This window comes from Oxyura jamaicensis, chromosome 23, assembly GCF_011077185.1.
Source record: "Oxyura jamaicensis isolate SHBP4307 breed ruddy duck chromosome 23, BPBGC_Ojam_1.0, whole genome shotgun sequence".
NCBI classification, from domain to species: domain Eukaryota; kingdom Metazoa; phylum Chordata; class Aves; order Anseriformes; family Anatidae; genus Oxyura; species Oxyura jamaicensis.
The window spans coordinates 317385-380909 of NC_048915.1; the positions used below are offsets into that span (position 1 = coordinate 317385).

The following is a 63525-nucleotide window of genomic DNA, read 5'->3' on the forward strand; positions in this document are numbered from 1 at the left end:
GACACCCACCTGCGTGATCTCCACGTCCCGGATCCTGAAGGTCTCGTGGGCCCGGCGGGCGGGGGCCGCCGGTGGCGGGGGGGCGCGCCCAGGGCCGCCGAGGCCACGGCGGCCACGGCGGCCACGGCCCCTCGCGGCACTAGCGGCGGGCGCGTCGCCGCCTGACGGGCTCTCCCCTTCCCTCCTCAGGTAACTTCGACGGTGGCTACGGAACCGCGGGCAGCTCGGGGCCCGCGGGCGGCTACGCGCAGTCCCCGGGAGGCTTCAGCTCGCCCACCGGCACCCAGGCGGAGAAGAAGCAGGTAGGCCGGCGGCGGGGCCTCGCCCGGCGCCCGGAGCGCTGGGCCGCGGCGGGCGACCGGTGCCCGGAGGCGCTGACGGCGCCGCCCTCTCCTTGCAGCGAGCCCGCTCCCAGAACATCGTGCCCTGCACCGTGTCGCAGCTGCTGGCGGCCGAGCAGGTCGACGAGACCTTCAGGATCCGGGACGTGGAGATCACGCAGGTGGGTGTCGCGGGTGGCCCTCGAGGAGGCTGGGACCGGCGGGAAGGCTGTGAGTAGGAACGCGCTTGCCTTCGGCTCTGCCCCGGCTAACTGGGTCGTCTTCAACCGCAGGTTACCATTATAGGGATAATTCGGCACGCTGAGAAAGCACCAACGAACATTCTCTACAAAGTGGATGACATGACGGCAGCGCCGATGGATGTCAGGCAGTGGGTTGATACTGATGTAAGCACCAGATTAGTTACTGAGGCTGCTATGTGGATGGCACTTAAGACCTATGGAGAGAGTAGTTTTCAAAACAAAAAGAAGTATCTGTTTAGAAAAGTATTTTGGGAATAACACGCCTCTGAATGCCAAGGAAGATGTTGCTGTAACAAAGATCGCTGGTGTTGTGCATGATTATTCTCCAGTTTTGTAATTCATACGTGGTTCTACAATGAATCACTTCAGATAACTTTTTTAGAGTATCGCTGCTGAAGTTCAGCCATAGCTGTACCGAGAGATGCATGCTCAATACTTCTGCATAAGAAATACAAAACCAGAGAGTGAAAGAGGTTTTGTATGTGTCTCTGTGACTAAGACATGTACCAGTGCACATTGTCTCATCTTCCTATGTGTGATTCCTGAAATGCTGCTAGTTTTCACTGGACTCTCATGCAGATATAGTAAGCCTTTAAATCTAAATGCATTTGCAAATGAACAGCAGAGTTCCGTTCAACAGCTCTGGGAGAGTAATTAAGCAGACATTCTGTTGGCTGACTGCATGTTTATCTTAAGTTCAATTTATGTTTATCAATAAATTCTATTTTTCATTTACAGTTATGTTTACCTAACTGTTCTAAATGGTCATGGGAATGGATACAATTTGTGTTTGCTTGAGACTTTACATAGAATCATAGAATCATAGAATATCCTGAGTTGGAAGGGACCCTTAAGGATCATCAAGTCCAACTCTTTTCTAAAAAAGGGACCCTTAAGGATCATCAAGTCCAACTCTTGACACCGCACAGGTCTACCCAAAAGTTCAGACCATGTGACTAAGTGCACAGTCCAATTCTTCTTAAATACATCTCCTTTCTGAAGTCATTGATTGTGATAATTGAGAAATGGGAATGTGAATAGCAAAACCTTGCTTTCTCCTTTTCTTCTCTGTAAGGAGGCAGGTGGCGAGAATATCGTGGTACCTCCAGGAACTTATGTAAAAGTAGCTGGTCATCTTCGGTCCTTCCAGGTGAGGTCATACATGAGTCCTCAACTAACGAGGCAGGAGCAGTGGCTTGAAGGATTGGTGGATCTGGCAAAGCGTTAGTAGGCTCCCTTTAGAATATTCAGTTATTTGTGATCTTTGATTATCCTTTTCTGTGGACAAATCCTTGAATGTTTTTGCCTGTGCTGTATGAATCACTCATATTGTTACTAAACTGAAAGGATGGAAGATGCATTTAAAATGCCACTATTTATCAGTTAATTATTTTCAGCGGAAAAGAGTACTGGCCACCAGGTCATTGGATGCTTGTCCTGTAGAGCTTAGACCATGATCTGGATAATGGGGATGCTTCCTGCAGCATATTAGGTAGTAGAGTTGCCTCGTAACAGTCACCCTTTAAATAATGCTGCATGTGTTAAAGCAAAGTGCAGTTAGTTACTAGCCCTTTAAAAGAGAAGTGTCCTGTCCTGCGCTGCTTTGCATGATCACATATGAAAACTGAAGTCCAAAAACTTTGATGCTTGTTACATGCAGAAAAACTCCCTACCCACCAATGTCCCTGTTCCTATCTAGAATGATTAAGCACATTCTGTTGCTAACATGTTAATTGTATTATTGTACTTGATTTTTCTTTTTCTATTTTTTTTAAATCTCTGAAAGAATAAGAAAAGCTTGGTGGCATTTAAGATCATGCCTCTGGAAAACATGAATGAGTTCACCACGCACATACTAGAGATTGTTAATGCGCATATGATCCTCAGAAAAAATCTTATGGTATGTACTTCAAGATCATGACTCCATGCTAGCCGTTACTGGATTATTGTTTATCTGCCAAAGAGAGTGGACTCTTGGTTCACTGGGGAAATTGTATACAAGTTGTGGGGATGTAAATTCTGAAACTTGAAGTGCTACAGTGAGGGTGTAACAGGAGTCCTGGCTTCCCTGGAGAGACATTGTGTTGCAGTCAATTCCCATTGGTTTCTTTTGGAAATCTATTTTTAATTACCGTCTCTCTGATGTGTAACATCGAGTCTTTCATGCTCTGGGTTTACAGCAGCCTGTGTAACCACAATTCTTCTACTCTTGTAATTACAGGCAGCATCAAGAGCGCCTCAGTCATTTACCTCTGCTGGGATAGGTGACATGGGGGGCTATGGTGGAGGTGGCAGTCTGCCAGTGAATGGACTCACAGCACATCAGAGTCAGGTGCGTGCAAGCAGCTTCTCCAGAGGCAGCTGTTGCAGTGGATGCTGCTGCAGAGTGATGTAGGATAAAACAGTGAATATTCTTTGAAGAATGGTAATTCTTCCTTGACCTTGCTGTCTGATGTAGATAGAGAAGCTTAGCTGTGTGCTAATGGTGTGCTTCATGTTCTTCCAGGTGCTGAACCTGATTAAAAACTGCCCTGTCCCAGAAGGTATGAGTCTTCAAGAGCTGAAACTTCAGCTCCACAATGTCAGCATGTCAACAATCAAGTAAGTGTGTAGAAACAAAGCATGTGCTTGAAATATGGGTAGTCCTTCATGGAGACTGATAAAAGGAGGCAAAGAAGAAAATAGTGGGCAAGCCTAGATCCCTACTTTTTAAACAGGGCTGGTAATTTCATGTAGTAGTGAGCCTGAGCTTTTGAATTCTTCTGTGAAATGGTTTAGAACGAGACGTTGTTGAAGTGATGATAAAGTGCAATACTCTCTGTTTTCAAAACAAGCTGTTCAGTAGCTCAGTAGCAAAGCAATTGGTACCTGGGAGTGCTTCGGCAGTATCTTTTCCTGTTCAAGGACTATTTTTCTCTATATATATACCAAACAAAATTTTGGAATACAGTGGGGGATGGTGGTGTATGGTTTTGTTTTTCTTCTTGCTGTTTCTTGTAACTTCTCCCTGACACTGAGAAGAACAGTGAAATTTAAAGACAGTATTAATGTCTGTTATATTCCTGTGTTTTGTCCTCTTTGAATCATAGGTTCTGCTTTTATCTGGAAAAAAAAATGCTGAGAGTGGTGGCCTTCTCTGTTCTCAGAGACTGAGAATTGCTTGGGGGGTCATACTGACATGGCTTTCAAAATCTTTCTGTACCTACTAATTGGTGGAGCAGCTCTTTAATTGCTAACAACATAAAGTTACTGGGAGCATCCCTTGGAAGATGCTGGAAAGGAACGGGGGAAAGGGGTGCTGTAGATGGGAAGTAACCTGAGAGAAAAGTGTTGATGTGGACTACTTAGCATTTGACTTTTTTTCTTCAAAGGCAAGCAGTTGAATTCCTTAGCAGCGAGGGACACATCTACTCCACTGTGGATGATGATCACTATAAGTCTACGGATGCTGAGTGAAGTTCTTTCCAGCTGGATTTGTTTTTAAGCAAATGCTTGTCTGTGTTTCAAGTTAACCTGCCGAGCTTTGTGATGTAGAAGGTGATCTTTGCTCTTTCTAGCCTGTAAGAGTCAGTTATTCTGTGAGTGCCTACATGTTGGTACTCAAGGACAAGCAGAAGGATTCTGTTGACTGAACTTGATTACTGTGCCATGATGGAAGCATAAGCGAATATGGGAAAACTGAACTCAAAGCTTCAGAGCCTTCAGTTTGTTTTTGTCTCTTAGTAGAATGACTGTTAGAAAGAAAAAAAAAAAAAAACTTTCTAATCTTGTCGTGGGCAGATAGACTTTTGTTTCTAGAGCTGTTACTACTACCACGCCTTTCATTCCATTTAATTCACAAAGTGGGTAGCCAAGCGTACTATTCCACTAATGTATAGTAATCATGACTAGTTTTGTAATTAGTTTAGTCTGTGCATTTAAATCTATATTTGTACTATAAGGTAATCTTATTACTGGAGCTTTTGAATCTTATATCCAATAAAATTTTAACTTGGCTAGTCTTGCATGCTCGTGTAGCTCTAGAGGCTTTTGCTCTTCCCTAAAGAAAGAAAGCATGCTGATAAAACTTAGATGTGTGGGTAAAAACATAGCCCATGCTTTCCAAGGATTTAGTTAACAATACTTATTTTTTCTTAAACTCATTTAAATTTTCTTAACTTGGTAAATTGGTTTAAAAGGTCCAACTGATACGAACATCTGGACATGAAAACATTAAATAACTCTAATACTGAAAGAAACTACAAGTTGTATCAATGTTTTAAATGGAGCCAGGATCATTTCTGCCACCAAAAGCACTTTAGCTGAAGCTGAAATGAATTACATCATGTAACAAGTTGCGGTGGGATTTGTTTAAGACATCACAGAAGTAAACACTGAGTTAGGAAGCAGCAATGTAGATAGTGGTGATGCATCAGTGTGGAGCTAACAAATTTGCATCTCTTTTCTCTGCACAATCCTATTTTGCTCAGAGAGGCAGCATGCTGTTGACAGCTGCTTCAGAATATCTGTTCTCATTCATTACATGCTTCCTGTTATAAAATGCAAAGCTGAAAACTACCTCCTGGGAATTGTTTTGCAGTTGTCAGTGGGAACATTTGAGTAGTTAATAAATATTCAGAAGCATTGTTCACAATGAACCCGTAAAGAACATAGCTGGTCTCAAAGAGGATGCATGGTTTCTGTGGCAAATGTTTTTAGCATTGCTGAAACGCAGGACCCGGGATCTTACAAGCTGAATGCTAATAAAACCAAAATATACTTGCTGTCCACCAGATGGGAGCCTGGTCTGCTGCACTGTGTTGACCTGTTCTTTGAGAGCTGCTTGCTGCTTTCACCATGCTATGGGACCTGCTGGAGAAAGCACATGCAGTCAAGGGCTCGTGCTCCCTGCTTGTCACTGGCTTCCACGGGAGTTGCAAACTATGGGTCTCAGTTCAGTTTTTTATATCTGAGAGGGGTGAGGTAACCTGGCTTTGGAAAAGCAGTTCTTCCCTGTCTGCCCATTTGTGACACTGGCATCTGCTTACGTTGTTAATGCTGTAGCAAAATCAATGTATCCTGTGCAGGTTCAGATGGTGGCACAGCTGGAGCCCATGGTGTACTTTTGGGGCTAAATCATACTATAGATGTGTAACAAGTGAGACTGCTACGCAGACTAGCAGACCTAGAAGCCAGAAGTACTATAATTCCAATTTTGCAGGTGGTGTGCATATTAGGAAGAAAATGATGATTTTTGGAAGTGAAGATGAGTGGAATTGCCTGCAGTAAAGAGAGTAATTGTAGAACTATATGAAATGCTTGTGAGTGGAGTGTTAAAAATGTCTTCAGCTCTAGAGGGAGTTGGCTTTTTCTTCAAAGCATCAAAGGGCATCTGCTTTTGACTGGCTATCAGGACAATTTAGTGTGGGGTTTGGATCTCTTGGGGACAGAAGTGTTTGTTGCTTTGAAAAAATGCCTATGTTTAAAGCTATGAGTAAGCTAAGGGTGAAATCCAAGCTCCTGCTCCTCTCCTCATCCTCTTCAGCCTTAGTTCAACAATTACTTTTTTCCTCCAGGGCAAGCAAAAATTGTATTCTGGGGTGACTGCAGTGGGTTGCTTGCTTGAAGCTTTGTACATAAGGTGCTGTAAATGGTGATAGTACTTGTTTGCAGGAGAGATGAGCTCTTGCTTTGGTGAGTATTCAGTAAAATGATCTCAACAGCAAGAGTCACTGTCTTAGTCACAATGCTGTGATTTGAGGAGAGAACCCTGATACTGTTAATCACAGGGTGAAAACAGAGAAGGAAACCAGCCCAAATCCCATGTAGGGCTTTAGCCAGGTTGGAAGGGAGGAGATGCTCTCTGCAACTTTGTAAATTTGCTCTAGACTCTAGGTGAGGAATTACATGAACTGAAAAACAACCCAAAATGACACTTCAGTGAGAGATGTTAAAAACAAATAAACAACAACAAAAAACACAGTTTACTAGTAAAGAAATTTAAAAGTTTATTTTCCAGCTCTGATTTGTACCTGCTTCTAATCTGAAGTAGCTAGGTCTGGAAAGTGCCCTGTGTTGGTGCTGCTTGGCGCTGCAGCAGTCAGGCAGGATGGCAATGCTTCATCCAGTAGTAGGATGTATAGAAAGCTGCTGATGTTGGTTCATGAGCCTTTGGTAGATTCCAGCAAAGCAACTGCAACAGAAGAATTACTTCTAGAACTTTTCAGTTTGAAATGGCTATGAGCACGGCACATCCTTAGGATCCAGCCAAGCTATTATGCAGAAAGTGTGTGGATGATGATAATGCATAGGAACAGAGTGAGATACATGTTCTAGGGCCTTGGTCAGCACCTCAAAGACATCTTGGTGACTGCTCAGTTTCCAGGATGTTTGCCCAACTGTTTGCTGCTCCAGTGCAGTTGGAGAGTCCCAGGAGTGACAGCAGAGGATGCAATCCATAGCACAACAGCCAGCTACAGCAGAGCAGGGAGGATTTAGTCTGCATATGTGGCTGTTTCTCAGGCATATGGGCTGCTTGCATTCATAGAATCATATGGGGCTGAGGTTAGAAGGGATATTAAAGATCATCTAGTTCTAATCCCCCTGCCATCAGCAGAGATGCTACCCACTAGATCAGGTTGCTCAGGGTCTCATCCAACCTGGCCTTGAACACCTCTAGGGATGGGGCATCCACAACTTTTCTGGCCAACCCCTTCCAGTACCTTACTACCCTTACAGTGAAGAATTTCCTACTAACCTCTGATCTAAATCTCCCCGCTTTTAGTTTAAAACCATTCCCCCTTGTCCTGACATTGCCCAAGCAAAAAGTTGTTTCCTTTCTATAAGCCCCCTTTAAGTACTGAAAAGCCACAACGAGGTCACCCCGGAGCCTTCTCTTCTGAAAGCTGAACAGCCCCAGCTCTCTTAGCCTTTCTTCATAGGAGAGGTGCTCCAACTCCTTGGTCATCTTCATGGTCCTCTGGACCCACTCTAACAGCCCCACATTATTCTTGTGCTGGGGACCCCAGACCTGGACACAGGACTGGAGTCTTCATTAGTAGGGCCTCACAGGGGCAGAGCAGAGAGGGACAATCCCCTCCCTTGACCTGCTGGCCACTCCTCTGCTTATGCAGACCAGGATGCATTTAAGGTAAGGGGGACACATTATTTGCATCATTGATGCAGTTGGAAGTTGTGCTGTGGACCCCTAAGGTTGTATTTAGCCTTTCTTTAATAGACTATTTAGTAGCCTTAATTTAATACAAGATCTAAGAATATTCAGAGGCTGGACAGATGATTAGAAAGGAAAAACAGTCTGCATTTTGTGAATTGTCTTTTGAATGTCTTCTTCAATGACTTCGTAGTCATGTTCATCGCTGCTTCTCTCCATGTCTGCAAGAGAGAAGCACAAACTATGTACATAAATGGAGCTGGAGCATGGCAGAAACACTACAGGTCCCAGCCTGCCCTCCCCTCCCTTCCTGCCTTGTGTACTGGTGCAGGAGTACCTGCACCAGGACTCAGCAGTAGCCCCAGCAAGTCTGGGACCAAGCACCTGAAAGGAAAAGGGCTTCTCACCACTATAAACACTGGCTTCCCGTGCCATGGGTCCATTGCAGTTTGTGGGGCAGGAACATTCTGCATTTGATAGCAGGTCAAGGCTAAGTGCTCGCGTACAGTGTTCATTTCTCAATAGCCCTTGAGGCCAGACCTTGCTTTCCCTCATGCCACGGTCCATGTGTGGGACAAGGGACGGGGCAGCCACCCACGGAAAGCCAGTTGGTCTGGGGCTAACATATGGCTGGGTGCAGATCTCCCCAGCAGAAAATCCCTGCCTCACGCCCCCATGGGGACAGCCCCAGGTACCTCATAGCCAGCAGTGCCCCATGACAATACAAATAATACATACGTACAACCTGCTATTGCTACTGGGGGCCCCGTCCCCTCACCTGTGTCCTTGGGAGCCTTGCGGGACAGGGGAGCTGCCGGCAGACGGGGACGTGGGCTGTACTCATTGGGGGTGCTCCGATGGGTAGTGAGGCTCTTCACCTTCTGGGGAAGGACGAATGGCGGCGGCAGTGGAGGAGCCAGGCGTGTCTGGGAGCTGGTGGTGGGGCTGGGGTCCAGAGAGCGCTTTCCCCTGGAACGTGCCCTGTCCTTCTGCTCTGGGGCAGGGCATGGCTGCACCTGAACATCTCTACTGGCTGCTTTTGGCTTGGGGGGCCGTGGGGGTGGCGGGGCTGAGCCACCTGGCAGCTGTGCCAGCAGCTTGTAGTAGAAGGCCTCGGTCAGCTCCTCCACGTGGGAGCAGTGAGTGGAGGGGGCCTGGGAGTGGACAGGCTCCTCAGTGAGGACAAGGGAGAGGTCCAGCCACTGGGGCGGGATCTCAAAGCCCTTATCTGGCTCCTCACAGAAGCTGCTGACCAGGAAGGGCTGGGTGATGCGGGCCTCCAGCCGCAGTGCAGGGAAGGAACCCAGCACATCCCTCTCCAGCGCTGGGTCCGTGGTCACCACCCGGACGTCGCATGGCAGAGGCAGCAGCTCCACCAACTCCGTCAGCCTGTACTTCTTGCTGTCACATGCCTCTTCCACAAAGCTGCCCCCCAGATCCAGTGGCAGCAGCAGCTTCTCGCCCTCCTCTTCCTCACCCTCCTCACTATGGCGGAGGCACAGGAGCCGAGTGCTGGCACCAGCCAGTAGCAGCTGCCGGGCCTCCAGCCGGTCACCCACACTGAGCGGGGGCACGTCGTCCTCGCAGCCCTCACAGTCCTGTGTTACCACCACGTGCAGCTGCTGGCCAGGCTGCAGGCTGGCTGCCAGCTCCTGCACCCCTGCAAACTGCCGGGGCCGCCGGCGGAAACGGCCCTGGTAGGCACTGGAGAGAAGGAAACGGCGAGTGCCGCTGCGGGCAGAGGCCAGGACCCTCCAGGTGTGGGAGCAGCTGTGGATCTGCAGCCTCTGTCCCTTCCGCAGGCGGGGGACCCAGGCACTCTCAAAGATGGTGGCACTGTGGGGCCCCTCCAGGATCTCGGCCTGTGTCGGCAGCACCTCCTCCATCCCCAGCACCTCGCTCAGCAGCAGTGGCCGGGAGAAGTGGACGTCCTGTGACTCCTCTGTCACATCTTCCACGTCCACCTCCAGTGTGGAGGGGATCTTCACCTCATCCCTTCGCACTGCAGGGGCAGAGCCACCCGATCTTGTGCTCAGCCTCTCCCCAGGCTCCCTCACCTTGTGCCCACCCTGCCTGCAACCACCCATGCTGCCTGTGTCAGGGCCCTAACAACAAACCCGTGTAAGCCCCCTCCCCCCCCCCCCAGCACCCCTGCCTGACCCCACAGCAGGACTCACGGTTCATGGTGGCCTGCACCTCATAGACAGGGCTCAGGAGCAGGGCGTGGGGGCCAATGGTGGGGCACCATAGGGGCTGTGTCTGCCTGCCCCTCCACTCCAGCGCCTGGTGCAGCGTCAGGCCCTTCTTCCTGCCAACCCCCAGGAAGGGTCCCTGCGGTGTGGGGCATGGCGCCAGATCTGGGGCAGGCTGGAAAAGACCTGTGGGAGGCCAAGGCTGAGACCCTGGCAGGTGCAAAGGGCTCCCAGGGAGGAGGGCCCTGTGGGGTGCCATGGGGCTTAGTTGTGGTGGGCTGGGGCAGGGTGTCCTTGCTCACCTTTAAATGTTGGCAGCAGCTCCGTTGTCTGCCCCGTGTGCACATTCACACAGACAACCTTCTGCAGTGTGACAGCTGTGACTTTCAGCAGGTCACCAGTTGACAAGCAGCACTCATTGCCTGAGATCTCATACACAGACCCTGCAGGGAGAGGAGGGACGTGTTGTCATTGACAGCCACTGTGCTGAGGCTGGGCTGTGGGGTGCAGGTGTCCCACATGGCCCCAGACAGCCCAGCAGGGTCGCATGTGGCTGTGGAGTGGCTACAACAACTCTGTTATCCCGTCTCCCCTCAGAGCATGGGGACAGGGAGCCTTCACCCATCAGCATGGGCACTTGTGCTTTGGGAGTGGTGCAGGAAGCAACTGCTGCCAAATGCATCAGCTGCTGCTTGCAAGCTATTCACAAATGGGTTTATTTCTGCTTGGCTGATTAATTTTGAGCCCACATGCTTTGATTACCAGTGGGCAGATTGCTCTGGATCACACAAGGCCACACTCTCTGCTGACTAACCCCCAGTGCATAACCATCTGCCTGTGAGGGTCTAACACCATCCACCAACAGCCAAGGGAATATGTAGCCAGGAGCCCTGGAAGAGCTGGCCAAGGGGTCTTTGTTGTGCTGACACATTTCTAAGCATTCAGAAATACCTAGAAGCTTGTACAATCCATGCCCTGGAAAGCTTCCAGTGTTGGTAACAGTGCAGATTTCATAACAGAGGAGATAAACAGTGCAGAATAGTACAACAGGAATGGCTGGAGACTGAACAATGTAATTGGCTGCCAAATGCAAACACAATTTCCAAGCTGTGGGAAAGACTCGGTACTTGACTACACTGCAAAGGGACAGGGTAGGTATGTCCTGGGACACACTGCCTTTCATGGAGCAGGAGCTCCTCAGACTATGCTGCCATGCCATTATACTGTCCACCGCAAGCAATGACCCCTTCTGACCCTGAATTTCTGCACTCAGTGAGCTGCTACCAAACATTTTGCAGTCTAAAACTTCTCCCCCCTCTGGGATGGACTCATGACAAACATCCTGCTCCAGCCTCCTCACCACAACTACCAGCAACGGCTAAACATATTAACTGCTGTTGTTTCAATGAACGGTGGCAGTTTTACTCATTTAGCAAATTTAAGATGTTATCAAGGGCAAAGGCTCTTTGGGAGAGCTAAGCATCCATCTCTGCTGAGCTACAGGGAAAAAGAAATAGGTCACTGCTTCTCCTGCTCTTTAAAAGTCAGCATGATCTAGTGCTAGAAATCTCACAAGTCCTGACAGTATCTTCCACATCGGTGTTGGCAGGATTCTACTGTACGTTACCATTTTTATGGGAGCCCCAGAAATACAGCAAAAGCATTTGCTAATTTCTGACTCCATCCCACCACCAACATGGCCATCAGCTGAGGAAATTACACCGTTTGGGGCTTCATCTCTCAGGGCCATGGGGAGGTGGCACAGCCTTGGGGGACTCCTTTGCAGCAGTGGGCACCCAGCACTCACCTTGGAAGTAGACACCAGAGCATATCCTGAGGATGCGGGGAAGGGTGGTGGGGTCCAGGGAACAGATGTATTCCTGGAAGGAGAGGGGCTCCATGTCTGTGCTGCTGTGTGCTCTGGAGTCCTCTGCAGGGAGTGAACTAAGACAACTCTGGGCTCTGCTTTCACTTCTGCATGGTTTTCACTTCTGCTTCTAGCAGTGGTAAGTTCCTGCTCCAGATACTTGCTGCTGGCAGCTCTCCAGTTTGTGTAAACAGACTGATGAGCTGCTGGGACAGCCCAATTCCTGTCACCCATGGCCTGTCACAGCCTGGTGGCTCCTAGCCCTGCCCCGCCCATGCTGATGGTGCTGAGGGCAGGCAAAGGCACAGACCCTTGGCTCTGCCATGGTGCTGTCTTGGCTGGACCAATGCTCCAGCTTGTCCTGTCCAGGCTGTCCCCATTGCACACCTCCCATGTGCCAGCCTGCCCTACACCTCTGTGTCTGAGGCCAGACAGAGTGACGGTGCTGAGGGGCAGAGGCCAGGTCTGAACGGACCATGGCTGAGCTAGTGAAGGGCTGTGTCCAGGCAGCCCTCAGCCCTTGGAAACACACAGGCACCTCCATCCTGCTCACCTCCAGGCATTCAGATTCAGGAAACCCAGCACTAGTGCAGCTCTGCTCATTGATGCATTTTTGCATTTTGACACTGTTGTGAGATGCAGGTCCACCTGCCCCTGATTCCCAGAGCAGGTGAATGATACCAGGAAACAGGATCAAGGGGGATGCTAGTTTGCAAGCTGTAGAGTGCAACTGTGACAGGACATTTCAGGACCTGGTGTCCAAATCTCCATGGAACTTTGGAAAAAAACAAGGAGTCATGGAGGTGTCTAAGCCCTGGACTTGGAGACAGCGAGCATGGAGGTGGTAGGATCATATGCTGGATCTTGCTTGAAAGAAGCCTTTATGAGCAAGTCTCAAGGCTGCTGAGTTCCAGCAGCGACAAGCCAGGCCTTGGCCACAGTGAGTCAGAGCCAAAGAGGAAGGAGATGGGCCAGGAGCATCTTGGCTCTGCCATGGTGCTGTCTTGGCTGGACCAATGCTCCAGCTTGTCCCGTCCAGGCTTCCATTCACTTCTCTTTAGAGATGTGAAGAACTGCATGAGAAGGGGAGTGAGGATAGGGAGAATCATATAATCATAGATTGGCTTGGGTTGGAAGGGACCTCATAGATCACCTAGTTCCAAGCCCCTGCCATGGACAGGGATGCCACCCACAAGATCAGGTTGCTCAGTGCCTCATCCAACCTGGCCTTGAACACCTCCAGGGATGGGGCATAAATAACATCTCTGGGCAACTTGTTCCAGTGCCTCACCACCCTCTGAGTGAAGAATTTCCTCCTAACTGATAATCTGAATCTCCCCTCTTTTAGTTTAAAACAATTCTCCCTTGTCCTGTCATTATCTGATTGAGCAGAGTCGCTCTCCATCTTTTTAATAAGCCCCGTTTAAGTACTGAAAAGCCACAATGAGGTCACCCTGGAGCCTTCTCTTCTGTAGGCTCAACAGCCCCAGCTCTCTCAGCCTTTCTTCACAGGAGAGGTGCTCCAGCTCCTAGATCACCTTTGTGGCCCTCCTCTGGACCCGCTCTAACAGATCAGCATGTTGGGGGGCTCCAGACCTGGATGCAGGACTCCAGGTGGGGCCTCAAAGGGGCAGAGCATAGGGGGACAATCACCTCCCTCAACCTGCTGGCCATTCCTCTTTTGATGCAGCCCAGGACACAATTGGCCTTCTGGGTTGAAAGCATGCACTGCTGGCTCATGCTGAGCCTTTCATCTACCAGAACCCCCCAAGTCCTTCTCTGCAGGGCTGCTGTCAGTGAGTTCTTGTCCCACCTGGTCAGCTGCACCCCAGCCAGCATCAGCATGCCCAGTCTCTTAAAAGCTTGTCCAAGGTTGTAGAACCCAAAAACTTGGCACGGCATCAGCCTCGCAGCCAATTCACTTGGCCCCTTCATCTCCTTCTTCCTGGGTCCCAGTCACCTGGGAGGACAGAGGAGAACACTACTTGCGCTCCTGATCCCTTCAACATATTTCCAAGGGACATGGATTTTTTGTTTTTTATATTTCAGAGTTTCCTCGGTACAGCTTCATTTGATCCTACTTGAAAAAGTAGGAAGTGGGAGTCTTTGGAACCCACCAGACTTGGTAGTCTCTTTGTAATATCAAAAATACAGGCCCCAGGCAGCAAACCTCTCTGGAGAGATTGTCCAGATGGCAAAAGGGAGCCTTGGTGCCTCTCAGAGAGGAGTGTACAATGACTAACACCCTTCGTGGCTTTTTTTTTTGGCACTGTTTTTGATGCAGTTGGGAGACTGAGCCAACTTTGTGTGATTGGCCTTTCGGAGTTCTCTGTGGTCTGTCTGAGGTCTTTACTCGTTCTCCTGGAGTCTCCTCTCTCCTCATATCTATTGTGCAGGTGCACTTCATGGGCAGGGGGGAGACGACTCCTCCATCTCTGTTCTGAGACAAGAGTCTACTCTTCCTCATGATATGAGTCTTTCAAATGTGCTTGTTTTGGGCTGCAAGCTTGTTTCCCTGCCCCTTGCCTGGACTTAAGGCAGGAAGAGATGTCCAAGTTGGCTGACTACAGCCCATAGGGCTGACTGGCTCTGATTTGGGGGCAGCAACACCTGCTGTGCTATCATGGTAGCTTAGCCTTGAGCCTGATTTCATCTACTCAGGTTCGAGGGAGGGGTGAACGAGGCTAATGCTTTGCAGCTACCTGGAAGCACATGTAGTGGACCCATGAGGTTTGGGATGCCTGTAAGAAGCAAAGTAACTAAGCAGTTGTAGGAGGAAAAGGCAGCAAAATTGTCAGGGCTCTGTGATCCCAAACACAGCAAAAACCCTTGGCTGAATAAATGAGTGGAACTAATCGCACATAACGCTTTCGCTTCCTCCTGCTCTCGCCAGGCTGGTGTCTTCCTGCTAGCTCTGCCTGCAAGGGGAGGAACAGGACAGTGGCTGCAGGGCCCTGGGAACTGCTGGTGTCACAAACAAATTCCACCCCCTTCCACATACAGCTCTCACTTCCCCACAGGGACCAGGAAAGGAAAGGACAAATCAGGCACCCTGAACCTGAGGTCAGGGACCTAGGCTTGTGCTAGGTACATGGCCCCTGGGCTGGGGGCCCCTTTGTGACCACTGTCTCCACCTCTGAATTGAAATGCAGAGGCCTGGCAGGCGGGCCCTTCACAGGGGTGCCCTGACAGTAGGACAGCACATAGAGATACTCCAGCTCTGCTGCACAGGCAGCAGAGGACATCAGAGCATGGTGACCCACTGCTCCTCCCAGCAAACAGCACCCAGCTCCTCACTAAGGTCAAAGGCCGGCACAAGCCGTGCAGCTGAAAGGCCAGGGAAGAGGGATCACCAACAGCACGAGGCACTGAGATGGAAACTCCTCTCAAGGGGATCTTTCCTCCTACTTAAGCATATAATAAGGGTGAGAATGGACAGTAAAGGTAACAGGGGAAGAGGAAGTTACTACAATCAGAGGAAGTTGCCACAATCTCCCTCTTGGTTAAGCTCACTGACAGTAAAGTGAATGCAATTGCTTTTTTTTTTTTTTTTTTTTTTTTTTTTTTTTTTTTTTTTTTTTTTCCCAACACCTACATCTTGGCCAGGATTTTGGTCATCAAGAAGCAACTGACACCTACATCCTAGTGAATGTTCTCTTCTGCATATGGAATAACTGAGACAAAATGGTTAAAAGGGAACAGAAAGATATGAAACATAACAGAAGGGCCCAGTGATATCAAAATAGGAACAACTGTTGGCTAGCAACTGCTAGCAGCCAGAGGGCTATTATCAGTTTCACATGCGGTTGATTTCTGCAAAGACAGGATGGACAGAAGCAGCCCTTATAAAAACTTTTTTTTTTTTTTTTTTTTTTTTTTTTTTCCCTGGAACTGCCTTTTTTTTTTCCACCCAAAAACCCACAAGGAAATGATGAGCACTCAGCAAACAAGTCATATAAATCACATGAAGTTTATGTGCTCCTAGGCTGATGACTAAGTACAACGAAGGAAGAGCAAATATGTATTGCACTTATAAGGCAAGGTTTTGGTAGTGAGGGCTGGGGGCTCTGTGAGAAGAGTCCAGAAGCTGCCCTGTGTTAGAAAAGAGCCAGTTCTAGAGGGCTCCAAAAGGGACCCAACTTCTGACCAGAACTGAGCCATGAGCTCTCTGGGAAGAAAGGGAAAAAAATGCTGTGCAACAGCAGCTGGGAGAGAGAGGACTGAGAAACTGAGATAGAAGGAATCCTGCTGACACCAAGGTTGGTGAAGAAGGAGCAGAAGGTGCTCCAGGCACTGGGGCAGAAGTTCCCGAGGCCCATGGTGGAGCAGGCTGTCCCCCTGCACCCATGGGGTACCACAGGGGAGCAGATCTCTACGCTGCAGCAGCTCATGGAGAGGAGCCCAGGCAGGAGCAGGGCGTCTAGGGGGGAGCTGCTGCCCACGGGGGACCCGTGCTGGAGCAGTTTGCTCCTGGGTAATGGACCCCATGGGACAGAGCCATGTGGGAGCAGTTCTTGAGCTGCTGCCTGTGGACAGCCCCCGCAGGATCAGTTCAGGAAGGATGGCATCCCGTGGGAGGAACCCCACATGGAGCAGGGGCAGAGAGTGACAGAGAAGGAGCAGCAGATTATGTGCAATGGACTAACTGCAACCCCCATTCACTTCTCCTCTGCACTGCTTCAGGGGAGGAGGTAGAAAAATTGAGATCAAAGTTGTGCCAGGGAAGGGGGGGATGGGAGGTGCTTTTATTTATTTTTTTCTTACTGCCTTACTCTGTTAACAATCGGCAATAAATGAACTTAATCTTCCCCAACCTGTCTGCTTAATATATGACAGTAATCCATGAGTGATCTCCATGTCCTTATCTCAACCAGTGAGTTGTTTTTTTTTTTTTTTTTTTTTTTTTCATTTTACTTTTTCCTCACCACCCTGCTTAGGAGGGGGAGCAAAGGAGCAGGTTGGTGGACACCTGGCCAAGGTCTATCAACCTCAGTGCTGCATGCAAAGGAGAGCTCTTTCTACAGCACGACAGCTTGTCTAAAACACCACGTAGTGTCATCTCCTGGCTGCTGAAGAAACATTCCTGTGGTTTATTTCAGCTTTCACTGAGCTCGATGGCAGATCTCACGTGCGGCATCCCACAAGAGCGTGCCTAGCCAGTCAGTGCAGTGCAGAGCTTTTTTGGCAGGAGACAGGTGGGCTTGATAAGGGACACCAAACCCATGGTTTTGTTTTCTCTGGTTGGGATAGGTTGATTGTATCCAAAGTCTTATATTTCTCTTAAAAGATTCAGAGCACTCTATAAGCTACTTGTCTGCTGCTTGCCTTGGGTTGTACTCAGCATCAGATGGAGGTGACAGTTCTGGGTGCTACTGGAAACCTGACTGGGCCTTTGGCAAATCCCTCAGCTGTGCAATGTTCTAAGTGACATTTTGGGATCTACACTGAACAGAAAGCCAGGTTCTCGAACCGCATGGGCAGTCCCTGCAAGCACAGGATATACTCCACCCCAGCATGTAGGGCTGCTAGCTGCTCTCCAAGTCCCTGCAGTAGATGCTCAAGGAGATGGAGTATCATCCTGTTGTGTCCCTTCTGTGCAAGTCCCTTCTGCTGGTGGATAGCTGGGAAAACACTGGTTTCCTATTCTCACACACAGGGTACCACATGACATCAGATAATTTACTACTTGTTATTTGTAGTCTTTAAAAGCCCACCTGGGCTTGCAACACACACTTTCTTACTCTGTCCATTTTAGTCATTAGCTTGACCTCTGGACAGTATTTGCAGGCTCAGGGAGGATGATTAGCTATCAGCACTTTTAATTGTACCTGCTGTACTTTGCATGCTCCTGTCCTGAGAGTTTAGTGTCCATTGTCTTTGTGTGGCTTGCCTGGAAGAAAGCAAAATGAAGCAGACACAGAAGTAGAGGCACTCAGAGACAGACAGATGATGTCTGTGCTGTATGGCAGAGGAAAGCTCCTGTGGAAAGCCAGGAGCAAGGCTTGGCCAGGTCAGCTTTAGGCCATGGATGGGAAATCACACTGCCATGAGCACCTACATAGACCAAAGTTGTCCACCTGCTCTGCTGGTGTCCACACTCAACTGGGGAAACCTAAAAATTGTCTAAAGAATTTCCTCACCTTGCAGGGCAGACAACTGGAGTTTCCACAGATTTTAGGCAGTTTCAAGTCATCCTGCCCTGCTTGTCATTCAAAGTCCTAGGCTTACTGTTGTTTGACTGCATCTGAAATCCTGAAGTTACAACAAGCAGGAGGTCAGAGCTCCTCAGACAGAAGCAGGAATTGAGATCCCACAAGCGGGGCTCAACAAAGACTAGCATAGGAGAAATGTTAAGTCAGCTGCTATGACCAAAGCAACAGTAGTCTGTTAGCCTGAAGTATCCTCACCTTGAAGGTTTGTAATGCTTTCCACAGTGGAGCACAAACCACCTCTGACCTGTCAAAAAGCAAGCAGTATCAGAGCTATGAGGTATCTGAGCTTAAGCAGTAGTTCTACTGAAGCAGGCAGTGGAATTTCTGGTTAAACAGGCCACTTGCAGGCTCTTCCTCATCTTCACCAAAGCCTGAAATCACTTTCAAAGTAACTGAGCACACTACTATGCCTATAGAAGAAAGGCTAATGGAGAATGAACTCCTGCAAACTCCTGAAACCACAAAGCCAGTACTTTCACAAAGACACTGGATAAGCAACTTGTTGTGCCTCCTTTCAGTAAGGACTTGCCCTGACATGATACAGGCATAAACATACTATTGCTCACCCACCAGGAAAAATGCTGCTGGTGCTCCTTGAGCCTCAACTCACTCCTCTTAGACACATCCAGAAGTAGATGAGGAGCCTCTGGCAGGAACTGACCCACTGCAGTCCAGAAATGAGTCAAAAGAGCCCCTGTGGCCAAGTACGGCCAGAGTTGACAGGTTAAGCCAGTACTACTGGCTATCTGGTTATCTTTGCAAGGCAGCAGTAAACAACTTCAAGCATGGCAGACGTATCAGAATAACCAGAGCAGTACTTGGAGCACACGTGTTATTTAAGACTTCCTTCTCCTCCTCTACCATGTTCTGCAAATGTGCCTGAAGTTGTCAGAATATGCCAGATGATATGCCAAGACATATAGCTATACACATCATGGAGGACAGCACAGATGTGGGCTCTTTAGCAGCTTCACTCCTTCTTACAGCTTCTCTGAAGAGGATGGCATTTCTGGGGGATTCATAAGAAGTAAAAGGCAACACCAAAGCAACCATCAAAACTGCTGGACAACTATTGTGGAAGATGCAGGACTTCGTGAAGGAGGTGGGGAAAAGCATCACAGTTGCAGTCTGATGCTCTAAGCTGTTGCCACTATGCCAGGTACCGCTTACTAGTTATGGGACTTTCAGGGGTAGCAGATGGTGACCCAAACCACCTGTTTATCCTGAACTGGCCACAATATTACTTCACCCTTTCCACCTTGCACTAACATTCCTGCCCACTACACAGTACAAGCAGCATAGTCTCAGTAGCACCACACAGCTTGTATTAATGAGCTTTTCCTAGTGTTGAGTAGAGGTTAAAGTGGTATTTTTTTCCTCTTTACTTGCCACTGCTAGATTAAAACAAACAGTTCTGAGTCCAGAGAATCTACAAATTATCTGACTGTATTAGTCTGCTTTTGAAAAACAAACTCTCAAGCACCATCTGACCATTTGAGACCAGTAACGGCCATTACACAGCCCCAGTTCTTTGGCTCGTCCTGAGCCACATCTTCCAGCCCATTCCTCTGCTGCAGTCCTTCCCAATTACACTGGCTGTTTCAAAGCACTTGGTGTAGTTGCATGAGCACGTACTTCAGCTGGAACACTCAACTACCTGTTCTGCAATGGAAGCTATTCCTACTCTCCTACAACGCCCCAGGGAGCGGTTATCTGCTCTCCAAGAACAGTCAGGAACTTCCTCACAGGGTCTAAAACACTGGTTATCTTCTTGCAAAGCACACTGTGAATAGATAGCTTTTGGAAGCTCATTACTAGCTCCTGGGATGGCTGCTGGGTGCTGCACTCTTGTTCTACTCTTCTCTCTCCTGGTTTTGAAATACAACCTTGTTACAATCTGACAAATGCTTCAAGGACAATGTTCCTGGAAAACACTCCCTTATTCTTTAGATCAATCATTTATTTAGCTGCAAACTTTTCTCCACTTCTTTACTTCCGTCTCTGCAGACTGCATTATAGAGAGTGCTTTAGATTATCATACAAGTTTCCTCCTTTTTAATACTCTTCTAGGAAATAAACTGCTAGCCACCCCAACACTTAAAAAGTCAGACCACAAAGCTAAATGCTTAACCTACACCAACTATTTCTACCTGTGGTAGATCAGCAGATTTCTTAATTTCTGTGAAGATCCATTCTGCTGTCAGACAAAAATGAAGACACAGCTCCTCCAGATGCTTAATATTGCTGTATTGAGAAGAAATACCAATCTATAGCCTAAATGTTACTAAATTCATTACAGCATAGGAACCCCTCTCAGTATTTCATGTCAGGAACCATCATTATCTTTAACCGAGTCCCAGTTTACTGTTAATACAGCTCTCCCCTGAAAGTTTAGGATGAGCTCCAGAGACACAGTGACAAAGGATGGCACACAGGCCAGAGGCAGCAAGCCAGGCAATGAGAAGAGTTAAGCTAGACTCTGAAACATAACTTTTGCAGAGAGGGGATTCTGCTAGAACCAGCTAAAACTCCACTCAGAAAATGCCTACTGTTGTTTCAAACCCACTGTTAAGTGGCACTGTTGTGTGCAAAGTGCAATGCACTGCAGCACAAGGCAGCAAAGCAGCAGGTCACAAGCAATGAAGCTGCAGTAGTTTTAGGAGCTGCAGCCTGAGCCAGCTATTCAGACCTTCAGTGACAGTTGCATTTTGCAATGGCAGAAATCCTTTAACAGGCCACAAGACAATGCACAGTATCTACTGCAGAAGTGCAGATTGGGAACGAACACGCTACACTCTCCAAACTGGCAAAATTTGCATTTAATTTACAACATAGTAAAGGTTACAGGTAAAAAGCTCAACAGAAAATGTGAAAAGGCCTATTACATATTACACAAGTGTACAAACTTCTGTACAAAGCCCCTGGATGTTATACTGTCTCCTCCTGTATTGGCCAGCTATGGCCTCTAAGCTCTGAAATAATGAGAGCTTGTAAAAACCCAGGGAGGAGAAGAGCTTTAAAAGCCAATTTTCAGTAAAGCTTCCCTTTTCAAGAAAGTTCTTGCAAAGAGCCACTTGCAAAACAAACAAACAAAAAACCCTACCACCCCCCACCCTCAAAAAAAAAAAAAAAAAAAAAAGACAACCTGTTCAACTTTTACTTGCTCTAACTAGTCTTACTGTAAAGATTTGCCTTCATAAAACTGACTGGCTGGAAAATGAAAACTACATCCTGTAAAGAAGCAAAACTAAAAATTAAAGTGAGAAAAGATTTTAAGAGAGTACAGAGTGTTTGAAAGGAACGTAACAGGACTGAGTCATTTTTAATAGAAACTATGCGCAGAGTGGCATAACTGTATCACGGGGAAGTTACCACATTCATTCATGTAATAGTTTGAGCTAGATATGAAGGCATGGAGAGGAACAAGCCAGTCTCTAAAGGCATCACTCTTGTGAATGGGGTAGCTACTAGCTCTTTTTTACCTCAATACCATGATAGAAGCAATCACTCTGCAGATGCAGAAGTTGCACTGATTTTGGAGCATCTGTTCAAAACAGGTCTAGTGCCTACAGCACAGCGGATGCACTATAAAACAGCACTGTTCCAGCAACCATCATATTTTCACAACTCTACATAGCCAAGTAGCTACAGTACTGTACACATTAATGAACAGCTGGATATATTACTGCCATTTTAGTGCACATTTCCTGGAGGATTCCCCCAAACAAAGGAATGTGACTATGTAGCTGAACTGCATTATGCAACGTAAAATAATGAAAATAAACTTAAGAAAGAAAGGGCTCTGGCCTTACCTTGTATAAAGTCACAGGGTCTGAATACGTTTGAATCAGGTTTTGTAATCTGGAACTGTGGATTTGATGGGGTAAAGCAATAGTCCAAATCGCATTTCTCATTTTATTCAGTGGGAGAAAATGATTAAGTAGTCAAAAAAAAAAAAGTAATGCCATGAAACCAACTTGTGTGCTTCTTTTATTCAAGGTGAGGCAGACCCTCTACTAGGAATTCATATTCTAGCTTTAGGTAGCACTTGATTCCTACCCACTGTTACTAGCAGCCAAAAACCAAAATAGTGTGTAGATTGCAGTTTTAGTTGTTACACTTATGAATCCTCTGACACTACTGATGGCTGCTCATTTGCATGTGTGCCTTTGTCACATCTCATATACTCAAAACTCACAAGTTCTGTTTGTAAATAAAAGCAAAATTATTTAAGTTAAAAGGGCCACCAAGTTTAAAAAAGTGTCTTCCTCTGTGTTAACTCCACCTTAAGTTATCTCTACTTTGTCTATGATTATTTGTACACTGTAGATAGTATCTATCCAACAGTCAAATGTACCTAGACTTGTCATGCCTGTATGCTGCCATTAGTACAAACACAAGCTCAGATCCATCCATGCATGTACCCCTTTATCCATCTACACGGCACTCCGTTGTGCAATACTGGACCCCACAACTCAGGAAGTCCATCTATTCCTTGTCTATCTCAACTCCAGATACTCATCAACTCATAGGATGTTGTAGAGTGTTAGGTGGAAATTAAAACAAGCTGCAGCCAAACTAGGAAAAAAAAAAAAAAAAAAAAGAATGCCCCACATTGGTAGGGTTTTGAAAAGTTAAAAATAAAAGCCAGCCGGTATTTTGCAAGTTTTAGAACTCAGACCAGTGGGATTTCTGAAAGGCCTGGCCCCACGAAAATTTACTTCTGATACAGCTGACCTGCTATAAGCAAGTCCAGCAGGAACAACATTACTCATAGTAAGCACGACACCTAAATACACTCATTTGCAGGGTCATGCCATAAATGATAATTAAATTGTGTGATTCTGCCCCTTCAACTTATGGATCAAAATTCAGAGTAAAGACCTTAGGGGACAGAGGCTAAGAAAAGGCTGCCAGATATTTTCGTTCAAAGGGAGATGGTAGCTATATTGTTTTGTTGTTGTTGTTTTTTCACAGATATAAAAATGTTTGAAGACAGATCTTTAAAGAATTATTTCACTTCTCCGATCTCCATATTAAATCTGGTTAGGACATTAAAATTTCAGAAGGACAATACTACACATAAACAGTTTGTGGAGCTCATAACTCCCACCCTCCCTCAACAAAACCTAACTCAGATCAGTAGGGAAGGGGTTGGCTTCTTGCCCGGCCATGCCTCCTTTGCATATTTCTTCTTCTTGGGCTCATTCACAGCTTCAGGATTAAAGACAGCAGGATTTGGAGCTGGGTTCATGTTAACTGTTGAGGGAACAACAGGAGTCAAGTCCACATCTGGGGCAAGATTGGGGTAGGGCATTGGCAGACCACCAATGAGTGCTGTCCCATGGACGCCATGTGATTGGGAACCCGCCTCATTGTGAGTTGGAGGTAAGCCACCATATAATCCTCCACTGTACGGAAAGTTTTGCATACGCCGTGATGCAGAATCATCTGTGGTCAGTGAGCCTGGATTGTCCAGTCGCTTTTTCTGTAGAGGAAAGTATTTAAAGAGTTATTCAAAATATACGAAACAAGCAAGCTACTTGAACTGGATGCCAATCCCATTTTCCTCCCAAAATGGACATCGACTAGCCACTTATAAATAAATTAAAGAAATAAGTGGAAGTTTGCATATCTTCCTAGAGTATTCAAATTAAATATTGTACTGACAACATACCTTGGGGGAAATCTTAACCCTGCTAGTTCTAGTAAACAACCTTATGAAATCTTTAGCATTTACACTGTTCAAACAAATAATCTCTCCTTTTTACTTTTTGTTTTCCATACTTCCCACAATTTTAACTGATGCCTAGAACTACCATACTGAATTTCTGGTAAGTGGTTCTTTTGGGGAGGAAAAAAAATGCCATTGATCCCATGTGTTAAAGGAAGGAGCTAAAGATGGACTTTAAGGAAGGTAGTCAAATTGCTTATATATATATAAATTTACACACACACACATTATAAATAAATATATATATTATAGATATATATTTATATATATATTATATAAATATATATTATATAAAATATATATTATATATTATATAAATTTACATATGTATACATATACATATATGTATGTATGTATATGTAAATTTGCAATACTTCTCCTTAACAATAAAATACTTCCCATGGTAGGACATCATGTTTCTAAGGTGTAATCCACACGTTGAGTTCATCAATGTAATAATGGTTCAAACAGAGTTGGAAGTTACTACGTACCTTAACAGGGACTACTGCTGTCTGGACCATGTTCCTGAAACGCCCAACAGAAGGGTCCACATCCTCTGTAAAGGCAAGAACAGTGCAGCTTTCAGTAACAACACAGAAAAAGATAAAAACATATGTCAAGTAAAGCAGCCTATATGAAGAATTGGTACATGGACCTTCTCTTCTAAAAGCCAACACTCTAGTAGCCCTCAGTAAACACAAGCATGCTTAAACTAAAAGGAACTAAGTGTATGGGTGGGGACACCTAGTGGCTTTGTCTCTAGGTGGGTTCATCAGTTATTCTATTAAGGAAAAACTTCCACTCAAGGAAAATGTAGAAGTGCTCTGAGGAAAGGGGATGGACAGTCTATGTACACTGCTCAGACAGAATGGAGTTCTGGGCTAAAAGCCGTGGCTGTACAAGGCACTATGCACGCTCAAAGGCACAAGAGATTGCCCTGCAAGACCTTGGGAGAATTCTGACTCTTTCAACGAACTCTGAAAATCAAACACCGGGATGTTCTGAGACCTAAAGTGCATAATGTTATGAAACAAAATGGTTATTCTGTGTGGTATGCCCTTCCAAATGAAAGTGACTTCAGACTGTACGTTAAGAGTTATTAAACTGCACTTAATAGGTATATTAGCCATATGAATTATCATTAATAGGAATGGCATTAATAGAAAATGGCTAAGGAAGAAAAGCAACTAATGAGGAATTGGATACATCTTCGGAATCATTCTTTTGGATTAGATATGCAGACAAGTAGCAAAAAACACTCAGCTTAAGTCAGATACTGAATTCATTAGGCAACACAAAGGGAAAGCATTAAGGGCCACATTGAAAAACAAACTATAAATTCAGTTCTGATTTAAATTATAGAGAAGGCAAATAATTTAAAACATCTCATGGGTCCAAAAGGATGAAAGTTTTTCAACATCTGATTAAAAACTGAACAATGATGCTGAGTGTGTTATCTGTATCCTGCAAAAAATCATGCACAGATTTTACAGGGGGATGAAAAAGGTAGAAGTCGCAGACATAAGTGGGACATGACTGCTTCTCTGAAATAGCAGAATATTCTAAAATACTCACTGTCAAATTTTTGTTCTCCTCATCTGTATACAGCCATGAGGAATCTCCATGTGAACACTTGAAAGAGGGCCTTTATAATCATGAACTAGAGAGTAAAGCCAACTACTTACCTGGATTAATGATTTCATCATCATCACTGAATGTCACTCTGGAATTCTTCCGTTTTCTCTTTGGTCTCTGAATATCCAAGTTGCCTTCCTCTATGGTTAGCGTGGAAATTCTTTTGTTGTGGGCTGTATTAAACTCTGTCAGGTTCTAATAAAAAAATTGAAGAAGAAACAGTTTAAGCGCCTAGTGTATGAAGTCTGTGTTAATCACTGGTTGTACCCACTGTAGGTTCAACTTTAGACTGCCAGGAAAGTGTTTCAGTGCTGGAACAGATAGCCCAAAACGGTTATGGAATCTTGTCTGTGAAGATATTCAAAACCCAACTGAGCAAGGTCTTCAGCAACCTGCTCTAGCTGACTCTGCTTGAACATAGGATTTGGACCAGATCCTCTGAATATCATGCAAACTGCTTTTCCACTCCACTGGCTAACTGTAGGAAGCAGGACTGCATTCACTGTTATTTGGCAACGGGGAACAGTGTGGGAAATCACCCCTGACCTAGGGCAATGCTAACTGGAGAGAGACAAGAGAGCTCTCTGCAACCTTTTGTGAAAAAATCATTGGAATAGCAGGATTAGGACACTGATTTTTGGAAGCAGCATGAAGACAGGCTTATTGCAGTAGAACGAGATGATTTGTGTATAGTCTGAAGTGTCTTCTGCCAGCAGGTATCTTGAAGAAGAAATTAAGAACCTGAACCAAGCAAACAAGTAGGGAATGCCATTCGTTTAGATGCTTATGCCATCTTGGTACAACGTAACATCATACTCACATCAAGTTCTGTCTCCTCTTCTGGCAGGCCCAGCAAACCCTTGAGCTCTTCATCTTCACCGCCCATTTTCTCATCTCCTTTAACTGCTGATGGCAGTGTCTGAGGCTTCTCTCGCAGAGTATATGCCCGCGTAGAAGCACCAAATGAAACTGTGGAGTCAATGGGTATCTGCTGGGGTTTGTGAGCTTCCAAACGGATATGACCCAAGAACGTGCCATGTGCTGAGAAGAACATCAGAATGGAAAAGAGTCTGTAAGTCATCTGCTTGAGCTCACAGTATTCAAGTTTATGACTCGAGATGTTCAGAAGTTGTACATGATGAATGTCATGAAATACAAGTCACTGAAATACTGCTGAAAACATTAGTTATTAGGTATGTTTTACGTGATGTCTCACAAACTAAGTTAACTTACATCAGCCCATAGAAAATCATGAAAATAAACATCATTTAGTTTCTGGATTCTTGCAGGTCTCAATGTACCATGTCTGGAATCATTCCCTCAGTATGTCAGGTTTTAGTTCTTGGGAAACTGCCCTCAGAACAGAAAGCTTCATTATAATTGCAAAATGAAGTTCAAGTCACTTTCTGCCTCTCTCTTGAAAGGAAGACTCCTCCTAAGAGTCTAGAAATACTGTTTTCAACACCAAGTGAAGCAGAGGTAATTTGACTGGAGCATGCATTCTATTGCTCCTAACCATTGCCAATCTTTCACTAGGATGCTAATTTAGATTACCGCCATCTAGTCACACAGTGTAAACAACAACAACAACAACGAAAAGGAGTGTCTTGTTCAAAGATGTTTAAGCACTGAAACATAGTACTTCTGTCTGGTTACACATCATGTTACTTACTGCTGTTTAGATCTATGAGGAAAACCCTCTTGAGATGTTTGTGATAGACCAAGGCAGCATGGACCCGAGAGCAAGACTGGTGGTCAATGGTAAAATCACACAGATCAGGATTTCTCCCAAAGAGATAGTATTTCTTCTCATCAATTATGAGTTTCTGAGGTAGAATATCAAACAGAAGAACATATTAGACTCCTGTAATCTTTTGGATCTTCCTGAAAAACTTCAAGACCATGAATAAAGAGAGCAAATTCAAAGAAAAGCATCAACACCTGATCAATGTTTCAGTTTTGCCTTACACTGTTCCATATAGAAACTCACGTCTTCTCTTTTAAAAATTGAGGCAGCTGAATATGGAAGATACCCTTCTTTAACAGCTAATGTAAGACACTCTGGAAGGAAGTATGAGTGTCTCGCTACAGAAGGTTCTCTCTCACATCCAATCCCAGTGATTTTTATGCGTCACTTGAGGCAGATGATCTCGGGCCTTGTTGAAGCCAGGAATCTATGCTAAATGATCTCTAGTTCAATACAGAACATCAAAACTATAAAATTTCAAAACAGAAATGGGCGTATAGATTTCAGACCTTTATTATAAAGATGTAAAACTAAAGATGTTCTGCCATATGAATCCATACTAGCCTATTCAAACAAAATATTAATTTTAAGCCTTTCTTCTTAAAGTTCATCCTAGTTCAAATCTCTTCTTCAAGCAAGATTTTGCATACTGTAGTATCAGTTATGTAAAACACCTAAGAAAACCAAAGGAACATGTTGACACTGTTCTATGGTGTGTACAGCATATTCCTACTAACATACTTTAATAAAAGGAACTCCTTAAACCTAAATGCTGAAGTACCTAAGCAGTGCGGCCGTCTTCCTCACTGCATTGCAAGAGCTTAATTTGACCTGTGATTCTTCCAGCTGCACAAGTCCAAAGCTGGCAATCCGTTAGGTATTTGTTAACAGGTGGTTTCTCCTGCTTTTCTGAAACATTTACCAAAGCTCACGCAATGTTTCAATAGCCTGATCAAGACATTAAACAGAACCAGTCCCAGGAAAGGCTCCTGAGGGACACCGCTCGTCACCAGCCTCCACCTGAGAAGCCACTGACCTGGGTGTGACCCAGGTCCCTGGGTGCGACCTTCAGGCCAACTCCTTGTCCACTCTGTGGTCCATCTATCAAATCCATCTCTCTCCAATCTGGAGATCAGGATGTCATGTGGGACTGTCAAAGGCATTACAGAAGTCCAGGTGGATGACGTTGGTCAGTCTTCTCTTGTCAACTGATGCAGTCACTCCATCACAGAAGGCCACCAGATTGCTCAGGCACGATTTACCCTTGGTAAAGCCACGCTGCCTGTCTCGGATCACCTCTTCGTGCTGCATGTGCCTTGACATTGCTTCCAGGAGGATCTTTTCCATGACCTTGCCAGGCACAGAGGTGGTGTTTACTGGTCTGTAATTCCCGGGGTCCTCTTTTCTACCCTTTTTAAAAATGGGAGCAACGCTTCCCTTTTTCCAGTCACCAGGGAGTTCTCCTGACTGCCAGGACTTTTCAAATGTAACAGAGAGAGGCTTGGCAACTACATCAGCCAATTCCTTCAGGACCCTGGGATGCATGGCTTCAGGGCCCAGAGACTTGTACTTGTTCAGTTTCATCAGGTGGTCTTGGACCCACTTTTTGCTTGCAGCGGGTGGGGCTTTGCTCCCCCAGCCCCCATCTACGGGTTCAAGGGGGCAAAAGACTTGGGAAACCTGACTGGCAGGGAAGACCGAGGCAAAGAAGTTGTTGAGTACCTCAGCCTTCTCCATGTCTGTTCCTACCAGTTTTCCCTTCTCATCCATCAGTGGGGGGAAACTCTCCTTGGCTTTCCTTTTCTGAGCAATGTACCTATAGAATCCCTTCCTGTTATTCTTTGCATCCCTTGCCAAGCTCAGTTCCATCTGTGGAACTTACACTCATTAAACAGTGTTTCAAGAGATTTTGCAAAGATTTAAACAAATTCATAAATTTGAAATGTTGCAACATATCACCAACAGCAAAAATCATTTTATTGCCTTTACTTCAGTATAACGTTTCTAACGATTTTTGTGCCTCTGAGCTATAACCCAGTGTCATCCTTTACACACTGAGCTTAAACACTTCATGGTTTGTTTTGATGTTGCACTTTTCAGACCCAGCAATCACAAAGTATACCTCAGACCTCTACACAAGACCTGGGATACAGATGGCTCGGTTAGTATCAAGTGCACAATAATCCACAAAGATTTAAGGATGTTTTTAGTTGGTTACTACTGCCTACCATGAAAGACAAAGAACAATAGAACTATTTACCACACATCCCAAACCAAAACCAGAAATAGATGCATCAGATCCAAATTATGCTCATCCGTTGAAGAGTTCCCACACATATACACAGTACAATATGTATAGTGCTGACTTAAGTTCTCGATTATGGCGATTACAAGAGACAATGTACACTTTAGCAGACAGAGTGCTAGAGGAAGCCAGATCCACATGCAGGTGCCTGTACCCAGTCAGCATTGCTATGGCACTCACCACATGGTACACACTATATGGCAGTCAAACTGTACCTCACTGAGATGCTTTGACACTGATAACCAACATCAGATACTCAGGAGATAAAATACAAACTCTACAGTCATTCCTTATCTCTGTGCTATCACATTTCCTACTGAATCTCACTCAGAGAACTTGGATAGCAGACTAGCAACAGCTGCTAACACTACACTTTGGTAACTTAAAGGAGTTTTTTGGCTGTTCCAAGAGAGTTGATGGCTGGAAAAAGGAATTTGGATGTCTGTTGTATCACTTTTTTTTTTTTTTTTCCCCAATACAGAAGGAGACACCAGGCTTACAAAGCCAACTTGGGCCTTCTGTAGATCCAAAAGCTTTGGTCAGCACAGCCTAACTACCCATCCTCAGATTCTGAGGACACCAGGACTGCCAGTTTATCAACACTGAATTTGTTTGCCCATTGTCAAAAGCAATGATGCATGCTCAGCATCCATATAGCGTTCTGTTGCCTTTTTTCATTCCCAACCAGGTCTCCCATGGTAGCCTTTATGGATTAATTTAGCAGAGAGCTCCATATTAACTCTTTCATCCTAAAGCTCTTCATTCTCCAAAATCCAAAAGAAACCTGCTAAGAAAAAGTCGGTCTCATAGACTAAGTCTCAAAGGTGGGAAGGCCGCATTATGTTTGGCCACCTGCCAGAAAACAAAACAAAACAAAACAAAAAACAAACCTAGGCTTTGCTCGCTGTATCTCATTACATGGCCTGAAAGAAAAAGTGGAAAACCTTCTGCCAAATACAACCCTTACCCCACTTTCTTTCCTTTGCAGAGCATATTACGTTCTCTTAATCAAATTTTAAAGAGGAAATCTCTCTGCTAGACAGCAGAAGGAACACTTGTTACTTTCCAATGCTCCTGTGGTAGCATACAGCACAAACCAGGAAAGACAAAGTTCACAGAATCATAGAATGGCTTGTGTTGGAAGGGACCTTAAAGATCATCTTAGCTCCAAGCCCCCTGCCATGGGCAGGGATGCCACCCACTAGATGAGGTTGGCCAAGGCCCCATGCAGCCCAGCCTAGAACACCTCCAGGGATGGGGTTCCATAAGTCCTTCTTCATCTACCATTGAGCTCTTAGTGTCCAAACTTCTGTTCATAAGAGTTGACTCAACTTTGTAAGCCTCTGTAGGCTTTTTCAGTCAACTGAAGGTTAGAAGTCTCTTGATGACTACAATAGGGTCACTGGCTTGCATCCTCTGTCACCAAAGGTATAAGCCCCCCCACCATCTTGTTTTAATTTATTGCTTTTGATTGAAAGATCTCCTTTTGAAAAATCTGAGTGTCAATCAGTACAACACCAATAATATGACTCAACCGAGTGAGCTAAGACAACACGAAATAGAGGAGAAAGATTCCTTTGCAGTAATGAAAATAGTTCACATCTGTGTTAATCACAACACCGTAGATCTAGAGCATGGGATGACAATCATGCTGTATTTCATGCTATAGGACAGGGCAAAAATCTTGTAAAATATGGGATGTCTTTTTAACCTTACTGTAAAACATCATAAAAGACTGAAATGACCAGATGAGTACCTCAAACAAGCAGCACAACACAAACTTTTATTATTAGTCTTTTCTATTTGAGATCTCTTTCCCCATGTCATTTGAGTTCCCACTCCTGAAATTCCTAAGACAATGTGCCTTCTGGCTCCAGTCTGACACTACCTATACAAGTATGTTGTAGGAAACAAAATGGCAACTTTAGCCCAAAATTAAGTTTGGAATCAATAAGGCTCTGCCAACTACTGAGTTCCCTCACAAATGTTTTATTTTTTCCTCTCTCACTATGACAGGGTTAGTATTCAGGGATCAAATTGTCATCGTTTGAAAGCTGAACACTGCAGTTTTGTATCCCTTCAAACACTGCATCTAATAGGAAGATAACTGATAAAAGCACTGCATAGGTAGAGACAGTACAGGCAAAGGAAAACACTTTCACTTCATTCAGAAGTCCCAGAACATAACAGTGATTTGAAAATAATGAACATCAGAGAGAAGGGAAATACTTTTAAGTGCAGAAAACGTTGGAAAATTTTCTACTGTTAGTGCCTATGATTATGATACACTGAACTCATACAACATCTACTTTCATACCTCAATGAGTTTGTCTCCTTTGACTACATCCAGATGTAAGCCAGGTGGAGGTTTTCCTGCCCTGGAAAACAAAGGAAGTTAAATATGGCATCAAAATATTTGGTAAAAGGTTTATCAGTATTAGAGCTAATACTGTATTAGATCTACTGACTAAACAAAAGGAAGCAGATTTATTTTGGGAAAAGGATGAAACTACCAAAGATTGTCTTTTTCCTCCCTGCAGATTCCTTCTGACTACAAACAAACCATGTATTTTTACAACATGATTTAAACTAACAGAACATGAAGCATTTCAAGCTTTACTTCTCCAGCCATAAAAATAGCTAATTTACAAAATTAACAGAGCACCTCCCAACAGGAAGACCCTAACAACTAGAGAAGAGGACAGAATGTACCTGTCCACTTAAGGGCCTGCTCAAGAGCTCAATTTTCTCATGCTACCTTCAAAGCAGTAGATCCTTTAGCTGTAGAGAGGAGCAGAAACATTTACCATGCTCACCTCTAGAAATGGTAATGACCAAAAGCCTAAAGGGGGCTTCATGCATATTAGTAACAATATAGAAAAATGTTGGCCAATGGCTTATGTTCTTCCACACTCATCCTATAATCAACCTTTCCTACCAACACAGGTAGCATGGAAGAGACCACAGCATTAGACGGCAAAGGGACACTTATCCTACAATTGTACAGTCTTTCTCCACCAAATTCTCAAACACAAACAGCTGATTTCCCCCATCCCTCTTGCTCTATCCCTCCTTACCCTGGGAAGCAGATTCTCCAGTCAGCTGTATTTCCACTTGGGCAAAGGGAGCACACAGGCACATAGGACTTGGCAACGCACAGCAAAGCAACACCAACACATTTATTTCTGAATATTAAGTTTCTGGCTTTTAGAGGTTCCTAACTTAGGCAGTTAGTTAGAGATCTGGGCAAACAGCACTGTATGAAGTTTAACAAGAGCAAGTGCTGGATCCTGCACCTGGAAAGGGGCAACCCTGGCTATATGTACACACTGAGGGATGAAAGACTGGAGAGAGCAGCCCCACAGAAAGGGACCTAGGGTTTCTGGTTGACCTAAGTTGAATCGGAGTCATCAGCATGCCCTGGCAGCCAAAAGAGCCAACCATACCCTGGGGTGCATCAGGCACAGCACTGCTAGCCGGTCGAAGGAAGGGATCCTACTGCTCTGCGCCGGTGCGGCCTCACTGCGTGCAGTACTGTGTGCAGTTCTGGGCACCACGATATAAGGACATAAAAACATTATAGGGCATCCAAAGAGTGCTACAAAGATGGTTAAGGGTCTAGAGGGCAAGACATATGAGAAGTGGCTGAGGTCCCTTGGTTTGTTCAGCCCAGAGCAGGCTGAGGGGAGGCCTCATGGTGGCCTGCAGCTCCCTCACCAGGGGAGCAGGGGGGCAGGCGCTGAGCTCTGCTCTCTGGGGACAGCGACAGGACCTGAGGGGACGGCATGGAGCTGGAACAGGGGAGGGTCAGGCTGGGTATCAGGAAACGGTTCTTCACTGAGAGAGTGATTGAGCACTGGCACAGGTTCCCCAGGGACATGGTCATGCCACTGAGCCTGCCGTGAGTTCAAGGAGCATTTGGACGATGCTCTGAGATAGGGTTTGATTTTTGGGTGGTCCTGTGTTGGACCAGGAGTGAGGCTCAATAATCTTGCTGGGCCCCTTCCACCTCAAGATATTCTGTGATTCTACCGTCTACCCTACACTTCTGTATTTTGTCTTATTTTTACTATTCTCATGTTCAAATTACACCAAGTTACACCAAAAGGACGGGTCAGTACCCTGACATCTTTATGTTGACTACGCTTGTCACCAGCCTTTCTGTATTAGAAACTAAACAATGTTATTTCTTCAGTTTCTTCACCTCATGCTCTAGAGGCACTGGTCTCTGTGTTATGCCAGGATGAGTCTGTGAGGGATTTGTATAGATGATCTCTGCCCTTGATGGCAAACCATCTATTGCAGAACCATACAGTAATGGAAAAAGTAGGTATGGACAGTCAAGAAGATGAAGACAAGCCTAGGCAGAGCTTAACCCTGGAAGGGGCAACAAAAAAATGAAACATTTCAGAAAAAGCAGACAAAGCCACTAATGCTTTGGGATGCGATGCTAGCTAAGAAATGCCAAATAATGGAACTGAGGTCAAACAAATGAGCTGACAGTAACTATTCAACAATGCCAGGGTTCAGCGTTGACATACCAGCAGGGTTACAACACCTATATCCAGCTGAAACTGAACAGCCTCACTGAAGCAAGTCCTATCCAGCCTAAAGAGAAATTTTGAGTTTTAGCTGTTAAGGACAGACAGGACAACTTTAATCTTATTGTGTTAATTTTAAATCAGGTCAATTATTTGATTTCTAAATGTGGACTCAGAAGCCTAATTTAGCCAATTCCTAAAATGTTGGCCTAGGTGACTACCATGCACACCATCATGCCCAACTTCAAGGACAAGGTAGAACTTCCAGAACTCTAGAGCACGTCCTCTCCAGAGATCTGTGTAAAATAACTGCCAAGAACACCCTGTTTTTAGCTCAGAGAACTGAAGAGATGCCACTGTTACATTTAAAATAATGTTTTAAAAGTATGTACATTCCAGAACAGGCCTGACACTCCAACTACTGGTTTGTCCAGACAATCTCTCCTTACTCTAGGAGAGATTCCTGATCCCAAATGCAGGTTAAACCAGGACAAAAGGAGAGATGGACAATAACTATTTAACTCATGATACTCACCTCAAAAGCGGGCCCAGATCATTTATATTTGATATAAACTACTGTTACTCATTAAAACTACCTCAGAAGGTATGCTAGTGTGTTAATAAAGCTAGGATATGTAATTGCTTTATAAGGATATTTTCTAATCTCATGATACAACTAAATTTAATGCACAAAAAGCATTATCAACATCTTTATAACAACTTTATTCCAATTTTAAAACATGTAGTCTATGTCTTTACTAATGCATATGGAAGAATTACAGTACATGCATAAGCAAGTACTTATGTAAGGAAATACAACATTCATTATTTTTAATCTGTCTTAAGCTAGTTCTGTTGTTGGAAAAAAAACAACTAGTTGGAAATAATACTTTTAAAAAATGTAAGAAAGAATAAGTATCTTATGAACTATGAAGAAGTAACCCATACGAGCATGAGAACTAATTCGAAGTCCAACCTTTAAGCCAATAAAACCTTTCAGTCTTTTCTGGAAACTGGATACTAAAACATTACCCATGTTAGGAGAGAACAGATAAACAATGGGAGCAGACCTCAAAAGCATGGCCAACAACTTAAAGACAAGAAAAAAAAACTATTTCTAATTATGTTTAAGATATATTTCTCATATGATGGGTGTTCATAGTCCCCATGGCAACTCCACTTGGAGGCAGAAAAATAAATAGATAGGTAAAGACTATGATTTTGATTTTAATGTAGATTAATTAGACTGAAAAGAACTCACTGCAGAAGAAGCTGCTCCTCACCACGAAGATCCCCTGTAACTCGATGGTTATTATCTCTTTCTGCTAAGATCTATGCTGCTACCTAGACAAAAGATTTTTCAATGCTCATGCGGCGTATGTATACACTGAGATTTTCTGGAAGTCAGAGCTTCAAATAATGATACCACTGCTCCAAGCCTGCTACTGCAAGCTATTTTCACTCTAAGAGAATCCTAGCTATGAAAGACCCATCACTTATTCAATGTCATATCCGTGTGCTCTTTGGTTTGCCCTGGAGGAAATAGCTACTTTCAAATTGTGAGAATCTGTAATGGAGTAGATGCCAGGGGAAGTCACATAAAGCTTTAACAATAAATATATTCTACTCTTTTCCCAGAAAAGAAAAATAAGCTGCAAGTAAATAAATCAAACAAGCTAGGAGAGCTCCTCCCTCCTAGTGGATGAGACAGTAGAATACCATAAGCCACAACTGCCTAATATTTTCCATTTTGAGTTGCCTGTACTTTTAACAGAAAACAAACGCGCTCGTACTGGTAGCTATCTGTATTGCTTTCCTGCTCCAGATTATTATTATTTTTAGGTTTATGAACCAACTTACCTGTTTCAAAACAAGTGTTAAACAAAACTTTAAGTTTTTTTCCACAAAAAGGAATCTTTCATTGACGTTAATTGTCACACCTTTGCATGACAATTTGAGTAAGATCAAACTGTATCAGGTATGCCTTTTAGTATCCTTGTGTAAACATACAGCTTGTACTAACTCAGTACCTAAAATATTACAATTTGCACACGTAAAATAGAGGTGTAAGAAAAATAAAGAGCTCCCTTAGAATGCACAAGGAGAACGTCCACATAGGAGCTTTGGTTTACCTGTGAAGTACTTTGGGAAATTATGACAAAAGAACATACAGATTGCAAAAAGTTAATCACCAAAAAGCTTGGAATTGTCAGAAAGAAACAGTCTGCAGTACCTGAACATGACCTCCTTTCTTCTGGGTGTGAAAACTCCAGCTTGGATCATATTCCTGACTCCCATCTCATTGCTTTAATATTCAGTGCAATGGATTGTGCTTCAAAAACAAGTAAGGTCAGCACCAGCACAATGAAGAAAGCTGTCTGTCTGTAAGACCCTGTCCTGTTTGTAGCGGAAGTCAGAAAGTATGTAGCTGAAGAGGCCCTCACATTTATAGCCTACACAGTCCTGCCCTCCAGATGGTATTTATTTAGGAATTCTTCTGCAATAGCTTGCAAGTAACTGAAACCAGGCATTAGCAAGCTATACTGTTCCAGCTGTTCAATCTATGGCTTTCAGAGGCAGAAATTGTTCAGATTTATCACCAAATATAATCCAAGTTGTGAACACTATTGTATAAAAACACTAAGAAAAAAAAACACAAAAGTATGATGTTTCAAATTTCAAGTTGAACATCCAGAATATGCTGATTTTTTTTTTATCTATCTCTATCACTATTTTACAGCCATCTTTCCTCATACAGATACTTGACATTGTACACATTCAGCATACTTTTTATTTAAGATTTAAATGGTTGTACTAACTGAAGCAGGCACTTAAAGAACATGTAAAAATTTGAGAGCACATTCACTAAGTATCCATGCAGTAAGCACTACCACCAAGCACCAAAAAGTAGGAGACCTGTAGTAAAATCCAGATGACTACACATTTAAAGACTGCAATCATGAACACGTATATGTGGCTAGCTCATACAAAAATATAAGCCCTTGAGTTTTCAGCTTTAATGTTGTGTCATTTTCTATGTGACTTAAACTAAAATTGCACACATCTCCTGAATAATCAGTGATGTGGCACCCGAAGGAGATGGCACAGCAGAGACCTATTATTAGTCATCTATCCAGAAGTGCTAAGCAAAACAAAGCCCCAGACAGCCTCACCTAAGGCCCTGTTTTTAACAGAAGGCCGGGCCTGATGATTGCCAGACGTCCCTTCCAACGGAGCCTTTCCTACGATTCTAAAATCAGCAAAATTCACGTTCCTAAGGCTGTGCCTCCAGCTCATTGCTTTCCCCTGACTTCTTAACACAATGCAAAAGAAAAAAAAACACAACAAAAAAACAGGCTGGTTTCATGCTGAGAGATGTCTTGTGCTGCACAAATAGCACACACCGCGAATGCCGTTCGAACCCTGGGGAGGAGGCACAGCACCCCCACAGTGCTCCCCGCACACCGCCCCAGCGCCCAGCCGCGGCGAGCCGCAGGTGAGGGGCGCTGACGGACGCACCCGCAGAGCTGCCCTGCCGGGACCGCTAACAGGCCCGAGGCGGCCGCCTTCTGCGGAACGAGGGAGCCCGGGCCCGGGCCGGCGGCCCCATCCCCACGCCCGTCAGCCGCCGGCCCGCGGCCCGGCCCGGCCCGCCCCGGGCTCCCCACACACGCCCGCGCCAGCCCCGGCCGCGGTGCCACTCCCCCGGCCCTGCCCGGCAGTCGCTCTGCGCCGCGGCCCCGCGCCGAGGTGCGGCCCCGGCCCGCTCACCAGCTGGGGCACTCGAAGAGCGAGAGGCCGCCACCGCCGGCCGAGTTCGCGTTCGCCGCCATTTTGCGTCTGCCCCATTCAGGCGGGCGGAGGCAGGCTGGGAAGCGGGAGGACCGGCGCGGGACGCGATCCCAGCCTGCCCCGCGCGGCGCCGCCGCAGCCCCCGGGGGCGGGGCCCCGAGCGGAGGCGGGAGCGGAGTGTGGGAGCGGAGGGAGCGGGCTGGGAGCCAGCAGCTGAGGGACGGCCTAGATTAAACGGCTTCGTAACGGGGCTCCAAAGCCTCGCTTTAACACGTGCAATAGCTTCTCACTTCTTAGCGACCCGCAGACAGAGGACAAAGCAGATGGCAGCTTGTAGTCACCGCGCACTTTGTTACCATTCCAAATAACTGGACTTGGAGGGATGAAAAGCAGGCTGCTCTGAAGCAGCAAGGAGCCACGACTCCCACAAGAGCTGCTCCTACAAGGGTCAAGCACCCAGAGCCCTACAGGAACAGCAGCTGCTACCACAAATTAGCTCATCCCTTCCTCAGCCCTCCGCACAGCACAAGCCACCCATGAGTCTGCCACACATAGCATCACCTTGCTCCTGCTGCAGAGATGCCCTTATTGCAACTTCTCCTGCTTATGACCATTTTTCAAGATTAATGTTCAAAATAGTTCCTGCATCAGCTACACAGCTAAGCTCCACAAAGCAAGGAGGACAAAGGAGTCAAGCAACTGCAGCAACCCCAAGTCCAGCAAGCTGGACTGGTGTTCTCAGGTCCCACTACCTGAAAGTGGCTGGAAGTAAGGCACCCAGGCTCGCTTTAAAGCAGGTGGAGGGGTAAGCACTTTTATTTATTATGGAAGTGTAAGATCCAAAGGAATCTCCCCCTACAGCAGGCAATGCATGAAGCAGCAAGATCTATTTTAAATAAGGAGCAGAACAACATATAGTCAATTTCCTTGCTCTCAAGTAAGATTTTACAGTACGGCTTCAGCAAGGACTTCAAGCTCTACTGCTCTGCAAATAGTCAAGGTTTACCTGCATCAGATTCAATTTTATATCAGCTAGTGTGTTTCATGTCCATGTGAAAAAAATCAGTGGTGGCAGCTGTTTCATTCTGAAGAATCAGGGATCACACAGTTAATGTCAGAAGAAACACTGCTGTTGCTTATATAAAGCAGGGTAGGCGTCTAAATCGCAAGAGAAAGAAGCTGTGTCAAAGGCTTTTAGAAGTGTTTATTAACAGTTATTAGATGGAATGATGGCGCAATAGTGCAAACCACTGTGCAATTGGGAGAACATCCTCCCTTCCCAGCTTTCACATTTACTTTATTATACAGGAGACACGGAATAAGGATTAAATACAAAATGGGTCAGTATGATGCATGTACCACACTGTGTTGGGCTTTGGACAGATTGCTGTTCCCTCAGTGCATTTCAGTTCAGAGCTACACAGTGAGGAGTGCTTGCTACATTCTGTCCAGCTCTGCTAGCAAGACAGTTGGAACCAGCAATCTTTTTCATTTGCACGCTCATCCACAGTCTCAAAAACCTAGCACTTCACCCAACCACTTTCTTCACTTTATTTCATAAAGAATGGAAAATACCAGATATTCACAAGCCATACAATATTTACTAATACACTACAATAATCTTCAAGATGCAAGATTTCACCTGTAACTTATCTATCTTGCTGGCTTGTAAACTTAAGTGCCCACTTCCTTATCTTTGCAGTTTTCTCCCTGAAAAAAACAATTAGGAGCAAGCAGCTAAACTCTGTATTTTAGTGCTTTGAGTCGGCATTGGAAGAGATTTCTGTCTAATCACAAGTCAGCTAGTTTCTCTAAAGAAGCTGCATTGACAGACTAAGTTAAAGGACATCCCTGTCCTCAAATTGTGTTCTGGAAAAAAAATACATGCACAAAAATTAAAAACAACGAGCCTCAAGGCCAAACTGACCAGTTACTAAGTACACAGTGGTTCCAACTATCATCCATACATACTTCTCCTTGCCTTTCAGATCTGCAATGGCATCTCTGTTCAATTGAATTTAGAACCACAGCCACTTGGAGACTAATAAAAACCATGGGGCAGATACTGGAGACTTTAAAAAACTTCTGAATTAAGGTAGTGCAAATCATTGTTGTGCCCTCTTTGAATGTCATTCTTATTCCAGTCCAACAAGTTACGTATACATATAAAAAGTTAAGATTGTGCCACTTGTCAAAAAACAAGACATCTCGAATTATTGATCACACTTCAGCATACAGTTGGGACAGGGAATAATACATTACAGAAAGCAAAACCACAAGATGTTAGTTACGTAAAACAATATAATTTGTATATAAACTGATAGATACTGTCTCCATGGTTCACTAATTCCAAATACTAGTTATCTGCACATTAGTTGCTAATGTTAGTTGCTATTACTACAAGTAGTACCAGCTTGTGCTCTCTCACGGTGGTCAATTCATTTCTGAGACTAGTCAGCCTGTTCGTGCTGGGGGGGGGGGAGAAAAATTCTCAGCAATGAGACAAGGTTCCATGTGAAGATTTCACTTTTTTGTCCACCAGATAATCAAGCCTATGATTATAGAAGCCACAGCAAGACCAACAATCAGGATACAGATCTTCTTACGGGATTTCTTCTAATGAAAGAAGAAAAAAAGCCACTTAGACCAAGAACAGATGATGACAAAAAAGCAAGAGTTTTATCAGTTAATGTAACTAGCTTCAGAGAACTAGAGTACTCAATATCTATACTTATTCAGCAGAAGTAACCAGAGCAGTCTGTACACTTGCATGTTCCTTAAACAGCATGATCCTGCAGCTAAACATAGCTCATTTAGGAGCACAGTGGTTCAAGACAGGCAATTAAGTCAAAATGCAACGACATTTGCTACTTTTATGGAAAATACAAACTTTACTTCAAGTTAGCAACAGAAAGGAAATTTAGCACTCAGTCACCCATACAGTTAAGTGCTTCCTGGTGTTCAGATGGAACCTCTTGTGTTCCAGTTTGTGTCCACTGCCTCTCATCCTGTCACTGGGCAGGCACTTCCATGAACAACAATGAACAGATGCTACAGAAAACTATGAGCATTGTAAAAGGTGATTTAAGCAGCAATGAGAACCACTGCAAAAGAGTGAATGGGACGGGAAGGTCAGACTACAGGATAGAAACTGAGCAGTTAGAAAGGTGCTATAAATCCTGGTCGTCAGAAGTTTCCTTAATCTGGACAAAGATTTTATTTGTTTTTGCATCTTTACATGTAATTTTGGCTTGGCTGATGTTTACAAGATGGGTACAACATGAGCATTTGTTGTTAGCAGAACTGTTCTGCCCTCTCCTGAGAATGGCAAAGAGCTGAATATTTAACTTGCTAAGTGAATGCATAGTCTGTTCCTTTATCTGAATTAGAATGCTAAATTTAATTCTATTTTCTTGACTTAAGTGCTTTACCTATTCCTTTCAGAACTATTTTGTGGGAGTGCCAGCTTGCACAAGCTGTTTTTAAATAGCTTGTTTGGTGTGCTACAATCCTTAATATGTGTCCTGCTAAGCCTGTACCATTATTGCTCACCTGTACATTGATAATGCAAGCACGCAGAATTTACCTGATAATAGGCAGCTCTCTGTAACTGCTCGCTGGCTCTTTCCACATGAACTTCCGCACTTTCCACATTTGCCTCTATGCTATCTATGGAAAAATAAGAGAACGTGTTGCAAAAGAATTCAAAGCTTCACTGTTTAGAAAAAATACCAGAAATATGATGATACTTTTTATTAAAAATATCAGAAAAATTGAACTATGCAGGCAGACTATGCAATTAAACTACAGAGAAACTTCCTATTATCCAAACACTTACCAATCATATCTCCTTGGTCATGAATCATCATGGCTAAATCCTTAAATATCTGATTGACATCCAAAATGTCTGCCTGAAGACAAATTTGACAAGTTACAACACTGGTTACAGCTTTTCTAAGCCTCACTCTTAGTACCTCTTATGAACATTGCTTGAAATAACAGAATAGATACCATCATTCACTGACAGAAGGGACTTGATGCCACTATTGATGGAACTCAGGATTAACACTGAAGCCTGCAGTGTTCCAACTACTATTTGTTTCATGCTACTAGCAATTAGCACAGTAGGGAATTGAGATGGACATTGTGACATGAGTTGCTCTTACCATCTCTGAAGGATCACCAGGATCTTTCCTTTCACTGAAGGAAAATATACCTAGTCTCCTTCAACAGGAGCAGGGAGATTGATCTTGGCATCAATCCTCCCTACAAGGAACTCTGTTCCTCCACCTTCAGGTCTCTTCAGCCCATCCCACTAGTTAGCACTACAAAACTTCTTTGGTTCATCTCCAAATACTGTTAACCATGCAGAATCTACTGTTCACCTCTAATTGCCTGATTGCTGTTTCTCTTTCTTTAATAAGTTCAAGGTCCTGTTCAGTTATTGCCACATCATCTTCCTGAGATTGCATTTGATTCCAATCTTCACCACTGGGAAGAGATGGAAAGAAAGTAAGACACTTTGTTTCAGCATAGGCTTATTTCCATACTACATTTATACCAAAGTAACAGTGAATTAAAGCTGAAAAGACTCCTACAGAACAATGTCTTGTGTTCCTGGTCTTGCAACCCAACACAGAGGCAGATTTATGACAGCTACAAACAGAACAATTGCATAGTAGGGACAGGCCAGGAAACTTGAAGAAACTGGAAAGCAGTACATGCATATGATATTCTATGCTAGGATGTGACCATTGCCTATAATGTTATAGAAGAAACCTTTTTTTTAATTTTATTTTTTAATTTTTTTTAAGTATCTATACCTTCCTTTCTTCTCACCATCCACCCCAAAAAGGGGATTTGGAGATATGAATAAAGAGTATATTTTAATTAATTAGTTTAGTTAACAACTGCAAGTTAAACCACACACCAAGAGAGATGTTAAGAAAGAAATACCTCTGCACCTCTTCTACCCCCATTTCAGCACTTTGTAACTGCTGTGTACATTACACAAACTGTTTGCAGTGATGGCAGCACACGTAATACAAGGTCATCTATGCGTTCTGCATAAGAAGTTCAAGTGTAGCATCTCCCTCTTTGCAGAAGGAAGTGTACCTGAAAACACTAATGTCACAACATGCCTGTTGGGTATACAACTCTAAATCATAAGTAAGATAAAAAAAGAAATTAAGCTACATGACTAGATCAGAGACAGCTGAGACATTGGAATTCAGCTCTGAGATGACTGTACGGTTTTCAGGCAGAAGTTTCTGATGTAGCACACAAGGACAATTTTAAAAGTGTAATAGCCAATACACGCCACTATGTCTCTATGAGCCAAAGGCCTCTGCATGAACAGGTACTTAGGTGGTTCCCCTTCCTTTAGTGAGCAAGGCCTTCAAACTCATCACAGCATATGTATAACTGAACAACGTGGGGTCTTCAGTTCTGACTCAGTACTACAGGACTAACAAAGGGGATGCATACCAAACAGCTGATCAGATGCAGCACAGTTTGCAGAGGGAGCGTGGGTAGATGAGACATGTAAGCTAGGTATCGAGTTAGAAAACTAGGAGGTTTATACAGATAGGGCCAACATATTTTACCCCGCATTTCTAAAATGCATATAGCGGAAACTGACACAGTAATCACAAAGTTTCAGAGCGTCTAAAGTTCACTTTACTCACACTGTAGAGTTGATAAAACATGCTGCAAACTTACTTGCTATGCAAGCGCACGGTTATTGCAGAACCTATACAAGTGTCTGACACTATCATAATGTTGAGTTGTGCATCGTAACATCAATTTGTTATTATGTTCAGGGCTTCTGAATTTAAGGCAGCCTCGTACACTAGTCTGTAATAGCTCTAACTCAGCTGCTAGATAATACCGAAACCTATAGAATAGTATAGAGCTCTTTGTGGAAAGAGTCATGGTGATGGAAGACATGTCTGGTAATCTCATGCTCGCAGTCCAGAAAACCAGAAGCTCCAACTGCTACATTCTAGAGACTGTACTATTTCCACTGGGGCAGTAATCAATAACCTACATTTAAGGAGGGTAAAATACTGTCTTACGCACTTAGTGTTTTTTTCTATGCTGTATATTACAAGTACTGTAATAATTGCATTCCACATCTTTCAGCTTTTCATTTAGCTAACAGAGCTTTGCCCAAGTTACAATAATATAACTTACTTATGTATAATTAAAATTATTGTTGTAACAGTACAAACCAAGAATGCAAGAAGTGTTACCTATCAAATGAAACTAGCTGTTCTTCTCTGAACCGCTCATCAGCCTGGAAGAGATAAATGAGCTGTTAGACTTGTAGACTACCAGAAGCAGCAGCAAAATCAACTGACGTATCTAAAAGACAAAGGCATGTACTGTCCAGATAGTTCTTTGAGAATGCTACTGTCACTTCAACTTTCAGATTTAACTTAAGGTAATTAAAACTAGCCTTAGATTCATCTTCAGATTTAATTTTTAAATTTAGATTGTATCAGACACAACTGAGAGATGAAGAGAAGAGTGAGTCTGTTCACTCAGATCAGGTGTCACTGTCTGTCACTTATTTTTTAAAAGACCAAACCAAGTGATAAATATATTCCCTTGTACAAGTTAGGAATGCATACTTAACACAAAGACTTGGGACAAGGGGAGAAAAACGCTTTCACTCGTCTTTTTATTACGAGTTCTTAAGAGCTACAGGAGCTTGTAAAAACATAATAGGGAGAATATTTGAATATACATTGGAGATGCTAGCAGGACAGAAGCTATAATAAAATAAAGTGTGAGGTTAAAATGTAAATTAAGTTATGGTAAGCTTCCAATCGACCTCTTAATCTTTATAGCTTAGGGCTGATGTCAAAGACCAGCCTGCAAAACTAAGCTATTAGCTGTACTTTGACTTCCCATCTCATCCTCCACAACAATTGCAACTACCAGCATTCCTTCCCTCCTCTACTAACATTGAGAAGCAGCATATTAAAATGAGTGCCTAGTATTTACGACATCTGGAGTGACAAAATAATGTACGTAAGCCTCATCTGCCCTCAGTTATGTCAGTAGGCAGATATGAAGTTAATTGGCAAGTAGAAATCTCTGAAAACACTTGTAATTCACTATTTGTAGGAATTTTGTAGTGACGTACTTACAGAAATACGGGATCCAGCTCTTGCCCTTGCAACAGTCTCTTTTTCCTTCTCTGACACTCGCCTCTGTATTGCCTGGAAGTTATTTAAGGCTGCGGAGAAATCATTCATTAAACGTTCTTTCTGAAGCCTCTGTTGACGCTAAAGAATTGAAACAAAAACAAATGTTCAGATATTCCCATTCACTTATTGTAACCAGACACTCCAAAACATCATAATCAAAAAAAAAAAAAAAAAAAAAAGCTGACATTCAAGTGATCTTTTGATTCCACCATTCTGGGTCTGGAACTGGAGAGAACAAAAAGCCCATGATATTTTCATTTGCTATACCAAATGCTCTATTCCTTGTCTAGTACAGAACAGTTTTGTGCAACACAAAACTAGATTGAAATTAGAGAATTAAGACTGAAATAGAGAGGAGTTCTACACCATTAAATTTATTAAAAACACATTCCAGTAATCTACCTAATTTAATTATGTACCTTTTGGATACCTACAAAGCTTTAACCCTCTATTCCTTTACTTAGCCAACTTGTCAGTACTTAATACTCTCTTTTCCTGATAAGGCAATCCCCTTAACTTTCTCACAAGGGAGGCCTGAGCACAGCAGAACAACTCTGGATGTGTGGGGCTGTCTGTTCTCAGGAACACTCCCCACTATCCCAGCTTTGTGAACTATCTCTCTCAGCCATTCCACAGAAGCCTGCTGTTATTTTAATAAGAATATCCCTTCTAGAAGAGAATAACAATTTCAGTTTATCTTTTCTTCAGTATCAACTTATTTAGCTTCCCTAGAACACCTCCTTTGAGTGCTGTGACATCCCAGTTACGGGAAAAATGAAGTTGTGGAAAAAACTTGTCCCAAGGACAGTTAATACTAAGACCAATTATGTTTTCCACTACTGAGATTTCCAACAGCTCTCTCAGGGCTCTAGTATTCTAGCACAGCTGTTCTCAGGCTTTCTAGTATTGTGATCCTTCAACAAGCTTGTATCAATTCAACAGCCATGTCAAAGAAAAACAGTGTTTTCAATGAGTTCTCCCCTGCATAAGCTGCTACAGCAGCCTTGGAATACTCCACAGTTTTCATCTGAGCTGTCTGGAAGCAATAGCCCCTCTGCCAGGGGAGATCCTCAACATGATACAAGCTCCTACAGATTTTGACTGAACTGCTCCATCAGGCTTCATTTACCTTCAGAAGTTGCTGCCACATTCAGCAACATGCACATGTCTGGAGTTTGCTCACCAAAAGGAAATTAACTGAAAAATACTTGCTGAACAAACATGCAAAACATGGCCATGCTTACAACTAGCATTTAAACCTTTAAATACAGAATTAGATTACTAAGAAAACAGCTGCTGACTACATATAATCCCAGAAGAGTATCACAGAAGCATATAAATGAGTACTGTGGTATTGATTTAAAGCAGAGCTGAGAAAACTCCAACAGCAGAGGATTGTCCTTTCCCTTTCTCACAGGGAGACCATGAAAGGCTGTTCTGCAATCATAATCATTGCCTCACCAAGTTTATTCAAATATGAGCAGAGTGAGAGCTCCTTCCCTCCCCCACCCCCAATACAGCTAATGAATCACATGCAAGGGAAAGCTTTTTGGCATGATCACACTGCATATTGACATGCAGTTTGCACTAAGCTCTTCTAAAACAGTCTCATGTCACCAAACACTTCCTGATCAAGTGTATTTTTCAGAAATTTACTCAGAAAAAGAACTACATATGCGGGTCTCCGTAAACATTTACAGATATTTGCTGCTGAGAAGTGTCGTTCCCGCCCCCCCCCCCCGCCCCCCAAGTCATAGAGTCAGGACATAGCCAGCTTAATTTATCTTCCCACTTCAAGAACTGTCTTTAGTGCAAAAGACTGCTGTCTTTTCAGCTGTGCCAATTCAAGCTCTGTGAACTTGTGTTCCAAGCTAGCTTAATGAAAAAAGTGACCAAAAAAAGCTAACCTCCAGGTAAATTCCATGTGCGTACCTGTTCAGAAGCAGACAGAGGAAGTGGCAGAGACCCCAGCTCCTTTAGATATTCATTGGTCTCTTTGGCAAGGCAGTTTGCAGAATGCTGTAGCTGTTGTCTAAAATAAGAGTTCAGAAGCAATTATACAAGTTTCTTCCAAAAAAAAAAAAAAAAAAAAAACGGTCTCTGAGCATTTCAGTTTTCACAATATCAACCAAGAAAGCATTCTGGGATCACATATCTTTAAGGATCTTTTTTTCCAGTAATGGAACAGAGACATACTTTTAGTTTTTACCATCAACATGGCTCCAGCCTATATTAGAGAGATCCAAAGTAGCCCTGTGATCCCTGCTAGCTAATACAATTGAGTAGTTTAAAAAAGATAATTCTCCTCCATGAGTCATGCGTTTATCCAAAAATCCACTATTAGAAAATAATTGGGATGTTGGATATTCAGAGTTTCAAGGTGCAGTCACATGAGAGATAATGGAAGAACTCGCTTTCAAATTTCCTTACTCCAAAAATTATTCTTCTCATAACTTGCTATTTATGCTTTGCAATTTTGTAAAAGATGCAGACATACAGATTCCCTGTACAGTCTCTCTAGAAGATATTTTAAACTATACCTGTTAATACATTTTCTATATTGTTCCTCACTGGGAAATTCTTCTTGTGAAGTTGTGTGTGGCATTTTGGCTGCCGTAGAGGATTGCTAATCTTTCCAGTACCCAACTCCTTCTGTACTAAAAGATACTTTTTCAACAAGTGTGGGTCTTCCTTGCTGCTTTTTACTGCTCTTACGTGAGGACTAAGTACCTAGCATGGCATTCCTTCCTTTTAAACCACAAGTGAAGCTATTAAGACTAGTGCTCAGTATATTAGCCATTCATTAGCTGTACTCTACTACCCTTTTTAGATACTCTATACCATTTTCTAGTCAATCCTATCCAGCAGCTTAGGATGGCTTCTCCAGAGTCCTCAAACATATGCAGTGAATTACTTAACACATCTAGTCATTTTGTTTTGTAGGACTACACTAAATTTATCTAGTAAAGCATCTTCCCAAATCAAGTTATTCTGTTTTGCTAAGAATACAGAGGCAACTAAAAGAACCTACATAAAAGTTAACTCCGTTAATACTTACAAGTTTTCCTGGAGCTTGCTGGAGTCCTGCTTGGTTCCCAGCTGGCTCATCAAATTCTTTATCTGCACAGCTAAGATAAAGAGATCACAAGTTAAGTTAGTTAAGACAAGTTCTAGAGTATTTTATTCCTTTATGAAGTTATTATTCTAGCTTCTCCTAAAGGATTTCTCTCAATATTTCACTTAATACAGGCTGGTAAGACAACACTTATGCTTTGCATTTAAAGCAAAGAATGCATTTTAAACATCCCCATTTAGACACGTTCTAGATTACTAGACTAATTTTCATCTAAGAACATGATAGAGAGGCCTACATATCCTGAAGGCAAGTATCTGTAGCTAAAAGCATGCCATGCTCCTCTTTCATCAGTCTTTTCGGAACTAACAAAGGTGTTTGTTTCTAACAACCTTATAATTTCAGCATTTTAGGCCATACCTGTCCTACAAAAAACAAGGCTGAAAGAGCTGGGCATGTTTAACCTGGAGAAGAGAAGGCTCCGGGGAGACCTCATTGAGATCTTTCAATACTTTAAGGGGTCTTATAAAAGGATGGACTCTTTACTTGTATAGATAATGATAAAACAAGGGGGAATGGTCTTAAACTAAAAGAGGACAAATTTAGATTAGACATTAAGAGGAAATTCTTCACTCAGAGGATGGCAAGGCACTGGAACAGGTTGCCAAGAGAAGTTGTGGGTGCCCCTTCCCTGGAGGTGTTCAAGGCCAGGCTGGATGAGGCCTTGGCCAACCTGATCTGGTGGGTGGCATCCCTGCCTATGGCAGGGGGACAGAGGTAGATGAGCTCTAAAGTCCCTTCCAGCCTGAGCCATTTTACAAGTCTGTGTGTTGCCACTTTCACATATTCTAAAATTGCTTTATATATCAGTGCTCTGTTTTAAAAACAGAGATCTGAACTGACTGCATAGGTTGCTATCAGTTATATATATGTATATATATACACACACATGCATATATGAATTATGCTACTGACTATAGCGAAAATTTGCTGCAGCACTAGCACAGTCTTTCAAGTACAGCAGATAGCACTGGTGTATGTAACAGTTATCTTACATCAATTTGAAATCAGGCTGTAGCCAAAGAGATGTTCTAGCCTTCTTACCCTATCTACTCTCTTTCTACTGTTTCCCTTGTGCAGGCACTAGGTATCATGCAACCACAATATGAATAGCATTAAGCTGTTAACCTTTCTGAAAAGCAACTACCGCTTCTTCTCTACCTCAGAAGATTATATCTGAACAGACCAGCAAGCTCATTTGCTGTAGCCGCCACACAATTTTTACCTTTATTAAAATAAAGATTTTAGGAGCACCACTTATGACAGCAGTACAGTGCTTGGTTGGTTCAGGTTTCCTGAACATCATATCCTATCCCCTCCAGCAGTGAGACAGGCAGGACCAAAGCTAATCAACTCAATATAGTTCTACAGGCAGCTTAATGGTGTTGAAATATCCAATGAGTTTAACAAAATTTACTTCCAATTCCGTGAGATCCTACCATTGCAATTTCTGCTTTTAGCCTGGAGCAAGCCACTGCAGTTAACAAAAGGTGTTGCTAAAGAAATATCAGATTCCTACAACAGCCAATTCTTTTAAAGGCATGTCCAGCAGCTTATAATAATGGCAGTTCAGATGGGGCTACAATAGATTTAATCAGTAATTAGACAAGGATTTTGACTTCTGCATACAGCAAGTATAACAAGTTTCTTGGCATCTGTTAGCTCATACGATGAAGAGCTGTTTAACAATGAACACACTGGGATGAACACAGCTTCTAGCAACACCACAATAGTTCCACAGATCTATTGGCCACAGGTGGGTCACAAGAATTGTCAGTCAAGTTAAACTGTCAAATAACACACCGACTGTTCTGCGTATGGATATCAAGGACCACGCAGGTGGCATATGTGCTATAATGTCTAGATACTTTTGCTATTTATTTTTCCCCTCCTTTGGGGGAACATTCCTGTAGAAGTCTCATTTCCATGCCAGGCAGTGTGCTTTTTGTTCTTGTCTTTGCCAGGTTGATCAGTCGGTTGTGCTTAGCTTATTTCAGCCAACAGCAATGCACAGAATCTACATGAAATGACAGCAAAGCCCCTAAGAGGCCAAAGAATGAGGCTGGAGCTCTTCACCTTTATTCTTGAGATGGTGGGTATAAGTATCAATATAGATAGCCTCCTCAGCCAACAGTTTTCAATTTAAAAATCCTTTTTCAGGCTGTAAAGTCTTCCACATACAGACTATTACGCATTTCAGGTTATTTACAGCATTTTAATCTCTCCTCTAGATGTTTAGGTAACATGCAGCCTTGCAAGGAATAGTTTTACCAGCTCCCTCCAACAGTTCTCTGTACATTTTGTGTGAGGTGCTAATTCTATTGAGTTTCCTAAAAGGAGTGAATAAAGTTCATCTGTGTCCACTGTTTGGTTGCTGTTTTTCCCTACAAGGGATAAAATGTGGAATGAGAGAAAGCTTAAGGCTTCAGTTGCTCTTCTCAGGTTTGAATGGAAGCCCTTTATAAATGCGGAATACAGTTAATTACCACAATAGCAAGTCAGATGTTCTGTGTGCTCCCAACCACCTTGATAAAAACCATAAGGCTGTTTGTTTCATTTGAGATCGGCAGCACACTGAGGCAGGAAGGCTGCTGGTCATGAGACGGTGGAATATTGTACAATAAAAAAGAAAAGCTGAACTAACTAGAAGATGATCATAGAGAAGTCCCATGGAAGGGGAAAAAACAACAACAACAAACAAGCCATGTTATCTGGCAAACTAGGGAGTAATTTTACAGGCAGCCATGGCTATACCAAGAGGAAACAAACATGACTGAGCAGAAGCAAAGCAGCCTCAGCAACATTCATAGCTTTGTATAATCAAACCGAAGATATCACCACCTTACAGTTGAAAAAACATTTTCAACTGACCTTGCCTCTGTGTGCATACATTTAGACAGCTAATTCTATTTTTTGAAAAGGAAGCATGCTTAGGAAGGGGTTGTATCAATAACTTTTGAAAATGACTCATTTAGTAAGCAGTACCTCAGTGATCAGCAACAGAATTTCAATGACTACCTTACGACATTGATAGCATTCTCTAATGACAAACCTATGTCTAAGAAACCGCAATGCCATTTAATTAACGACATTCTGTCCAGCGGCAGAACGTTTCTTCACATAATTCTGCTCAGCAATTTCAGAGGAAGCTGCAAGTAAATATGAGCCTTCAGGAACTCCCGCGGCAGCAGCTCCTCCGGGATGCCCGGAACGAGGAGGGGTGACGACCTTTGGCTCCCCGCTTCCACACAGCAGTAGCTGTGTCCCACACGAAGGCACCCGAACACGGATCGGCAGCCCAAGGGCGACAGAGGGTGGGCTCGGCTCTGCGGGGGGCTCACGCGGGTGGGTAACAACGTCACGACCGCGCACATTGCCCAGGCTGGCGGCAGCTGACAAGCGCGAGCTCTCACTAAACGCCAGCGAGGCGGGTGCGGAGCCGCCGGACCGGCCGACTCTCGGTCCCCCGGCCCCCGCCAGCCCTGCCGGGACCCTGCCGGGGCCGGGGCTCCCCCCCGCGGGGGGCTGCCAGTGAGGCGCGGCGGCCGCCGGGCTCCGCTCCCCTCCCCTCCCGCGGGTCCCGGCCGCACTCACTGTACTGCGCGATGCGCTGCACGTTGGCGCTGCATGTCTGGATGATGCCGCCGAAGTCCCGCGGCGGGGGCAGCGCCCTGGGCAGGTAGGGGTCCAGCGGGCCGTACGACATAGCCGGGCGGGGGCGGCGCGGCTCGATTCAGCTCGGCTGCCAGCGCCCCACCGGCCCCTGCGCACGCGCGGCCGCCGCTGACAGAGCGCCCGCATATGCGCGAGGCGCGTCCGCCGCGCGTGCGCGCTCGCGGTTTGGCGGGGCCTCTGGGTGCCGCGGTGAAGGGGCGGCCCCGCGCCCGCTTTGAGGAGGCGTGGCGGCCCCGCGGGACGCCGAGCTGGAGCCCTGGCTTCAGGCGGCGTCGCCAGAGCGGTGGCTGGCTGTGAGGGGAAGACGTGACCTCCCTCTGCCCCTGGCAGGGCTCATGCTGGTGCTTGGGCTGGGCTGAGGGAAGGAATTCCTCGGTTTTGTCAGGTCGGGCGGTGTCCCGATCGGACTCGTGCTGTGGCCGAGCGCCAAAACCCGCATAGGCGAAGGAGGGGAACGTGTAACTGCAGGGACAGGAACAGGGGCAGACAAGCCTCTCCCTGTGGGCATAACCTGTGCTTACATTAAAGCAGTGCAAAACAAGACCGTCAACATTTTAGGCCTTGTGAGATTGGAAGAGTTCTGCCGTAGCATCTCTGAAAGGCAAGAATGATGTTGACTTTGTAAAAGGCCTATAATTTATATAGTTGTGGTTTAAAGCCAGTAGATGGCTCAGCACCACCACACCACTCTTCCACTCCCCTCCCTCAGAAGGACGGTGAGAAAATAAGATGAAGCTCATGGTTGAGATAAGGGCAGGGAGATCCCTCACCAATTGCTGCCACAGGCAGAACAGACACAGGACAGGAAGCTTAATGCAATTTATTGCCTATTACTAACAGACTAGAGCAATGAGAATGAAAAGCAAACTCTAACCTTCTTCCCTTCCACTTTCTTCTATCTTCTCCCCCTGAGCAGTGGAAGAAAATGGGGGTTGCAGTCAGGCCATTACACATCATCCGCTGCTTCTTCATGGTCACTGCCCCTGCTCCAACATGGAGTCCCTCCCTTGGGACGCCATCCTTCCTGCATGGGCTTCCCACAGGCAGCAGCTCTTCAAGAATTGCTCCGATGTTTGTTTGGACAACTAATTTTATTCAAAATAAGGCTGTAAAATTAGTTTGATTTTTTTTTTTTTGTTGTTGTTCTGTTTTAATTTTCACTTAAAAAACCCTGACCTTTATGTGCAATAGGCACTTATTTAAACTGAAGCATGTGAACAGTTTGTCGAAGTTGATTTGACTGCTCATTTGCTTGACACAGCACACAGACAAATATGTGCAGATTCTGAGTGGTGGCACACACATTGACATTTGACAAATCAATGTGTCTTCAGTGAACACAAATAGGACTTATGACAAAGAAGGCAAGCAATGGAGAATGCACTGAGGGTAGCACAGTCATTTCCCAGATTGACCCTGTTAGTAACAGAAATTAACTTGACATAGGATATAGTAAATTCCAAACACAGTAGAAGATATAATCCTCCCTCCTGCCCCCTGCAAAATTATATTTCTAAGAAAGATTTATTAAAATAAATTGAAGAAAGGCAAACATATGGAGGTGCTGGATTGTGGTAGGAAGTAACTTGTTCTGAAAGTGTTCTCTTTTAGATACTTATTTGCTTATTCTCTTTTAGAATAAGCAAACCATTGTCAGGACATGAAAATAAACACTGAAAAAGTGAAGCAGCACTTTATATATATTTCCCACATAAGTTTACAAAAATAATCCAGATCTCTGTCTTCTTGACTGCAACAGATTAATGGCTTCCAAAGATCTGTGATGACACTGGAATTGTTCGGCTGCAGCTGAGATGTACAGTGTACTTTACTGGGTGAGCTGCTCTTCTGAAAGAACTTCCATTTTAGTGTGGTGCATATGTTGTTTAAAATCCCACACTCCCGAGGAATAATGACACTCTCATATACAAGAAAAAGCTATCTTTTTCTTACCCTTTTGTTCTGTTTTGCCAGTGTCAGGTCTGAAGGGGTGACAGACAAAAAGCCAGTCACTTGGAGATGGACATGCTTTGTTGTGTAGATTTCTGAACTGATAATTTACACATCACATTGTCTGTTGAAAGCAACCAGCATCTTATCTAGTTGCTTTTATGCCCTGTTTTTATTTATTTATTTATTGGGGGGGGGGGAAGGGGAAACATGTCACCAATAAATGTTTCAATGGCTGTCACCAGTGGAAGCAGAGGACAGGACACTGGTGATAGCATGGCTGACCACCTGGTGTGTGCTGGCATAGAGCACATTAAGGCTGTGTATGTCAAGCTGTGGCAGAGACCTTACTGCCTTAATTTTCTGTGGTGCCACAAAATCCTTGGGAAATTTCTAAAACTAGAGACTGTCCTGGAGACTGTGTGGATGAAATGGAGAGGGAATGGAGTTGTCAGCTGTCTTGGTGCCTTTGTACCAGACAGTGTCCTTGCACCCAGGCAATCTCCACCAAACTCATAGTGTGGCTTGGTGAGACCTCTGTGTTCCCACTGTGCTTATAGCAATATCCAGTCCCAACGCCAGGCAGAAAAGAAGATTGTTGGCCTGGATTTATTTCAGGAAAGGCTGCAGCAGTATTGGTTGAAGGAAAGTGCAGGAGCAGAGCCCATGGCAGGGTACCAGGTCCGTTTCTGCACCAGTGGTGGGGAGATAGGGCATAGGGAGCTCATGGGGTAGAGGTGTAGTTTTGCAGGTGTTAATGCTGCCAAAGCAGCTTTGAGGGCAATCCCGTTAACAGCAGTATGCTTGCAGCGCGTCCTGCCTTGGTGACAAGGAGGATTATCAGGGCCCTGGCTGCTCACTCTGATTTTTGTGGGTGCGAAATGCAGAGATGTCACTGCCACCACACACAGCCCCAGAGGGCCGCGGGAAGGAGGGGGCCAGCACCCACTTCCTAGCGATGACCCAGGGCACCCACCCAGCACCCAGTTCCCCCAGTGCCGCGTTTGGACTGGACTGTGATACTCAGCAGGGCCACCGGGGGGCAGCAGCGCCCTGTCGGAGCTCCTGGGTGCCGTGGGTGCCCGGGCCGGGGCCTGCCTGCGGGCTGTCCCGGGACCACGGCTGGCGTGGTGCCAGGGCCCCGCTTTCAGCTCTGATGGCCCCTGAGCCTCCTCTGCGCCAGGTGCCACACCCCAAGTGTCCCTCCTTGCAGCATGTCGCCATGCTCCTCAGCTTCACGCTGCCGATTACTGAAAGCCAAGTTTCAGGCCCTGGCCTGGTAGCAGGCGCAGCTGCCCGTGGGGCTCTGCCTCCCCCCTGTGATGAGGGTGGGGGGGGGGACAGGAGCAGAGCCAGGCCACGCACCCTCTGTCTGGAAAGCCCTCCTCTCCACTTCCAGCCCGTACCCCTCAGGCATCATCATAGTCCCTTGCTCTCAAATAAGAGAAAAGGGAAAGCCAGGATCTGCTTTTCAGAACGTGCCAGGATTTCAGAAACTGTCTCTTTAATAGGGAGGCCTGTGAGCTACTTTGACTTAAACCGGGTCCTTAAAGATGTTCCTGCATGGTGCTCCTGGGGTCAGCTGCTGCTCTTGGATCAGGAGCAGCAGGATCCATCCCTTTGCTCCTAGCTTTCTCATTGCCACTCTCACACTATGTTTATTTATTTATTTAATTATTTTTTTTTCCTGGCATACTATGTATTTTAGCCTATGTTCCAACTCATGTGACCTGTGAAAGTGCTATAAGGTCTTTTAATGAAAGGTTGTACCCTTGCACCATGGATACTCTTCCAACATGCTCATGGCCTTCAGAGATCTCACGCAACCCTGGTCAGCAATGCAGAAATGAAGGAACTGATTGAGCATCCTGCTTTAATGAGCCTCCCTTCTGCCCAGTGGCTGTGTAAAAACTGCAGCGAATGCTTTTGTGCACGACATGAACCAGTGGGCTGGGGGGCTCCTGCTGCCTGCGTGCCCTGAATGCATATGCCTTCTGAGCACACTGGGGCAGATGCAGGGTTTTGCATACTGAAAGTATAAGGAGAGCTTTTTCAGCTATGAAAGCTATTTATTCTTTAGAATGTACTGACACCAGAACGGAAAGTGCCTTTTCCTGAAACTGTCTATTTATAAACAGCCCGCTCTGCTGAGCCTTGTCTTGCAGGGGGGCAGGGACTCCTGCAGCTTACTTTCATTGTCTTGAATTCACCCACAGGTCCTTCTCACAGGAGCAAACAGCAGATCTTGCTGACCATCTGCTAGGAACACGATACAACACTGACAGCTTTTAATCACTATTTGGATTTACCAAACTCCAGTAATTATATATTTCAACCTTAAACACTTTGACTATGCTGTCAGTGCTGTCTACAGCCCTGGATTTTTGCAAAGGCTTTGCAGATGAAATTAGTCATTTGTGGCAGTCATGCTTTTGACACGTGCAACAGTTGTGCTAGTTGGAAGAGCATGATCCTTGGGGTGTACTGGCAGAAATCGGCAGCAGTTCTTAGCAGTCTTTCCAAGTCACTGAGCAGTGTGCAGTGTTCACTGCATGCACACACTTGTGGTAGGATTTGTCTGCTCTGAGATGTCTAAAACATAACCTCCAAGTCTCAGCTTGCTTTTCTTTCTTGTCAAAGGAGGGAAATAGGTACCTTCAAATCTCATCTCCATGAGATGTTTTTCTCAGGATTTTATATAATTTCATTTTGAAGGGATCCTGGGCAACACACTTCCTAAATTCCCCTGTCACATTCCAGCAGACCAGCAGCTCTGTGGGGCAGGGCTGAGTTCCTCTTCTTCCAGGGACACTTTTGAAACCCATCAGAAGCTCCAAGGAAGCTAAGAATATGTTTAATTATTAAAAATACTGCTCCTTCCCCATCCTAGCTGTGTTGCCTTTGCAAACACAGCTTGTTCTTGGCACTGCTCACAGTACACCATCACAGTATTACTTTGATTTTTCCGTCAGTAGTGATGTGCTTCCGCCTTTTGTGATCTGGCTCTCAGTAGCCTCATGCAGATGACCAGTGTGGCTGCCAAAACGATACACAGGTGCTCAGCTGAGAATAAAAGAATGAAATAAAACTCTGTCCTTCTGATGGTTTGTATTGTATTTATATTGGTTTATACTGGATGTTTATATCAGAAAAAGGAAGAGGTGTGAGTGGGACTGGGAGAGGACTACACAGCCCTCCAGCCATGCAGGAAGAGTCAGATTTCAGTGTGGTTCTACACAACAAATGCAGGTGGAGGAATGAGGATGAACACGTATGGCTAGGAACCAAAGAAGACCTTGGGGAAAAAGAAAAAAAAAAAAAAAAAAAAAGTGGGAGAAGACCAGAAAACTGTTGAACTGAGGTCTTTTCACCCACTTGATATTTCACTGGTCATGAGTAAGACATGGAATTTTGTTGCAGGCTGAATTTGCAGAATTCCCTGGAAATGTGAACTCAGGGATATTTGTGACAAATCTGGAAAAGAATTAATATTCATTCCTGAGGCTGCAGAATGCAATATGGCTTTCTTCAGACTGAAAGTTTTCATTGCATCTGAGCTACAAACACACAACTGACAAGAGGAATTGGCCAACTTGTCAAAACTTCTCTCAACTCAGTAATGCCCTGCAACCGTCTTTCCGATTTACAGTTGAAAGAGGAAGAGCAGGACTTGGTCCATACCTTGGTGTAGCAATTATGAAGCAACCTAACGGCAGACTATAACCAGCACTGAAAATCATGAGTGTTGTAGTGTGCCATGAGCAGCTTCATGCCCCAGAAGAGACCCTCATCTTACAAACACTGCAAAGACGCATCACACAGTTCCTACTGTGTTTTCTAATCAACAGTGTTTTATCAGAAACCCAAGATGCAGATTCCCCCTTCTCTCTTCCTCCATCAGGGCAAAGGTTGAACTGGGAATCAGGCTGTGATTAGATGCTTGCAAAAGCAGTCACTTGCAAAGCTTTTACTATGGGCTCAGCCCTTTGGCTCTGGTCTATTGCTTGAATTTGGCAAAGAGCTGCTTTTCCTAATCTCCATTCGTGCAGGGGCATGTGGAAGCTCCTCGGAATCCCTGCCTCAGTCGGAGAACTTGGGTTCAGCAAAGTGGGACTACTCCCCATGAACTCTCCACAGTAACATTCTCAAGAGATTGCAACCTGCCTGCCTGGCTCAGCTTAGTGATGCACAGCCCCTCTGTGTTTCTCTTCTTGCCTGTGGTGCCCTTCCTTATGATCCAGAGACCAGAGAATACATGAGGCTGCTGACCCACTAGAGAGATAAAATTTCAAGTCATCAAGCAAACACAGCTGGTGCTTTCAGACCCTCTTCCGTGTTTCTGTGTGCATGACCCTGAGCCCATGGCTGGCTCCTGCAGATCCAGGTGGATATGCAGATGAGCTATGGCAGGCACCCCACTTTTCCCCATGTCCTGGCTCGTGTGGGGGTACTTGTGTGTCAGCTCTTCTTTTTCATTCATACTCAGTGCCATTAGCAGTACTATGTACATCACACAAGCTAGCAGATGCCTGACTGCCATTTCCTGCAAAGCCCCAAGCCCTCCAAAGAGGGCTCTTGTAGAAGAAGCCACAAAAGCCTCTAACATCCTTTTGCTACAGTCACAGATCTCCTATCCCACTGGTCTGCCTATCCTCAGTACATGTAGGATAGGGCTCGGACAGCAGCTCTTCTTCCCACAGCTCTCAACAGAGAATGAAATTAAAGCAATTCTCTAAGAAATCTCCTTCAGATGGAAAAGAAGAGCCTAATGGAGAGAAATGACTTCCAGCCTTCCCGTTGCTTTTCTGTCTCCTGCTGAACAGCATGCTAAGATTTTTCATAGGAATATTCATTATAACACTAAGATCTTTCCTGAGGGACTGCAGCTAGTTTAAGAGATCAGCACTGTGTGTGAAGTCAAGAAAGATCAATGCTACACATATCATTTAATATTTACCAGTCATTGCTCATCCTATCGCCCAGTCACTCGCTATTAGCAGATCCTTCTCCAGTCCTCTGCTACTCTGAACCACCAAGCATTTTCAGCAAACTCCATCACCTTGAGGACACGTGTGGTCAGACAGGGATGTATATGCCTTTCTGTATTTTCATGCTCACGTACTCCCAGAGGCTGCCTCAAGATCCAGGCTTCATGAGTGTAAGTACCAAGTCTATTTGGATTGTAACAGAGGGTCCAGCCAAGATCAGAGGTGCTTCGCACCTGTTTTCTGTGCACACAAACACACGATACAAGGAATCGTCCTTGGGTTGGAAGAACACATCTTGCATGGAGGCCACTTTTGTCCTCAGTGTCCATACTGATCGGTGCTGTCATTCAGCAATGGTTTGCAGTGTTCTGTGGCGCCTGCCAACCCCCTACAGACATCAGTGCTTTGGAGCATCACCCTGCTGCTGGATGAAGAGGTCAGTGACAGCTTGTTGAGAAAGGCAGAGTTCAGCACAGATGCATTTTTGGTAATCTCGAATGACTTCAAGAAACTACTCTGCAGACCCAGGTAGCTGGGTCTCCCCATTATGCCACCTGGCACTTCTCACTGCACCGTGCCAGCCACCCTGCCAGGAAACCTGGATGGCCAGATTTCCCAGTCGAGCAGAGTGGTGAAGGAGAACAGAGCAGCCCAAGATGCACTTCGTACTGCTGCAGCAGGTCATATGTGACTAACACAAGGCATACAAAGTAGGCAGCATGAAGAAGTGTAGGTGAAACTGCACCTAAACCAAGAGGGCATTAGGAAGGAGGTGATGACTGGACTCATCTAGTCTAACCCAGTGAAAATACCTAGCAATAAGCCACTAGCAGAAACCATACATGGTTTTGGCCTGAGTTGTCTAGGAAATCACACAGGCTGACCGACCATAGCACTATAATTTGGGGAAAAACAGAGGTAACACACTTGAAGAATTAATTCCTGCTCTGAAGTCTGCATTTGTAAAAAACAAAAAAAAAAAACAAAAAAAAAAAAAAAACTTGACATTGAAATAAACTCAACCAAGCCTGCTAGGACAAATTCCCAAGACAATTCTGACTGGGACTCTCCAGTCACTCTGCATCTCTGGACTCTCCAGTCACTCTGCATCTCTGGTAGCTTCAGCTCCTGTGCTCTGACTTAAACCAACATCGCACAGCACAGCCTTCCAACAGGATGTGGAGACAGAGCCAAGAGGATATGCAGACATGTTTCTCTGCCCAGATTGCATCAAATGCCAAATACTTCTTACAGAGAAATGTGTTCCTGTTCCTGGGAAACCACTTCACAGAATACTGAAGTTGACAGTCTTGCAGCTGTGGGGTGGACACGGTTCCCTGCTTTGTAGCTGTAACACTACAGGCCACGATAGTGTATCACACAGCCTGCTTGTCCCCCAACTCTGCCTGACAGCCTAGAACATGCCTGTTAATTTGGGGGTTCAGCTACTTTTACTCTGAGGAATAAAACCAGTCACAAACTCCTGGCCACTTAACTACAACCTCTGTGCAAACTCTGTGAAGAGAAAGCAAAGCTCCTCTTCATCTTAAACAGCCCAAGCAGTTCTCTCTGCACCAGCAACGCAAGCCCAGCCATTTACTTTTAGATCAGCTCTCCAGCTTGCACAGGCATAATCACCAAAAGCTTTCTACAAGGAGAGGACAGGACTTTAACACTTGCTATTGAGCTGTGCAAGGAACAGGGCCAGGGGACAGTGACAGGCAATCTGACAATCTGAAGCGTGGTCGGTCAAAGTTATCTAGCCACTTCAATAACAGCATCCACTACCCCATCTCTATAAGGCAGTAGAATATCCTTGGAATATTCCTGAATTGCAAGAAGACTGGTCAGCAACCCTTTAGAAAGAAAAATCTCAGCTGTGGAAGAATAAGAGACCCCAAAGACTGTCTTGAACTTTAGAGCCTTTGTGGTATAGAAAACAGCAGCAGAGATCTCTTAGCATAGCTGCAACCCAGCTGTTAGAGTTGCACTTGGTCTGAGAGAAGCGTAAGGCGTCACCATCCTCGTCTGGGCACCTTGGATCAGCCAGGAGCAGGACTGCACAGCTTGCAAGCAGCAGCCACCGTGATAGGGCAACCACCATCCACACTGGGAAACTACCCTCAGTACAGAGGAAAAGCATCTCATCCTCCCAGTCACACTTGAAGGACTGACTTAGTTCAAGCACTAAACTACAAACAACCCTTACAGCTTAGGTGTCAGGTTGGGAACACTAGTGACTGGATTCACAGCCCACTGATGTGAGCAAAAAACAAGAAAACAAACCACCTCTCCCCAGTGCTCAACACTGCACCTGTGCCAGAGACAAGCACTAAACAAATGCACACTGGAGATGTTTCAGCTTTTATTTGCAAATTCATCTGTACATTCTCACTCAGTCGTTGAGTGACAGCTGCCAGAAGCTGTCAGCAGCAGGGGGCAGCAGCAACTAGGAGTTAACAGGAGCTTTCCACAGAGCCTGGAAACAAGAGACAGCAGAGGAAACAAAACCCCACCAGCTTTTACATTTAACCTTTTCTGAGTAAGGGAATAGGAATCAAGTCATCTTTATCACATTCAGAAAGGTGTTGGATTTACACAGCCCTGTGTGTTCAGCATAAAGACCTTGTGTTGAAGTGACTGCCTGAAGAGCAGCTTGAAAACTATCCCAGGCTTTCTTTTTTTGAAGCCAGCATCTTAAAGCTGCAGTACTCTCCATGCATCATTCCCAGCAGTCCCAAATCCAAATAACAAAAGGAGCCCTTTGCAAATAAATAATCATAGGAAAAAATAAATAAGATTAGATCTGGAATATACAGTTGCATGGTCTTTATTTGGTTTCAGAGGTGGAAAAAAAAGTGGAGCTAGACTGCAGCTTTAAGCCTTATGACTAGATCAGCCCAAACGTTCAATTTTACAGTTGATTAGCTGTATGGGTCAGAGATCTGAAGTTTCACAGAAATGAACATTCAGGCACCTATGCACACCCTTCCCCAAGGCATGGTTTTTCTCAGCCAGTTAGGAAAAAAAGCTTGCTGGAAGGGAAGTGCCCCCTTTCTGAGCTGAATAGACAAGACTGAAGACCTTTTTACTGTCACAGTAAGAAGTCCCAAGAAATATCTAACCCCACCCATGTTTGCAAGCAGAAAGAAACTGTTTCAAACCATGCACCAGGCAGGGAGACAATCCTCTCTCAGGGGATCCTTAAACTTTGCTGGCACTACAGAATCCTCCAGCTACCAGCAGAGCTGCCAGCTGCCATCACTTCCTGTGCTCAAAGCCTAGTCGTGGAAGTCGTAAGTTCATTATTTGTACTAAGCCAGAAATCCTGTTAATGCCATTTAGAGGCAGCTCTGCAGCAAGAGCTCTTGATCTGTTCCGTTTGGGGTACACACCCCCTCCCCAGGAACTCCCAGTTGAAAAACCACAGAAGAGAAAAGCAATCCATTGCAAGCCACTGTCCGATGATTGTCTCTTTGGGTAGGTGAGGAATCCAGGACAGGGCAAGGCATGGGAAGGGAGGAGGATGGCAGGTGGAGAAGGAAGTTATAAACAAACTCAAAACCACTAAGACACAAGGAGGAGCTCAAAACTCCTCAACAGCTGATGGCACTAGGTTGCTGTTTGCTAACAAAGTCTGAAATGAAGTCGAACTCGTTTTGTCCCAAGAACAGCTCTGGCAGCTCCTGAATCCGGTCCAACCCCAGTTCCAGGACAAGGGATGTCAAAACCTCCTCGTCTATGAGATCAGTGTCCATAACATTCAAGGTCAGCGCTGGTGAAGGCATGTGCTGCATGCCTGGGTGCTGGCTTGGCCCCACTCTGTACTGCTGAGCACCAGCTCCCATGGGCCCGTTGCTCATACCCAGTGGGTGACCCTGGTACTGGGTGTTGAGTTTTTGTAGGTGCATGCTAGCCATGAGCTGCTGGGTGCCCACTGGCCCCATATACTGCTGCTGCTGGCTCGGGCCATTGAACATCATTGCGTTCTGCATCTGGTGGTGGCTCATCTGTCCGCTGAGGTTAGGTCTCGGCCTCATCGCGCCATCCATTCCAGCCCCTCCGTACGGCATCATCTGACCAGCTGCAGGTAGCGTCCTCAGCACATGCTGCCCGTGCTGCGGTGGTGCCTGCAGCCCACTCACACCCATCCGGTAGCTCTGCAGCCCAGCGCCGCCGTGGCTCACGGACATCATCATGTGCTCAGCCATGGCTCCGGGCCCCTGCAAGGCGACACACGGCTCAGGGCAAGGCTCCCGCGGGCAGCACCGCTCCCGTCCCAGACGACTTCTACCGAGGATCCCGGAGCACCCCCCGCCTTCGCCCCGGCCAGCGGGCACAGCGCCGCGCCGCGCCGCCCCGTCCCGGCGAGGCGAGCTGCGGCCTCCCTGCTGCCCTCCCGGGGAGCCGGGCTCTGCCCGCGCGGGTACGCACCGACCTGGGGCTGAACTGGGTCCGCGCGCCACCCGCGCCCGCTCGGCCACCTCAGCTCGCCAGGTGCGGGGCGCCGCGCTCCGCTCTTATGGAGGCGCGGGCAGGGGCGGGCCGCCCGGCCCGGCCCGGCCCCCCGCCACCCATTGGAGCGCGGCCCGGAGCCGCCCGGCCCCCAACGGGGCGGGAGGGCCGTGCCGTGGCCGCTGCTGAGGCTGTGGTGGGGCTCCCCGAGCTCCGCGAGCCGTGCTCGGAGCGCCCCATGGTTGCGCCATGGCGCAACTGGAGGGAGGGAGGGAGGGAGGGAGGGAGGGAGGGAGGGGAGGCTGCCTGCCTGCCTGCCTGCCTGCCTGCCTGCCTGCCTGCCTGCCTG

General features: G+C 45.1%; 5 protein-coding genes and 1 non-coding gene across 8 annotated transcripts; 1 reads left to right on the forward strand and 5 right to left on the reverse strand.

Moving 5' to 3' along the window:
* Positions 1-143: 143 nt before the first annotated feature.
* RPA2 (replication protein A2) lies at positions 144-4589 on the forward strand (the record flags this gene model as incomplete). The annotated part of the gene is made up of 8 exons (XM_035345849.1): positions 144-302; positions 401-502; positions 614-727; positions 1659-1733; positions 2370-2483; positions 2805-2915; positions 3090-3184; positions 3955-4589. Coding segments are annotated over 8 exons (855 nt in total), but the record flags the coding sequence as incomplete, so codon positions are not given.
* Positions 4590-6557: 1968 nt separating this feature from the next.
* On the reverse strand, positions 6558-11944 carry THEMIS2 (thymocyte selection associated family member 2). Of its 2 annotated transcripts, none has more exons than XM_035345838.1 (5): positions 11733-11944; positions 10228-10368; positions 9911-10111; positions 8512-9735; positions 6558-6755 (listed from the first exon to the last, which is right to left on the reverse strand). In XM_035345838.1, exons 1-5 carry the CDS (start codon positions 11824-11826, stop codon positions 6724-6726), a joined length of 1692 nt encoding a protein of 563 aa, XP_035201729.1. In that variant the 5' UTR covers positions 11827-11944; the 3' UTR covers positions 6558-6723. The 2 variants fall into 2 exon arrangements, with proteins under 2 accessions (XP_035201729.1, XP_035201728.1); XM_035345837.1 differs by lacking the exon at positions 6558-6755 and adding an exon at positions 7504-7954.
* An 8863-nt stretch (positions 11945-20807) lies between these two features.
* On the reverse strand, positions 20808-37888 carry PPP1R8 (protein phosphatase 1 regulatory subunit 8). The gene is made up of 7 exons (XM_035345635.1): positions 37738-37888; positions 31743-31803; positions 27046-27199; positions 26194-26414; positions 25424-25568; positions 24230-24294; positions 20808-23492 (listed from the first exon to the last, which is right to left on the reverse strand). Exons 1-7 carry the CDS (start codon positions 37797-37799, stop codon positions 23139-23141), a joined length of 1062 nt encoding a protein of 353 aa, XP_035201526.1. The 5' UTR covers positions 37800-37888; the 3' UTR covers positions 20808-23138.
* Positions 29133-29298, reverse strand: LOC118177845. The gene has a single exon (XR_004755937.1).
* A 1056-nt stretch (positions 37889-38944) lies between the features above and the next one.
* On the reverse strand, positions 38945-51905 carry STX12 (syntaxin 12). The gene is made up of 9 exons (XM_035345532.1): positions 51703-51905; positions 48034-48103; positions 46908-47007; positions 44916-45053; positions 44013-44056; positions 42144-42249; positions 41597-41669; positions 41345-41427; positions 38945-40374 (listed from the first exon to the last, which is right to left on the reverse strand). The coding sequence occupies exons 1-9, from the start codon at positions 51812-51814 to the stop codon at positions 40282-40284; spliced, it is 819 nt and encodes a 272-aa protein (XP_035201423.1). The 5' UTR covers positions 51815-51905; the 3' UTR covers positions 38945-40281.
* Positions 51906-61066: 9161 nt separating this feature from the next.
* On the reverse strand, positions 61067-63285 carry CITED4 (Cbp/p300 interacting transactivator with Glu/Asp rich carboxy-terminal domain 4). 2 transcript variants are annotated; one of them, XM_035345533.1, is made up of 2 exons: positions 63160-63285; positions 61067-62944 (listed from the first exon to the last, which is right to left on the reverse strand). In XM_035345533.1, exon 2 carries the CDS (start codon positions 62930-62932, stop codon positions 62318-62320), a length of 615 nt encoding a protein of 204 aa, XP_035201424.1. In that variant the 5' UTR covers positions 62933-62944; positions 63160-63285; the 3' UTR covers positions 61067-62317. The 2 variants fall into 2 exon arrangements, with proteins under 2 accessions (XP_035201424.1, XP_035201425.1); XM_035345534.1 differs by having other exon boundaries at positions 63156-63216.
* Between the last annotated feature and the right edge of the window lie 240 nt (positions 63286-63525).

Bases quoted from the DNA above. Each gene is read 5' to 3' on its own strand.
- THEMIS2 (XM_035345837.1), bottom strand. From the start codon at position 11,826: ATGGAGCCCCTCTCCTTCCAGGAATACATCTGTTCCCTGGACCCCACC. The intron at 10,369-11,732 runs GTGAGTGCTGGG...CTCTCCCTGCAG, and splicing joins CTCTGGTGTCTACTTCCAAG to GGTCTGTGTATGAGATCTCA. The intron at 10,112-10,227 runs GTGAGCAAGGAC...GGCCTCCCACAG, and splicing joins GCTGCTGCCAACATTTAAAG to GTCTTTTCCAGCCTGCCCCA.
- PPP1R8 (XM_035345635.1), bottom strand. From the start codon at position 37,799: ATGGCGGCGAACGCGAACTCGGCCGGCGGTGGCGGCCTCTCGCTCTTC. The intron at 31,804-37,737 runs GTGAGCGGGCCG...TTTGTTTTCCAG, and splicing joins CTCTTCGAGTGCCCCAGCTG to GGCAGGAAAACCTCCACCTG. The intron at 23,493-24,229 runs GTACGTAGTAAC...TTTCCTCTACAG, and splicing joins CAGCAGTAGTCCCTGTTAAG to AAAAAGCGACTGGACAATCC.
- STX12 (XM_035345532.1), bottom strand. From the start codon at position 51,814: ATGTCGTACGGCCCGCTGGACCCCTACCTGCCCAGGGCGCTGCCCCCG. The intron at 41,670-42,143 runs GTGAACAGTAGA...ATTTGTCTTCAG, and splicing joins CAGCAATCAGGCAATTAGAG to GCAGACATTTTGGATGTCAA. The intron at 40,375-41,344 runs GTAAATTCTGCG...TTCTTTCATTAG, and splicing joins AGAGAGCTGCCTATTATCAG to AAGAAATCCCGTAAGAAGAT.
- CITED4 (XM_035345533.1), bottom strand. From the start codon at position 62,932: ATGGCTGAGCACATGATGATGTCCGTGAGCCACGGCGGCGCTGGGCTG.